Raw genomic sequence first — 72,089 nt, forward strand, 5'->3', positions numbered from 1 at the left:
CCACCAATAATAGGGATTTAGATCCCTATACATTTTTGTACTGCCAGGATGAATCGAGTACACGGTCTTGTGAGCTTCTTCCATCAGAAGATCTCTTACTCCTCCCGTCTTAGGTACCCAAATCCTATCTTGAAATACCTTCAACCCTTGGTTGTTTGTACCGAATACTAACGTTTTTCCCAAATGTTCTTCTTTTCGGTCATTTTTCTCTAAAGCTTCCTCTTGAGTTTTCTTTATACTTTCCACAATTGTCGAGACAAATTCAATTCTCAACGCTCTTGGCCTTTTCTTTTCAAGGTTTACCTTCCGACTGAGAGCATCAGCAACAAAATTTGATTTACCAGGGTAGTAAAGTATCTCACAGTCGTAGACCTTGAGTAACTCTAGCCAGCGTCGTTGCCTCATGTTCAATTCCTTCTGATTAAAGAGATATTGAAGACTCTTATGATCAGTGAAAAGTTTACACTTTGTGCCATAAAGATAATGTCTCCATATCTTTAGGGCGAATACTACCGCTGCCAACTCCAAATTGTGAGTGGGGTAGTTCTTTTCATGCTCCTTCAATTGCCTCAATGCATACACTATAACTTTATCCCTTTGGGTCAGAACTCAACCTAACCCAACTCCAGATGCATCGCTATAAACTGCGAAGTCATCAACTCCTTCAAGCAACGAAAGAATAGGTGCTTCACACAATCTCTTTTTCAACTTCTCAAAGGCTTTCTTATGCTTCTCATTCCAAGCATAAGTAGCTCCTTTGTGGGTCAAAGCTGTTAATGGAGTAGCAACCGAAGAAAAGCCTTGGATAAACCTTCGGTAATATCCAGCTAATCCTAGAAAGCTTCGAATTTTCGTAGGACTTTTTGGTTGTTCCCACTTCATTACAGCTTCAATCTTTGCTGGGTCAACCATTATCCCTTCTTGGTTAACCACATGACCCAAAAATTGGACTTCTTGAATCCAAAATTCACATTTGGAGAACTTTTCATACAACTTCTCCTTCTTTAATACCTCTAACACTTCTCTCAAGTGTTTGCCATGCTGCTCCTGGCTTTTCGAGTAAATCAGAATGTCATCTATGAACACTATCACGGATTTATCCAGGAATGGTTTACAAACCCTATTCATCAAATCCATGAAAGCTACTGGGGCATTGGTTAATCCGAATGACATGACCAAAAATTCATAGTGACCATATCTTGTTCTGAAAGCAGTCTTTTCGATATCCTACTCTCTCAACTTTAGTTGATGGTATCCCGACCTAAGATCGATCTTTGAGAAATAGCTCGAACCTTGCAACTGGTCGAACAGGTCATCGATCCTCGACAACGGGTACTTGTTCTTTATTGTTGCTTAGAGCAAAGAGAAGCTTGTGCGTCTAACTCTACTTCATCTTGGCATCATCTTGAAGGTAATAAGTCATTACCTTGACTTATCTTTAGCTAGATCTCTTCATGCACAATTTAGGGCCATTTTCTAGTTGGTTGAGGGTTATTTTGGGTATTAGGCATGATCTGAAGTTGTAACTTCAGATCTGGACTCCCCTAAGCCCCTATAGTCATAAAGTTTTAGTCTTTGGCAAGTTACGACCTTCCCCTTACTTAAAACTTCTCCCTTGGCTTGGTTTTGGCATTTTGGACCTTGCATGTACGTAAAGTTTGCAACTTTACGTGGAAACCATATCCTAGGAGGTTAGATCTGCAATTTGGAGCGTTGAGGTAGCTTAAAAACGTTTGGATGAGAAATTGACTGAAGGGACTCAACGAGTTGCAAGGCCAACTCGACGATTCGGATGAAGATTTCATGTATTGGTTCTGCATGGACTTGACGAGTTAGTGAGAAGACTCGATGAGTTAGTTAGGGTTTTTTCCCGACATTTGGACATCGCATGGACTCGACGAGTTGCCTGGAAAATCGGTGAGTCAATTAGGGTTTTCACGATTTCTCGAGTTCTGGAAGAACTCGACGAGTCAGTGGGCTACACTCGATGAGTTAGGTGAACATGGACTGTTGACCTTGACCGTTGACTTTGACTTTGACCAAGGGTTGACCAATATGACTTCTGGGGGTATTTTAGTAATTTGGGAATTTATGGAAATGGATCATTGGTGGATGTAGGTGTTTAAGTTGGATCTGTATTTGGAGGAGTTGACATTATCATCTCGAGCTACTTATGAGATGAGTTGTCCTCTCTATACTAACAACGTTGAAGGCACCAATACCGGTCCTTTTAGGATTTGTATCCGGGTTTATTTCATGATATGCTTTTTGATTTGCATCCTGGTAATTAGGATGCTGATATGCTCAGTGACCTAGCTGGTCGGTATCCTGGTATATAGGATAATCTTATGTTAGTGACTCGTTAGGTCTGTATCCTGGTTATAGGATGTTGCTATGATTAGTGATATTTTAGATTAGTTTGATTGTTATCTATGCTAGCGTATGATATTTATGTGCATATGATTGTTTATTTGGGGGTTGGGTTGAGGCGGACCTGCTTTGTGCTGAAGGCTAACATACCCTGGGTGGACCGGATAGACTGCTAACCGGATAGATTTGGGAGGGCATACTAGTTAGGTTAAAGGCCCGGCGAATGGTCCGGATAGGCTGAAGGCCCTGAGAGGTGGTCCAGACGTGCCGAAGGCTCGGAGAGCGGTCCAAATAGACTGATGGCCCTGTGAGGCGGTCCAGTCAGGCTGATGGCTCCTTATGCATGTTGTTTGTTTATATGTTATGATTATGATTGTATGGTATTGGTATTTTGGGGAAACTCACTATGCTTCGGGCTTATAGTTGTTGATTTTGTTTCAGGTATTTCTAATGATCGCGGGAAGGCGAAGGCGTGATCGTACACCTCCTTATGTTTTCATGATTTGATTCTTGGATACTCTGATACTAAACTATTCTGAAAACAAATCTTGTAATAATTATTGGTTTTGAATATTTTAAAAATGTTTAAATTTTTAATGATTTTTATGGGTGTTACACATTTTATCGAATTGATCATATGAAGATAGATTGCTACAATCTGAAGCTAAAGATATTGTTGGCAGCTTTGACCCCCTGTCAGTATTTTGACCATATCTCATGAACTGTAACTCCGATTGACGAGATTCAAAATGTTCTGAAAGCTAGACACAATTTTCAATTTTGGACAACTTTAATGTCTGTGAAAAAGGCTAAATCTACGATTACATAGGCCAAAGATGTGATCATAGGTATGATCACATGTTTTTCCTGCAATCACATGTTTGCCATGAAGCTTCCCAGGGTCAAAATAAGTCATCTGGATGTCATCTAAAGTAAAAAGTCCAAACCTACGATCGCATATACTTGTACCTACGATCACATGTTGTCCAAAAAAGCCTAGAATAACAATGTACATCATGAAATTGACCCAATACGCATTTTTAAGGAAACATGGGATCGCATAGGGTCTACGTGCGATTACATGTTACCATTTTCTTTCTTCGGAAGTGTACACCTTGAGTATAAATACAACCCTCATTATCAGATGTGAAGAGGAGACGATTCCAGACAATGAAAACCACTTCTGATCGCGATTTCTGATATCTTTCAGCAACTTTTGAAGATCTGAAGGTTGCGAATCATTTCACGAATTTAGTTTATCTAGATTTATTAGTAAATGTTTCTTTTATCAGTTTTAGTTCATATTTTTCAAATCTGGCTAAACCTTAGTTTTGAATTCTACATAGATTAGTACTTTTCTTGTGATTAGTTATCAGATCTGATTTTCATTTTTTGTTTCTATCTAGATTTTTCCGTTTTGTGCTTAATGAATGTTTGCTTTTAGTTCTTGTTAGTCTGATCACCTAGCTAGGGTTTTTATCATTCCAGTTAATCAGTTAATAGAATCCGTAATTGTTCTTGTCAAGTGGTAAAAGTAACAAGTATCAGATTGGTTATGTGTTTGGGATTCAACTTTGATATAAACTGTAAAAATCATACATTTACGCTTCCGAGCTTGTGAGAAGTATTGGGTATTGTGGGGAATTTTACATAGAACTAAATGCAACTTTTCTGATTTAATTAAGAGCTTGCTAAATTGAACAGTAAAAAAGTTATGTTTAATTGAAAGAACTTGTTTTGGTTAACTAATTTAGGTAAAATAGATTATACCAGAGTATGTTAGTTTTTTTTAATATCAGCTTAGATGAATCACATTCTAAATAATCAGATCTGAATTGATTGCATGATTAGGAAAGTCGCAGCGGAATTGAATGTGTCTGATGCAAAAAGGCATTGATCGTTTGGTAAAAGAGATTATACTAGAGTACGTTAAATTCAAAACACCCTTTTAATAATTTATGTTTCAGTAGAATGTGTCTGATGCAAAAAGGCATTGATCGTTAGGTCGTGTCCATGAGGATTCGAACCTGCTTCCATGTGCTATATTTTTAGTGCATCCAGCTGTGATAAATTGTTTTGTTTAAATCGGGTGTGACAACCGGTCTTAACAGTGGCTTAGGGATCAAAACTTAGTATTTTTTGAGTCGAAAGTTGGAGTTTCAACTGTTGTTATATTCACATGTTAATATTGCATAATATTCATCAAATTTTATCATGTCAAATTCACATGCAAATGGTTTTTATTAACCACTACATGTAGTCTATACTAGTATAATGTAAAATTTTCATATAAAATAACATGATTACACTGTATACAAATAATTCACAAAATAATTATTGTAGTTATTTGCTCAAAGATGAACTAATGATTTATTCACAGTTCGGTAAGAACATCAAGAAACTTTGTATGATTGAAAATTTAGTGACAACTTTAGAAAATTTTGCTCGAGGATTTTTATAAATTTATTCACATGATTTTTATATCCTTTTATTCACATGTGAATAAAACTAACAAATTATGATGTTGCCAACGCTAGTAGAAATGAAAACCATCATCACAAAATTTTATGCAATGATCTTTAGTCTAGAATATAACATCCCAAAATTCAAGACCAAAAATTTCATTTTTAATTAAGTAATTATAAAAACAATAGTCCAAAAACATCCATAGTGTCAACCCATATCAAAACCAATATATCAAGAGTCAAAACATGTCGTAATAAAACAACATCAGAGTATAACTCCCAAAGATCTAATGTTCGGAAATCATGGTGTGATGCGCTGCAATCATGTCGGCTCCTTTCCTTTCGAAGAAGAAGTAACTGAAACCAAAACAGAAAACTGTAACCATAAAGTTTAGTAAATTACCCCATCATACCACATAATCACATACTGCCAGGCATATCTGGGTATCCGACCTACCCTGTCAAGCATATGTGGGTGCTTGACCTACCCTGTCAGGCATATCTAGCTGCCCGACCTACCCTCCGGTATATTTCAACCGATTACGAGGTCTATTTCACCCACTACCACTACCACATAATAACATAGCATAAACATACTGTCAGGCAAATCTAGATGCCCAACCTACCCTCTGGTGTATTCCAACCGGTTACGGGGTTTATTTCACCCCTACCATTACCACATAATATCGTAGCAAATAAGCACATAAAACATAACAGATAGTGGCATTTCAGATAATTATCACAAAGATAATCATGTCTACTACAAACAACTACTAGTGGGCCGACATTGGTGCCTTCGACCCACTCATACAGGAAGGTAACTCATGTGAATGCTAAATCTCCCAGTAAGAAATCTCTAACGGTTCCTCCAACGACACCCCGAGCTATTCGTACAAAATAACACTTAGTCAAAACCCAATAATCCTTCTTAGGGTAAAATGATAATTTTACCCCTAATCTAATTTGGTCCATGCTAAAAGCCTAAAACCATAACATGAAAGGCATAATGCTAGGTAGACTTTCCAAGCCCATTAATGTCCCACCATTGGCCTAATTTTCTAAATTGGGCCCAACCCCACTAATGGGCCTTACCTTAGACCCAAAATGAGCATAGTCCAATGAAGCCCAAAATGATGATCCACTAAGGCCCATGGTAGTAAAGTCCAAGAAAATAGCCTAAGGAAGCCCACTGTCGGATCGAACACAGGGCATTCCCTTGTGGGCGTTCCTCATTGGTACAGATCGCGGGTTACACAACACGTTCACAACCAGAGTTCAAAAAAACCATTAAGCACTTAATGCTTAAGCCATACCACCCAAAACATGGATCCAAGCCATTTAGGACCTCTAGAACTATAAAGTCACGAACTTTGTGACTTTGCATGCCCCCAAAAGTTCCAATCTTAAGAAATAGCAATAGACATTCATTAAAATGACCTTAACTCTTGCATGGGTGGATTTCAACCCTAAAAATGGCAACTTTCTGGTTCTAGGTCCCAAGTAGCACTAAGAGTAGCAACTCTAAGTTCCAAAAACGACATGAACTCAGGGGACTCCACCATTGGGACCAAAAAGGTCCATAAATCCATACTTCAATAGATTTAAGCAAATAAACACCAAGTTCAAAGCTTTATACCTTATATGAAGGCCAAATGTTGACAAGGTTCTAGATCTATAAGCCTTTGCTCCTTTGATGATGCTTCAACAATGGCCACCTTTCTTCAAAACACCAAAATGCACTCCAAAAGGGTCTTCCAAGCTCAAAACACACAAACAAGGGATTAGGGTTCGTGGGATCTACTTAAGGGTGAGAGGGTGGCTGGACTTAGGGCATAATGTTCATTATATAAGGGTTAACCCTAAAATTTAGGGTTTGAGGATTGCATGCGTACGCTACGCGTTCCCTTTGGAACGCAGCGCGTACGCGCTTGTCATCCGCTGTTGGATTAGTGTCTAATCCTGTAACTATATTTGGTATGTACTTGACCCGGTTGTGCATGGTCCTTTTGGGTTGCCTTCACCAAAGCAACTTGATAGGATGATTTATGGAGAGAGAGACATTATTATGGTTTATTAATATATTATATGAATAATATATTAAAGGAGAAATCATATAGTTTAATTAGTATAAGTCAAGAATTAATTAAGAGTTAATTTTGTGGTTAAAAGAGATTAATTAAATAAAGGGGAATGACATTGTCAATTGTGTGATAGTTGTTTTTGGGCTGTGAACTCTCTTGGATATAAGAGGGACGAAATTAGGAGTGGGAGCCCACTCTAATTTCGTCCAAGGAGGCCTTATTCCAGAAGGTTCTCAAGTTGCTTAGGGCCTAAGTCATCAAATTAGGGTTTTGATCGAAACCCTAGAAGCTCAGCTATATAAAGGACCCCACGGCTTCAGTTTCGGCTACACCAAGAACCCTAGAGTTACTATAGCCGAAAATTAGTCTCTCTCCTTCTCTCTTCTAGATCATCCTCTTGCTTATGGTGTTTGTGAGCCATTAGAGGTGTTACACTTGTGACACTAAGCTTCTTGAAGATCAAGGATTCTTGCAGCTATTGAAAGGTATCATCTAAACTTGTTTTGTTATAGATTTTGATCTCTATGTATGCTAGAATAGGGTATTCAAGTCTTGGATGAATTGCATAAAAAATAGAGAAACCTATATCCAAGCTTTAGGGTTTGGTTTTGCATGAGCACATTGGTTTGTTCTTTTGTATAAAACTCATCAGTGGTATCAGAGTCTTGATTGGTTTATGTTGTATTTGATGCTTTGTGTTTCATTCATGCTTGAAAAGTCGAATTTTTTTGGTCTTCTGCCTAACAGACTTGTCGAGTCCCAAAGTGGGCTCGACGAGTAGGATGAACTCGACGAGTCCATAAGGGGACTCGGCGAGTCAGGCTATCAAACAGAGGAATTTTCGGGATTTTATGCCTATTTTGTTGTGGGATAATTACCAAATCGTTTTTAATTAATAAAATACGAATTTTATTGATATTGGGAGATTATCCTTGCCAAAATAAAAGATATTTTGAAATTAATTGAATAATTACTTCCTTATATGATAAATGTTAATTAATTGGATTATTTGATCATTATCGTGCATGAAATTGAATTAGGTCAGAAATTAGATAATCACCATAATTAATTGTTTAATTATTTATTTGAATTTTGATCTAGATAGTTTTGAAATGTTTCAAAACTTACCCTCAAGTTTTGGAATTTAATTTTTGGATTAAAAGTTTAATTTTGAAATTATTAAATTCCAAACCCTAGAATTTTACAAGTTTAAAAGTCACCTTATACTATTATAATATTATAAGAATAATTATTATATATGTATAACTTAAATGCTAGTCTTACCGTTAGTAGGCCTCATTCACGAAGTCGATCTATAACGGGGGTATAAGGTTATGGCCTATAAAATGGCCGTTTAATGAGTGTTCACTCTCACACACTGCTTCCTTGATTGGTGGAGGGTTGTTAGCCGAACGGGTTGGATAGGGCAAACCTTTCCTCAATAAAAGTATAATGAATTATAAAGTAACTAAATGTTTTATAAAAAAATCCCAATCTTAGTTACTTTAGGCAAAATGTGAATTTGATACTATTCCATGAAATTACACTTTGTATCCTTGTTAAGACGTTAGTGGAGCGTGTGTGGTTAACCGGCACACTAATTTGGCTCTAAGCAAAGGTGGAAAAGGGTGACTCAATGTTTTTCATAGATCGAAGGAGCGTGTGTGGTTAACCGGCATGTCGATTAGGTGACTGAAACATTGGGGGCACCATGTACGTTTGCATGGTTATTCACACCCTGTTTGTGATCCTCGGTATCCCAGTCATAAACTTGAGGGGCATATTGAGATTTAAACATGCCATTAAAAAGTTCAATGAATCTCAAAAGATCTAGGAGTTTTCAATACATTTAAAACTTAATTCTCTTTTGTTTTTCATGGTGGAAATTAGTGCATCGTCATTCAATTACCTTCAAATTATTTGTTGTTTAGATTACGACATCCCTCTTCTAAATTGCAAATAATGTTGTTGGATCCTAGTCCTAATTTCTCATTTGGGTGTTTAATTGGGGATTGTTATCTAATCAAACTTTGGCTCTTTTCCTTTTCAGATGTCCAACTTGAACAACAACGCTTTCGGCTCAAACGACTCCGGCTCATTCTCACTCATGAATTTGTGTGGGAGGGCGATCTTCGACGAAAACAATTTTAATGATTGGATCCGTAACATCAAAATGGTCACCCGCTATGAGGACAAGGAGTATGTCATCGATAAGGAGCTGAAAGAGGTTGACATGAACACTGCTACTCCTGAAGAGATCGTTGCCTTCGAGGCCCATGAGCGTGATGTCACGAAAGTCCATTACATCATGCTAGCGACCATGACTGTTGAACTCCAAAAGTCCTACGAGGTCTTCTATCCCTACGAAATGCATCAGGACTTGGTTGAAAGGTAACACAAAAGTGCGAGGCAGGAGAGGTCTGAGATCATCACTTTGATGATGACGACCAAGATGAGAGACGGAGAGTTTGTCACTGCATCTACAAAAGATGCAGAGGTATGTTGACCACCTCCTGAAGTTAAATGTTAACTTCGATGAAGAGCTGGCGATTAACTGTTGGATAAGGTGTCTAAGTCCATAAGTATTTCTAGTAAGTACTTGACCCAACCCGACATGGTCCATTTGGGTTGCATGGCACCATGCAATCGGATAAACTAAATGAGAGAAATAGCACATATGGTTTATTAATATATTATAAGTTCTAATATATTAATAATATTGTTTAATTAGTTTTGATCAAGAATTAATTTAGAATTAATTAAGTGATCAAAAGATAACTAATTAAATATATGGGTAGATTATGTAAATCTTCCATATCTTATATAGTGGGCTAAGAGGCTCCATGGATTATCAAGTTGGGTTCCACCCATAGGATGCTCCATGGAGTTAACCCATGGATCAAGAAATGAAGATTCATGTTACATTAGGGTTTACCTAGTGCAACACAATATATAAGCAATGCAACTCTCCCCAAAATCGGGTACACTAAGAGACAAGAGGGCTTGGCCGAATTTTGCATGTGTTAGAGTATTCTCTCAAGTTTATTCTTTGCATTTGGTGTTGTGTGAAGCATTTGAGGCATCACACTTGAAGTGCTAGGCTCACAGGTTTCAAGGAACACTTTCAACAACAAGGTATGTAGTTCTATCTTTTATACAAAGAAAATTGTACCCCATGTATGCTAGATAGGTTCATAACCTTGGAAAACAACTTTGCATGATTATTAGACAAACATAGATCCAAGATTATTAGGGTTGCATGTACACTTAGGAAGTGTTAGAATGCTCAAAACCCATCAGTGGTATCAGAGCCTTGGCTTGCTTGTTTGATTTTTGTGCAGCCTGCTTGAAAAATCGAGTTTTCTGCTTTCTGCCCGTATGAACTCGCCGAGTCCATGACCAAATGCAAGCTACTCGTCGAGTCAGTTCATGCACTCGACGAGTAGAGGCTGCAGTTTTCAGAATTTCGATTTTTGTTGCTGGAAATGGACTAGGAACATTACCCTAAACTGTTTTGGTGTTTTAAAACTTGTTTTAGTTGGTGTAATGTTCATGTTAATCCATTTACAATGACATATTATCAAAATTACAAGTTTTTAAGTGTAATTTTTGATTCATGAAAGTGTTCATATTCATGTTCTGGATCTTATGATGTTTAGATGATCATATGAATTATTTGTAACCTATGTGGTAGTTTGATTCATGATCATTATGTGTTTTAATGGAGTCCATAACTTGTCCTCAAGTTATGAAAAACCAAAAGTCACTTTGTTTTAAAACCATTAAAAGAACACATGTGTTATAAAAATGAAGAGTCTTCATTTTTAATACTCTAATTAACTCATAAGTTACAAGAAATGAAAAGTTTTGAAAGTTTACAAAACTTGCCCTCAAGTTTTGGAACAAGTAAAGTCTTGATTAAAACTTTAGTTCCAGCCCTTAGAATTTTAAAAGTTAAAATTCAACCCTTATACTTATAATATTATAAGTTAATAATAATATATATATGTATGTATAAGATCAAAGTCGTCTTACCGCTAGTACACCTCATTCACGAAGCCAGTCTATAAGGTGGGTATAAGGTTGTTGCCTATAAAATGGCAACTTAATGGGTGTCCACTCTCACCCACCGCTTGCTTGACTGGTGGAGGGTCGTTAGCCGAACGGGTAGGACAAGGACTTATAAATTCTCATTAAAAGTATAATGATAACTATAAAGTAACTAAATGTTTTATTAAATTCCCAATCTTACTTACTTTAGGAAAAATTTGAATAAGGTGCTAATCCATGAAATTACACTTTACACTTTGTCTAAGTCGTTAGTGGAGCGTGTGTGGTTAACCGCCACACTAACTTGAACTTAACAAGGTAGGTAAAGGGTGACTTAATGTTTATCATAGTATCGATGGAGCGTGTGTGGTTAACCGACACATCGATTGAGGGGTAATACATTAAGGGTACCAAGTAATTTGCATGGTTACTTCACACCTCGTTTTGTGATCCTTGGCATCCCAGTCACAAAACTTGGAGGGCACACTCGAGATTGAAACATGCCTTTGAAAAGTTCATTGAATCTCAAAAGAATCTAGGAGTTTCTAAGAACCAAATTAAATATTTCGTCTTTGATGGAAATTGGTGAATCGTCATTCACCTACCTTTCAAGTATGTTATTACTTAGATTACGGCATACCTCTTCTAAGTATAATATATTGTGATTGGGTCCTAGCCTTAATACTACATTTGGGTGTTTTATTAAGGACTATCTCTATTTCTAAACTAAACTTTTCTTATTCTCAGATGTCTGCAAACACTGCTGCTTCTGGCTCTAATCCTAATGGCTCCTTTTCTCTAATGAACTTGTGTGGAAAAGTCACTTTTGATGGATCCAATTTTAATGAATGGATCAAAAACATCCGAATGATTACCCGCTACGAGGACAAAGAATATGTCCTCGATAAGGAGCTTAAGGAGATTGATGAGACAATTGCTACTCCTCAAGAGATCGCTGACTTTAGGGCACATGAAAGGGATGCCACCAAGGTGGCATGCATCATGATGGCCACTATGACAGCCGACCTCCAAAAGTCCTATGTGGACTTATACCCTTTAGAAATGCACCAAGATTTGATGGAAAGATACCATCAAAGTGCAAGACAAGAGATGTATGAAATCATATCCTCCATGATAACAACCCGAATGAAGGATGGTGAACCCATCACGGGCCACATGCAGAAAATGCAAAGGTTTGTGGACCGTTTGCTGAAGCTCAATGTGAACATCCCCGAGGATCTTGCAATAGATATCATTTTGCACTCCTTACCTTCATGTTATGATCAATTCCGCATGACATACCACATGAACAAGGAAGAGGTCACTCTCAGCAAACTTCAAGGACTCTTAAAGACCGCGGAAAGTGGTCTTAAGGGTAAGGCGGTTGTTACTACTCCTACTCCTACCAACTCCACCCCTGTCTTGGCAATCAGGAAAGGACGAGGGAAGAAGAAAAAGAGTTCTTCGAAGGGTACCAAGGCTAGGACCCTTGAAGGATCTTCTTCAAGTGGAACCAAGAAAGGTTTCATCACTCCTTCTTCTAACCCAAAAGAGGCTGAATGTAACACCGTAAATTTCATGATAAAATTTTCATTTAAAATAATCATTTTAATCTTAGAACACTTGTTTAAAATCTCATTCATAATTGAATTACAAAACATAGCTTCATTTTCACTTGCATAGAAAACCAGGATCCTCCAGAATATGACTCTTTCTCTGATGTGTACAATCAAGCCGGTGCCGTCTCGTGATACTGAAAGAAACCTGAAAACAACATAACACAAAACAGTGTAAGCACGAAGCTTAGTGAGTTCCCCAAAATACCACACACATAACACATACAAGCCACTCGAGGCTATAACTCTATGGGTCCGTGCACCCAAACTCTGTGAACCCTCAGGTTCTAACTCTATGAACCTTCCGGTTCTAACTCTAGGAACCCTTCGGTTCCAACTCTGCAACCATGCACAGCATAAATCACATAGAAATAATGCAGTACAACACATAACATACATAGCATACAAATACTCTGTCACATAACTCTGGTTACCTACTCAAGGTAAAGTATAGTGAGAAGACTCACCTGGCAAGCAAAAAGCAGATATCTCCATACTCGGATCTCGAACTCGCCACCGCCTAACACGTAAGGCAAAACTCTCATGACTATAACTCTCGAGACTAGAATCAATCCTCTTAATGCACCCTCTTAAGGGTAAAAGACTATTTTACCCCTCTCTTGGCCCAAAGGCCACATCGCTGACCAAACCCTAAAAGTCAACGGTCAACCCTTGGTCAAAATCAAAGTCCTCAGTCAAAGTCAACCCCTGACTGACCCTACTCGCCGAGTCAACTCTATGACTCGCCGAGTTTCTATAATCAGAACTTCACTCAATCCGCGACCTAACTCGCCGAGTCACTCCGAGACTCGCCGAGTCCAACAACTCTGAGTCCACTCGCACACAACTCACCGAGTCATCCCTTGACTCACCGATTCTCGACTCAACCAGGGAATATCGGGACTCTTCGACAAGACTCGTCGAGTCCAAGAACAGACTCGCCGAGTCCAAGACTATCATCAACCTACTCGTCGAGTTGTTCATACAACTCGCCGAGTTCCAGGCCATCTTCATCCAACTCGTCGAGTACACCCATGTGACTCGCCGAGTACCACCGGTCTGAATCCATTCGGAAGCATTCCAGGCCATGCAATTGCTCCAAAACATAGATCTAGCCTCCTACCACTCATCCATCACGTAAAGTGGCAAACTTTACGTGAATCCAAAGAGATCTAGGCCATTTGCACATTGGGCTAGGGTTTGGGACATGAAAGCTTCACTAAACACTCCAACACAGGGACTTTCATGCTCTCTGATTCTTCTCCCTTCTAGATCTGAGGTAGCAACCTCAGATCTAACCTCTAGACTTCCCATTACATCCATAGACAAGTTCCCACAAACCCCAAAATGAAGAAACACATAATAACAGCCCAAGAACGAGATATTACCTCCAAGAGATGCCCCAACTGCAATGTAATTCGAATCCAAGCAAAGCCCCTTGCTCCAAGCCTTCAATCTCCCAAAATTCCTTCAACAATTACTTCTCCAAGCTCCATTCCACTCAACAATGGTGCTTCTCCGCGATTTAGGGTTTTCTGGGGCTCAAGGGGTGATAAGGAGGCTGGGAGGAAAACATAATGTTCTTTATATAGGGCTCAACCCCGAGAATTAGGGTTTTCTCCAATCAGCGCCTACTCGTCGAGTCCTCCTCACTGACTCGCCGAGTCCGCTACTTAGCACGCGACCCAGTCGCGACTCTACTCGCCGAGTCCATCCATGGACTCGCCGAGTCACTCTTTCACAACTTACTCTTTTAGCCCTTCAACTCTACTCTTGATATTTCGGGATGTTACAATTCTCCCCCACTTAAATTATGCTTCGTCCTCGAAGCCTATGGCAACTCAACTCCAAAATACTCCCACGGCGCGCCACCTGGCCCTAACTGGACCAGGTTCATCAAAGCATAACCATCGAACTCGAACTCACTTCCTCTTTCCTTGCGGTGTCCTGACCACCGTCTCAAACCAGGCACCGGCTGTACCCTCTGATAATCACACTCAACAATCGAGAATTACCCGAGATGTATCACTGCTCCAAATATCAACAACCGATCGACCCATAAGGGCTAGAAAGCCATGAACCATCGGATCCCCGATCCGAATCCCACTTTATCCATTCCGGAACGACTGAGAGACCCATTCTCACTCTCAGAGCAACCCTCACGAGTTCTCCTCTTGCAATCACATACACATGCTGAACTAGCTCCAACACCCTCAGGTTGGAAAACTCGATACACTGATGATATCCTCAAACATCCCCCCAGGATGAACCACTGATACATACCCAATACCCTGATCAGAATCACACTGAGAGTCCAGGATTCTCTCCCTGGATCCCTTCCGAGCCTCCTGGCTCTACACCTGCGGAATCCCTCCCGCGTCCTCAACAGACATCCCATCATGATGTCATTCCATACCACTGTAACAGACACCGCATTCAACCCTCATACTCTAAATCATCCATTCGCACTACTACCTTCACTTCCGTGAACCAACACTTCCCCCCCCCCCCCGGGTTACATACCTTTCTCTGCCCTTACCTAGGGAAATCCACTTGACAACCTTGCCACTACTCCATGTATCGCACATGCTCTGGATCTGCTCGCAAGGACTCTCGGGTCCATGCGTTACCTCTCCTCAGCAAATGAGGGTCTGACATCTCCTCCTATACAACAGCTAAAAGGGCGGCATACCAATGCACTAATGATGGCTGTTAATATAGGACAAGTCGACCAAGGATAATTACGTGCCGCAGCTTCCTCCGAAATCTAATACACATGCCCGAAGCATGACTTCGAGCGTCTGAATCGCTCACTCGCTCTGAAGTGTCCTCAGACAACCTCCTGATAAGCTCTAGCTCATTTCTCATATCCCTCTTCGAGACTGAGCACCAAGTCAGCTTTTGACTCCACAGCTGAGCCTCTAAAGGTCTCCCATAACATGATCCAAACATCTCACTAACCTTTTCCCCGTGACCACTATCACTGCCCAGTGACACGCAAGTCACGAAATCCTCTTTTCCTCATGCGAGAAAATACGGTCCAACCAAGGATCGTCTCAACTCTGATCTCTGGTTTCTGCTGCGCATATCCCTTGCGCATCTCACCGCATCTCCCGACAGAGACGGAGACCCCAGTCTCGCCCCCGATTCAACATCCAGGCTCCAAAAAGTCAATACTAGGGCTACTCAAACCCAAAACTCTTCCACATCATACATTGTTCGGAAAACATTCCATCATCACATTCTCTTGCCATCTAGTGAGTACTGCGGCCCCCCCCCGCAGTATCACAACACCCTCAGAATAGTGAGTACTACGGCTCCCCGCAGTATCACAACACCCTCTGGCTAGTGAGTACTACGGCTCCCCGCAGTATCACAACACCCTCTGACTAGTGAGTACTACGGCTCCCCGCAGTATCACAACACCCTCTGACTAGTGAGTACTACGGCTCCCCGCAGTATCACAACACCCTCTGACTCCACTAGCTCGTGCTCCGAAGACTATCATCAACGGCTACCCATACTCGACTCGAATATCCATCACAGACTCTGGAGGCAATCAACATAACAAATGCCCACCCTTGCGAAAATCCACTCTCTCAAATAATCTCCCTGGATGCCCATACTCGAAGGGCTCCCACTAGATCCATAGATACCTGATATACCACAAGTCGATTCAATTCAAGATTCACGAGTAACTCCGAAATAAAGATATCATACCCAGATATCTCGGAATACCCCAACAGGACATCACAAGATCCTGCCACAACCACTGATCTCCTGCCCCAAGCATCATATAGACACAATAATACATTTCCTCTGAACCCCATAATTAGATCTGCATTTTTTTTTTTCCAATTTGCAACCTCGGTGTATCCAATTTCTCAATTGGAATACAAGAAAACGCTAACGCTACTAAATACGCTGATAATTCTCCGAACCCATTTTCTACCGCTCAAAATCCAAACAAGGATACACATACTGACCCGGGAGTTGGCTGCCCAGTCATTCTCTATCTACTTGCAACAACACTGACCACCAAACACCTGCCGTGGAGACATTCATCATTCTCAACAAGTACTTCTCGCATTAACTCACTCTGACCTCTTTCCTCGATCACCGACATCTCTGGTCTCATGATTTCTTACAGCAGATCTCTATACTCCACTTATAACTGCTCTTGACAAATCTCTGCTTTCTTACATATTGTACCCGGTTCTCCCCCACTTAGGGTTCGAACCATCACCAATTAGCACGCAACCAACCCACAACTATTTTTCACCAGCGAAATCGCACCTGCCCCAGGAAAGTGCTACACAACGCCCGATAATTCCTTCTTAAGGAAATCAATCGACCTCATATACTGTGAACCTCTGATGAACTCCTCAAGAACTTCTCATCACGACTGCCTCTAGTCGTTCCAAATCTCATACCAATCTAGCACTAAGCATCTCAACTGCTCAATAACATCTCTGGCTCATAGACTGAACCGCAAAATCATCGTACCCCTCACCTCAACTCATCAACCAACGCTCCAACACCGGAATCGTCCCAAGGACAGGGACCCACTCCCAACATAGATGAAAACTCTCTGCACTGCAAAACTCGACTGAACTCCCCACTGATACCACTACAACACATCCTACTATTCTCGAATAGGTGTGGTGTGGTCCTCGACTACCTCAGTCCTAACTGACTGTCTGCTCATGATAAGTCACTGCCTCGCGGCACACATGCTGCCTGATACTCTGGGAGAAATCATCACCAATAACGACCTGCAGGGTTTACCCCCAAACCCAAAACTAAAACATCAGGCCTCTCATGTCTTGCACACAACATAAATAGCACCACTCACATAGAAGGTGACCTCTCCTCTATCGACTGATTGCTCAACTCAGACCGAAATCCTCCTCTCCCTCTAACTCCTTACCAAAATACTCTGATAGGCACTTGACTTCCCTCTCGAGGGACGCCTCTCCAAACTCAATCATGGCATAAAGGCCTAAAACCCATAGCGTCCAATCTCAACCTCATCAATCGTGACCGGATAACAAGATAATCACAAGCATCATTCACTACGAACCATGGTACTCATCCCATGACATCCCTTCTCAATATGCTCCGGTGTATGGTACCCGAACCATAGCATCACTCCTCCATCTGCTCCGATGTATGATACTCGAACCATAACATCACTCTTCAATCTGCTCCGATGTATGGTACTCGAACCATAACATCACTCTTCAATCTGCTCCGATGTATGGTACTCAACCATAACATCACTCATCAATACGCTCATTAGAATCTTCAGAATACTCCCTGTATCAAGTATGGGTCCTCTGCTTTCAGTAGTACGGGCCCATACTACCTGCCACATCTACCCATACTTTCCACACGGACTATCCCGGAGCTCCTAAGTAGCTGCTCGACCTTCTAGTTCACCAATTCCGTCGCGCGCTCGCTCCCTAGCGAAATTCTCTACCCTGCCAGTGCACTCATCTGGCTAAGGTTACTCCTTAGGCTCTTCCCAGATTCCCACACTTCTCTGCCATCAGCTGCTGAAGAGCTCCTAATGATGCCAGCCATCTACCTCCTGAATATCGTCATATTCGCTTGGTAGCTGACTCCCATCATTGAGAGTTCCACAAAGCACGAAGCAAGCAGCATTCGAGCATCGAAGAATATATATAACTCACTCTGGGTGATAACTCCGCTTGCTCTGCTCCTCCTTGGAAGTACCGCCGAACTCTGCAACTCTCCCCTTCGCGGGCTCTGACTATTCTTTCTCCAAGTACCACAGTACTCATCTAGGTATCTCCCCTAGATTACTCCTCTACTCAAATCCCTTAAAGGATTCCAATCAAATATTCTCACTCATCACATACTCAAAAGCATATCGCATAACACAGAAATTCCTAGGCTAAGGCATCACAAATCAGGCCACTCTAGTCCTAATATATGGAATACCTAGCCTGTCTCTAGCATGCAATAATATCTCATAAAGTGCATCATAAATATCTCATAACACAAAAGCAAGGGTATTTTGGGAAATCACCGTTCGGGCTCTGGCTGATTGTACACACTGCTCTTTCTCGTTTTCTCTTTGAACTCTTATTCTCTTTAGAAAATTATTTCTTTGAAAACCTTTCTCACTTCCTCAGTTTGAGTCCAGAATTACCCGAAGGCGCATCCGAATCCCTCAAACCAAGGCTCTGATACCAACTTGTAACACCGTAAATTTCATGATAAAATTTTCATTTAAAATAATCATTTTAATCTTAGAACACTTGTTTAAAATCTCATTCATAATTGAATTACAAAACATAGCTTCATTTTCACTTGCATAGAAAACCAGGATCCTCCAGAATATGACTCTTTCTCTGATGTGTACAATCAAGCCGGTGCCGTCTCGTGATACTGAAAGAAACCTGAAAACAACATAACACAAAACAGTGTAAGCACGAAGCTTAGTGAGTTCCCCAAAATACCACACACATAACACATACAAGCCACTCGAGGCTATAACTCTATGGGTCCGTGCACCCAAACTCTGTGAACCCTCAGGTTCTAACTCTATGAACCTTCCGGTTCTAACTCTAGGAACCCTTCGGTTCCAACTCTGCAACCATGCACAGCATAAATCACATAGAAATAATGCAGTACAACACATAACATACATAGCATACAAATACTCTGTCACATAACTCTGGTTACCTACTCAAGGTAAAGTATAGTGAGAAGACTCACCTGGCAAGCAAAAAGCAGATATCTCCATACTCGGATCTCGAACTCGCCACCGCCTAACACGTAAGGCAAAACTCTCATGACTATAACTCTCGAGACTAGAATCAATCCTCTTAATGCACCCTCTTAAGGGTAAAAGACTATTTTACCCCTCTCTTGGCCCAAAGGCCACATCGCTGACCAAACCCTAAAAGTCAACGGTCAACCCTTGGTCAAAATCAAAGTCCTCAGTCAAAGTCAACCCCTGACTGACCCTACTCGCCGAGTCAACTCTATGACTCGCCGAGTTTCTATAATCAAAACTTCACTCAATCCGCGACCTAACTCGCCGAGTCACTCCGAGACTCGCCGAGTCCAACAACTCTGAGTCCACTCGCACACAACTCACCGAGTCATCCCTTGACTCACCGATTCTCGACTCAACCAGGGAATATCGGGACTCTTCGACAAGACTCGTCGAGTCCAAGAACAGACTCGCCGAGTCCAAGACTATCATCAACCTACTCGTCGAGTTGTTCATACAACTCGCCGAGTTCCAGGCCATCTTCATCCAACTCGTCGAGTACACCCATGTGACTCGCCGAGTACCACCGGTCTGAATCCATTCGGAAGCATTCCAGGCCATGCAATTGCTCCAAAACATAGATCTAGCCTCCTACCACTCATCCATCACGTAAAGTGGCAAACTTTACGTGAATCCAAAGAGATCTAGGCCATTTGCACATTGGGCTAGGGTTTGGGACATGAAAGCTTCACTAAACACTCCAACACAGGGACTTTCATGCTCTCTGATTCTTCTCCCTTCTAGATCTGAGGTAGCAACCTCAGATCTAACCTCTAGACTTCCCATTACATCCATAGACAAGTTCCCACAAACCCCAAAATGAAGAAACACATAATAACAGCCCAAGAACGAGATATTACCTCCAAGAGATGCCCCAACTGCAATGTAATTCGAATCCAAGCAAAGCCCCTTGCTCCAAGCCTTCAATCTCCCAAAATTCCTTCAACAATTACTTCTCCAAGCTCCATTCCACTCAACAATGGTGCTTCTCCGCGATTTAGGGTTTTCTGGGGCTCAAGGGGTGATAAGGAGGCTGGGAGGAAAACATAATGTTCTTTATATAGGGCTCAACCCCGAGAATTAGGGTTTTCTCCAATCAGCGCCTACTCGTCGAGTCCTCCTCACTGACTCGCCGAGTCGGCTACTTAGCACGCGACCCAGTCGCGACTCTACTCGCCGAGTCCATCCATGGACTCGCCGAGTCACTCTTTCACAACTTACTCTTTTAGCCCTTCAACTCTACTCTTGATATTTCGGGATGTTACAATTCTCCCCCACTTAAATTATGCTTCGTCCTCGAAGCCTATGGCAACTCAACTCCAAAATACTCCCACGGCGCGCCACCTGGCCCTAACTGGACCAGGTTCATCAAAGCATAACCATCGAACTCGAACTCACTTCCTCTTTCCTTGCGGTGTCCTGACCACCGTCTCAAACCAGGCACCGGCTGTACCCTCTGATAATCACACTCAACAATCGAGAATTACCCGAGATGTATCACTGCTCCAAATATCAACAACCGATCGACCCATAAGGGCTAGAAAGCCATGAACCATCGGATCCCCGATCTGAATCCCACTTTATCCATTCCGGAACGACTAAGAGACCCATTCTCACTCTCAGAGCAACCCTCACGAGTTCTCCTCTTGCAATCACATACACATGCTGAACTAGCTCCAACACCCTCAGGTTGGAAAACTCGATACACTGATGATATCCTCAAACATCCCCCCAGGATGAACCACTGATACATACCCAATACCCTGATCAGAATCACACTGAGAGTCCAGGATTCTCTCCCTGGATCCCTTCCGAGCCTCCTGGCTCTACACCTGCGGAATCCCTCCCGCGTCCTCAACAGACATCCCATCATGATGTCATTCCATACCACTGTAACAGACACCGCATTCAACCCTCATACTCTAAATCATCCATTCGCACTACTACCTTCACTTCCGTGAACCAACACTTCCCCCCCCCCCCCGGGTTACATACCTTTCTCTGCCCTTACCTAGGGAAATCCACTTGACAACCTTGCCACTACTCCATGTATCGCACATGCTCTGGATCTGCTCGCAAGGACTCTCGGGTCCATGCGTTACCTCTCCTCAGCAAATGAGGGTCTGACATCTCCTCCTATACAACAGCTAAAAGGGCGGCATACCAATGCACTAATGATGGCTGTTAATATAGGACAAGTCGACCAAGGATAATTACGTGCCGCAGCTTCCTCCGAAATCTAATACACATGCCCGAAGCATGACTTCGAGCGTCTGAATTGCTCACTCGCTCTGAAGTGTCCTCAGACAACCTCCTGATAAGCTCTAGCTCATTTCTCATATCCCTCTTCGAGACTGAGCACCAAGTCAGCTTTTGACTCCACAGCTGAGCCTCTAAAGGTCTCCCATAACATGATCCAAACATCTCACTAACCTTTTCCCCGTGACCACTATCACTGCCCAGTGACACGCAAGTCACGAAATCCTCTTTTCCTCATGCGAGAAAATACGGTCCAACCAAGGATCGTCTCAACTCTGATCTCTGGTTTCTGCTGCGCATATCCCTTGCGCATCTCACCGCATCTCCCGACAGAGACGGAGACCCCAGTCTCGCCCCCGATTCAACATCCAGGCTCCAAAAAGTCAATACTAGGGCTACTCAAACCCAAAACTCTTCCACATCATACATTGTTCGGAAAACATTCCATCATCACATTCTCTTGCCATCTAGTGAGTACTGCGCCCCCCCCCCCCCCCCCGCAGTATCACAACACCCTCAGAATAGTGAGTACTACGGCTCCCCGCAGTATCACAACACCCTCTGGCTAGTGAGTACTACGGCTCCCCGCAGTATCACAACACCCTCTGACTAGTGAGTACTACGGCTCCCCGCAGTATCACAACACCCTCTGACTAGTGAGTACTACGGCTCCCCGCAGTATCACAACACCCTCTGACTCCACTAGCTCGTGCTCCGAAGACTATCATCAACGGCTACCCATACTCGACTCGAATATCCATCACAGACTCTGGAGGCAATCAACATAACAAATGCCCACCCTTGCGAAAATCCACTCTCTCAAATAATCTCCCTGGATGCCCATACTCGAAGGGCTCCCACTAGATCCGTAGATACCTGATATACCACAAGTCGATTCAATTCAAGATTCACGAGTAACTCCGAAATAAAGATATCATACCCAGATATCTCGGAATACCCCAACAGGACATCACAAGATCCTGCCACAACCACTGATCTCCTGCCCCAAGCATCATATAGACACAATAATACATTTCCTCTAAACCCCATAATTAGATCTGCATTTTTTTTTTCCAATTTGCAACCTCGGTGTATCCAATTTCTCAATTGGAATACAAGAAAACGCTAACGCTACTAAATACGCTGATAATTCTCCGAACCCATTTTCTACCGCTCAAAATCCAAACAAGGATACACATACTGACCCGGGAGTTGGCTGCCCAGTCATTCTCTATCTACTTGCAACAACACTGACCACCAAACACCTGCCGTGGAGACATTCATCATTCTCAACAAGTACTTCTCGCATTAACTCACTCTGACCTCTTTCCTCGATCACCGACATCTCTGGTCTCATGATTTCTTACAGCAGATCTCTATACTCCACTTATAACTGCTCTTGACAAATCTCTGCTTTCTTACATACTGTACCCGGTTCTCCCCCACTTAGGGTTCGAACCATCACCAATTAGCACGCAACCAACCCACAACTATTTTTCACCAGCGAAATCGCACCTGCCCCAGGAAAGTGCTACACAACGCCCGATAATTCCTTCTTAAGGAAATCAATCGACCTCATATACTGTGAACCTCTGATGAACTCCTCAAGAACTTCTCATCACGACTGCCTCTAGTCGTTCCAAATCTCATACCAATCTAGCACTAAGCATCTCAACTACTCAATAACATCTCTGGCTCATAGACTGAACCGCAAAATCATCGTACCCCTCACCTCAACTCATCAACCAACGCTCCAACACCGGAATCGTCCCAAGGACAGGGACCCACTCCCAACATAGATGAAAACTCTCTGCACTGCAAAACTCGACTGAACTCCCCACTGATACCACTACAACACATCCTACTATTCTCGAATAGGTGTGGTGTGGTCCTCGACTACCTCAGTCCTAACTGACTGTCTGCTCATGATAAGTCACTGCCTCGCGGCACACATGCTGCCTGATACTCTGGGAGAAATCATCACCAATAACGACCTGCAGGGTTTACCCCCAAACCCAAAACTAAAACATCAGGCCTCTCATGTCTTGCACACAACATAAATAGCACCACTCACATAGAAGGTGACCTCTCCTCTATCGACTGATTGCTCAACTCAGACCGAAATCCTCCTCTCCCTCTAACTCCTTACCAAAATACTCTGATAGGCACTTGACTTCCCTCTCGAGGGACGCCTCTCCAAACTCAATCATGGCATAAAGGCCTAAAACCCATAGCGTCCAATCTCAACCTCATCAATCGTGACCGGATAACAAGATAATCACAAGCATCATTCACTACGAACCATGGTACTCATCCCATGACATCCCTTCTCAATATGCTCCGGTGTATGGTACCCGAACCATAGCATCACTCCTCCATCTGCTCCGATGTATGATACTCGAACCATAACATCACTCTTCAATCTGCTCCGATGTATGGTACTCGAACCATAACATCACTCTTCAATCTGCTCCGATGTATGGTACTCAACCATAACATCACTCATCAATACGCTCATTAGAATCTTCAGAATACTCCCTGTATCAAGTATGGGTCCTCTGCTTTCAGTAGTACGGGCCCATACTACCTGCCACATCTACCCATACTTTCCACACGGACTATCCCGGAGCTCCTAAGTAGCTGCTCGACCTTCTAGTTCACCAATTCCGTCGCGCGCTCGCTCCCTAGCGAAATTCTCTACCCTGCCAGTGCACTCATCTGGCTAAGGTTACTCCTTAGGCTCTTCCCAGATTCCCACACTTCTCTGCCATCAGCTGCTGAAGAGCTCCTAATGATGCCAGCCATCTACCTCCTGAATATCGTCATATTCGCTTGGTAGCTGACTCCCATCATTGAGAGTTCCACAAAGCACGAAGCAAGCAGCATTCGAGCATCGAAGAATATATATAACTCACTCTGGGTGATAACTCCGCTTGCTCTGCTCCTCCTTGGAAGTACCGCCGAACTCTGCAACTCTCCCCTTCGCGGGCTCTGACTATTCTTTCTCCAAGTACCACAGTACTCATCTAGGTATCTCCCCTAGATTACTCCTCTACTCAAATCCCTTAAAGGATTCCAATCAAATATTCTCACTCATCACATACTCAAAAGCATATCGCATAACACAGAAATTCCTAGGCTAAGGCATCACAAATCAGGCCACTCTAGTCCTAATATATGGAATACCTAGCCTGTCTCTAGCATGCAATAATATCTCATAAAGTGCATCATAAATATCTCATAACACAAAAGCAAGGGTATTTTGGGAAATCACCGTTCGGGCTCTGGCTGATTGTACACACTGCTCTTTCTCGTTTTCTCTTTGAACTCTTATTCTCTTTAGAAAATTATTTCTTTGAAAACCTTTCTCACTTCCTCAGTTTGAGTCCAGAATTACCCGAAGGCGCATCCGAATCCCTCAAACCAAGGCTCTGATACCAACTTGTAACACCGTAAATTTCATGATAAAATTTTCATTTAAAATAATCATTTTAATCTTAGAACACTTGTTTAAAATCTCATTCATAATTGAATTACAAAACATAGCTTCATTTTCACTTGCATAGAAAACCAGGATCCTCCAGAATATGACTCTTTCTCTGATGTGTACAATCAAGCCGGTGCCGTCTCGTGATACTGAAAGAAACCTGAAAACAACATAACACAAAACAGTGTAAGCACGAAGCTTAGTGAGTTCCCCAAAATACCACACACATAACACATACAAGCCACTCGAGGCTATAACTCTATGGGTCCGTGCACCCAAACTCTGTGAACCCTCAGGTTCTAACTCTATGAACCTTCCGGTTCTAACTCTAGGAACCCTTCGGTTCCAACTCTGCAACCATGCACAGCATAAATCACATAGAAATAATGCAGTACAACACATAACATACATAGCATACAAATACTCTGTCACATAACTCTGGTTACCTACTCAAGGTAAAGTATAGTGAGAAGACTCACCTGGCAAGCAAAAAGCAGATATCTCCATACTCGGATCTCGAACTCGCCACCGCCTAACACGTAAGGCAAAACTCTCATGACTATAACTCTCGAGACTAGAATCAATCCTCTTAATGCACCCTCTTAAGGGTAAAAGACTATTTTACCCCTCTCTTGGCCCAAAGGCCACATCGCTGACCAAACCCTAAAAGTCAACGGTCAACCCTTGGTCAAAATCAAAGTCCTCAGTCAAAGTCAACCCCTGACTGACCCTACTCGCCGAGTCAACTCTATGACTCGCCGAGTTTCTATAATCAAAACTTCACTCAATCCGCGACCTAACTCGCCGAGTCACTCCGAGACTCGCCGAGTCCAACAACTCTGAGTCCACTCGCACACAACTCACCGAGTCATCCCTTGACTCACCGATTCTCGACTCAACCAGGGAATATCGGGACTCTTCGACAAGACTCGTCGAGTCCAAGAACAGACTCGCCGAGTCCAAGACTATCATCAACCTACTCGTCGAGTTGTTCATACAACTCGCCGAGTTCCAGGCCATCTTCATCCAACTCGTCGAGTACACCCATGTGACTCGCCGAGTACCACCGGTCTGAATCCATTCGGAAGCATTCCAGGCCATGCAATTGCTCCAAAACATAGATCTAGCCTCCTACCACTCATCCATCACGTAAAGTGGCAAACTTTACGTGAATCCAAAGAGATCTAGGCCATTTGCACATTGGGCTAGGGTTTGGGACATGAAAGCTTCACTAAACACTCCAACACAGGGACTTTCATGCTCTCTGATTCTTCTCCCTTCTAGATCTGAGGTAGCAACCTCAGATCTAACCTCTAGACTTCCCATTACATCCATAGACAAGTTCCCACAAACCCCAAAATGAAGAAACACATAATAACAGCCCAAGAACGAGATATTACCTCCAAGAGATGCCCCAACTGCAATGTAATTCGAATCCAAGCAAAGCCCCTTGCTCCAAGCCTTCAATCTCCCAAAATTCCTTCAACAATTACTTCTCCAAGCTCCATTCCACTCAACAATGGTGCTTCTCCGCGATTTAGGGTTTTCTGGGGCTCAAGGGGTGATAAGGAGGCTGGGAGGAAAACATAATGTTCTTTATATAGGGCTCAACCCCGAGAATTAGGGTTTTCTCCAATCAGCGCCTACTCGTCGAGTCCTCCTCACTGACTCGCCGAGTCGGCTACTTAGCACGCGACCCAGTCGCGACTCTACTCGCCGAGTCCATCCATGGACTCGCCGAGTCACTCTTTCACAACTTACTCTTTTAGCCCTTCAACTCTACTCTTGATATTTCGGGATGTTACACTGAATGCTTTTATTGCCATGAAGAGGCACATTGGAAGCGGAACTGTCCAAAGTACCAGCAAGATGTGAACTATGGGAAAGTTAAAACCAACCATGCAGGTATTTACACTATCTTATCTAATAACTCACCCCATTCTAACTCATGGGTCCTTGATACCGGTTGTGGTATTCATATCTATTCTGATTTGCAGGGACTAAGAAGAAGTGAGAATGTGGAGCAAGGAAGAATAAACTTGATCATGGGAAATAGGAAAGCTTCACCTGTCACCAAGATTGGAGTTTATAATTTATCGCTAAGTAGTGGGTTCAGTTTAGATTTGAATAAATGTTGTTATTCGCCAGAAATGGCAAGAAATATTATTTCCTTTCATGCATTGTGTAAACAAGGTTTTACCTTTTCATATGATAATGAAGTTGGTTCGATTAACGCTTTCTTTAATAATGTTCTTTATTTTAAAGCATTACCTTGTGATGGTGTGTATGAAACTGTATATGTGGTTGATAACTTAGGAAATAATGTATTGTGTATTGATTATGTTAAAAATAATAACTTGGATAAAGCATCGTTATGGCATTGTCGTCTTGGACATATAAGCAAGAAACGCATAGGCCAACTCCAAAAGGATGGAGTCTTGGAGTCATTTGACCTAAAGTCAGATGATAGTTGCGAATAATGCTTACTTGGAAAAATGACAAAGTCACCCTTCACAGGTTCTTGTGAGAGGGGTGAAGGTTTGCTGGACCTTGTACACACGGATGTGTGTGGACCATTCAAACATGCCACAAGGGATGCTAATCGTTATTATTTGACTTTTACTGATGATTACAGTAGATATGGATATGTCTACTTAATCAAGCATAAGTTAGAGACTTTCAAAAGGTTTAAGGAATTTAAACAGGAAGTCGAGAATCAATTGGGCAGGAACATTAAGATGCTTCGATCCGATCGAGGTGGTGAGTATCTTAATTCAGAGTTCCTCGACTATCTTAGGGAATGTGGGATTGTCTCACAATTGACACCTCCCAGGACACCACAGTTGAATGGTGTAGCTAAGAGGCGTAATCGAACCTTGTTGGATATGGTTCGTTCCATGATGAGTCGAGCTTTGCTACCAATCTCATTCTGGGGGTATGCCTTAGAGACTGCCGCCCATATCCTTAATCTAGTCCCTACAAAGAAAGTTGCCAAAACTCCTCACGAGATGTGGACTTGTAAAGTACCCAAACTAGACCACATCAAGATTTGGGGTTGTGAGGATTTCGTGATACGTGAGACTCATGATAAGCTTGAACCCCTAAGCGAGAGGTGTATTTTCATCGGCTACCCACAAAGATGATTTGGTTACCTCTTCTACAGACCCAGTGATAATGTGGTCTTTGTAGCAAGAAGAGGAGTCTTTCGTGAGCGAGAATTCATAAGCCAATGAGACAGTGGGAGGTAAATTGACCTTGAAGAACTTCCAGAGTCAAGTGGTGAAGGAACTTCAAACCCTAGCCCTCAACTTGAGGAGGAAACTCCTGTTGAGCCAATTGACGAGTTTGTACCTCTGAGGCGTTCCACGAGAGTTAGGAATGCACCTGAGCATTACTATGGAGTTAACCCATGGATCAAGAAATGAAGATTCATGTTACATTAGGGTTTACCTAGTGCAACACACTATATAAGCAATGCAACTCTCCCCAAAATCGGGTACACTAAGAAACAAGAGGGCTTGGCCGAATTTTGCATGTGTTAGAGTATTCTCTCAAGTTTATTCTTTGCATTTGGTGTTGTGTGAAGCATTTGAGGCATCACACTTGAAGTGCTAGGCTCACAAGGTTTCAAGGAACACTTTCAACAACAAGGTATGTAGTTCTATCTTTTATACAAAGAAAATTGTACCCCATGTATGCTAGATAGGTTCATAACCTTGGAAAACAACTTTGCATGATTATTAGACAAACATAGATCCAAGGTTATTAGGGTTGCATGTACACTTAGGAAGTGTTAGAATGCTCAAAACCCATCATTAATATCATTATTCATTCATTGCCACCCATCTTCAACCAGTTTCGCATCACCTACCACATGAACAAAGAGGAGGTCACGTTGAGCAAGCTTCAAGGTCTGCTGAGGACTGCTAAGAGAAACCTCAAGGACAAGTCCGTTGCACAAACTCCTACTCCTACTGCTTCCCCGTCTTGGCTATTGGGCAAAGAAAGGGTAAGAAGAGGAAGACTCCCTAAAAGAGCCACCATAAGGGAAAGTCCCGTGATGGCATCTCTTCTAGTGGAACCAACGTTGGTCTCGCTGCACCCACCTCGAGCCCCAAGGATGCAGAGTGCTATCACTGCCATGACATAGGGCATTAGAAACGAAGCTGCCCGAAATATCTGCAAGACATCAAGGATGTAAAGATCAAGCCGTCCTTCTCGGGTATTTATATTATTCAATCTAATGATTCATCACATGTTATTTCTTGGGTACTTGATATAGGATGTGGTTTTCACATTTGTTCTCACTTGTAGGGCCTAAGAAGAAATAGGGATGTGTAGCATGGGAAGATAAACTTTATCATGAGGAACAGAAGATCGTCGCCTGTCACCAATATTGGAGTTTACTCTTTAGTGCTTAGTAATGGATTAGGACTAGATTTGAATAATTGTTGCTATTCTCCATAAATGGCAAGAAACATCATTTCTTTTCATGGTTTGTATAGACAAGGATTTAGATATTCATTTGATAATGAAAAAAGTTCTATTAATGCTTATCTTAATGGTGTTTTCTATTTTGAAGCATTGCCTTGTAATGGTATATATGAAACTATGATGGTTGTAGACAACTTAGGAAATGATGTGTTGCATATCGAATCTTCAAATAGTTTGGACAAAGCATGCTTGTGGCATTGTCGTCTTGGACATGTCAACAAGAAGCGGATAGCCCAAATCCAAAAGGATGGAGTGTTTGAGTCATTCGACCTTAGGTACGATGACGTGTGCGAGTCTTGTTTGCTTGGAAAGATGACCAAGTCACCCTTCACTGGTACTTGTGAGAGGGGTGAGGGTTTATTGGATCTCATACACACCAATGTGTGTTGGCCCTTTAGATCCACCACAAGGGATGAGAGCCACTTCTATGTGACTTTCACCGATGATTATAGCAGATATGGACATATCTACTTAATCAAGCACAATTCAGAAACCTTTGAAAAGTTCAAAAAGTTCAAGCAAGAAGTGGAGAATCAATTGGGCAGGAAAATCAAGATGCTTCGATCCGATCGAGGTGGAGAGTACCTTAGTCTTGAATTCCAAGACTACCTCAAGGAATGTGGAATCGTTTCACAATTGATGTTGCCTAGGACACCGCAGTTGAATGGTGTGGCTGAGAGGCGTAATCGAACCTTGCTAGACATGGTTTGTTCCATGATAATTCGTGCTTTGCTACCTATCTCTTTTTGGGGGTATGCCTTAGAGACCGTCGCCCATATCCTTAACTTAGTCCCTACAAAGAAGGTTGCCAAAACACCTCACGAGATGTGGAAAGGGAAAGCTCCCTCGTTGGAACATATCAAGGTTTGGAGTTGCGAGGCTTTCGTAAGACGAGAGACTCATGACAAGCTTGAACCTTGAAGTAAGCGGTGTATTTTCATTGGCTATCCGCAGAAGTCCTTTGGATATCTCTTCTATAGACCGAGTGACAATGTTTTCTTCGTTGCGAGGAGAGGGGTTTTCTGAGAGCGAGAACTCATAAGCCATGGGGACAGTAGGAGGCAAATCGATCTTGTAGAGCTTCAAGAGTCGAGCAATGAAGGAACCTCTGACGCTGGCGCTCAACCCAAGGATGAAACTCTGGTTGAACCGATTGAAGAATCCTTACCTCTTAGACGTTCCAGTAGAGTTAGTGTTCCTCATGTGTTGTATGGTTTTCATATAACAAGTGAGGGTGATATGTTTATTAGTGATAGTACACTAATAAATTTGGATGAACCTAATAGATATAAGGAAGCCATGCCAGGCCCGAAGTCTACGAAATGGAAAGGGGCTATGGACAGTGAGATTCAGTCAATGTATGTAGACCAAGTTTGGAATTTGGTTGACAATATGTCAGGTCGTAAGATGGTCGGGTGCAAATGGGTCTTCAAGAATAAGACCGACATGGATGGGAAGATACACACCTATAAGGCGCGATTGGTTGCAAAGGGCTTTACTCAAACTCCCGGAGTTGACTATGATGAGACCTTCTCACTAGTTGCTAAGATAAAGTCTATTAGGGTGATGCTAGCCATTGCTGCATTTCATGACTATGAGATATGGCAGGTGGATGTTAAAACCGCTTTCCTTAACGGAAAGTTGGCTAAGGATGTTTACTTGAGTCAGCTAGAGGGTTTTGTCAATGCAAAGCACCCCAATAGAGTGTGTAAGCTTGAGAAGTCCATTTATGGACTAAAACAAGCATCTCGCAGATGGAATCTTTGTTTCGATGAGAAAGTCAAAGAGTTTGGTTTTCTGCGAAGCGAGGATGAATCGTGTGTATATGTCAAAGCCAGTGGGAGTATAGTTAGCTTCCTCGTATTGTATGTCGATGACATACTACTCATAAGAAATGACATCCCGACCCTGCAGGAAGTCAAGCCCTGGCTTGGGAAGTGTTTCTCTATGAAGGACCTCGGAGAGGCTGCCTATATTCTGGGAATAAGGATAGTGAGAAACAGGAGTAAAAGGCTAATAGGACTTATTTAGAATACTTACTTGGATAAGGTACTAAAACGTTTTAGTATGGAGAATTCCAAGAAAAGGGAGTTACCAATCCAAAGTAATGCCAAGTTGAGTAAGACTCAGAGCTCGAGTACCGAAGTCGAGATAGCAGAGATGAGCCGAGTACCTTACGCTTCCGCAGTTGGCTCGATCATGTATGTGATGACTTGTACTCGCCCTGATGTGGCCTTCGCTTTGAGCATGGTCAACAGACATCAAGGGAACCCTGGCAAAGCACATTGGACCGCAGTTAAGAATATTCTTGAGTACCTTCGGAGGACCAAGGAATGGTTTCTAGTCCTCGGTGAGAGTGATGACTTAAGGGTGCGAGGGTATAGTGACACCAGTTTTCAGACCGATAGGGACAACTACCTTTCACAGTCGGGATGGGTCTTTACCCTAAATGGAGGAGTAGTGACTCGGAAAAGTTCCAAGCAGGAGACCGCAGTTGATTCAACGTGCGAATCAGAGTACATAGCGGCGAGCGAAGCGTCAAAAGAGGCGATATGGTTGAAGAACTTCATTGGAGACCTTGGAGTTGTGCCATCCATAAAGGAGCCCATGGAAGTTTTCTGTGATAATGAAAGAGCGGTTGCCTTGACCAAGGAACCGAGGGATCATGGCAGATCTTGACACATCGATAAGAAATATCATTTTATTCGACATCGAGTGGAAGAGGGACTCCTCATAGTAAAGAGGGTATCTTCGGAGGATAACCTAGCAAATCCCCTTACGAAGGGACTAAGTAGGGTTAAGCACTTGCAACACGCTAGGAGCATCGGGCTGAAGGATGATATTAGTTTAGATTAGATAGTTTCGAAACATGTAATAGATAAATTTAATTGACATTTAATGATTAAATAAATGAGTATTATTTATAAGTAAAGTTACTATCTTATGTTGATTGTTTACCTATTGTTTCACTTTGCATGTTTTGACTTCCTGAATAATAAGATTATTCGACCGTTCCACAGTCACTCATACTTTGAGAGTATGTATGAAAGAAGATTGTCATGAATTGGTTTATAGATTGTCTAAAGTGTATTAGACATAGCAAAGGTTTGCTGCAACGTTCATGATTGCTTATGAATAAGATTTGAGCATTGGATTAAACCCGCGCTTGCTGCTATCACTTCATGGAATTTATCTCGAGTGATCGCAAGATGATAATATCATATGGTCTTAAAACCTAGATATATGGTTTATTGTTTACAAGTTAGTTGTGCATTGATAATGCGTAAACGCATCAGTAACTTGATGCTATAAAACGCATTGTTGTGTATGATTTGATGAGTGAATGGTAAATGCATATAAGTCGAAGTTTATTTATTCCTTTTATCCTAAGAGTGCAAAAGCGATATATGGGCCCCTCGATGATTTGGTTTGACTTATGTGTCGGGCCCGGTCAAGACTGAATTGATGTGTTCAATTAAGTTCTATGTCAGACGAATCAGAGATCGAGAAACAAACAGCTGGACAATAAGTATGACTATGTTCCATGTAATTGTCCGCGCGATATCTAGAACGGAGGACTATACGATCCCTTATCTAAAGAACATGATACTGATAAGATCAGAGTTCGACAACGTCTTTGAGAGCTACGACTGCTAATCGGATAGTACTTGCATTTATAGTTATTAGACTTATCCAAGTTAGAGACTGTTGGATTAGTGTCTAAGCCTGTAACTATATTTGGTATGTACTTGACCCGATTATGCATGGTCCTTTTGGGTTGCCTTCACCAAATCAACTTGACATGATGATTTTGTTGGATTAGTGTCTAAGGCTGTAACTATATTTGGTAAATACTTGACCCGATTGTGCATGGTCCTTTTGGGTTGCCATCACCGTAGCAACTTGACAGGGTGATTTATATAGAGAGAAGAGATATTATTATTAATGTATTATAAGAATAATATGTTGAAGGAATAATGATATTATTTGATTAATATAAGTCATAAATTAATTAGGAATTAATTTGGTGACTTAAAGAGATTAATTAAATAAAGGGGCATAAACTGTCAAATGTGTGATAGTTGTATTTTGAGCTAGGAATCCTTATGGATATGGGGTGGACGATTTTAGGGATATGGATCACCTAGAAATCGTCCAAGGCCTTATCAAGAAGGGATGTTGGATTGCTTTGAGGCTAAGTTATCCAATTAGGGTTTCAGGGTGAAACCCTAGGAGCTCACATTATAAATAGACCCTTGGGGTTGTGGAAATTGGCCAACCTTGTTATTGGAGTAACCCTAGAGCCGATTTCCCTTTTCCTTACCTCTCTTAAATCACCTTCTTGCTAGTTGGTGTTTGTAAGCCATTAGAGGAGTGACAATTGTGAAGCTCCAAGAAGAAGAAGGTTTCAAGTAAGTAACTCAAGGTATTATTCTAGATCTTTTTTTCATGTCTTATTGTTAGTTTACATTAGATCTAGCCATGAAAGTCTTGGATATATTGCATGTTCAATTAGAGAAACCTAGATCCAAGCTTTAGGGTTTGTATGTGCACATAGGAAAGTTCTTATGTCTAAAACCCATCAGATTTATGGAGAGAGAGAAAGAGGTTATTATGGTTTATTAATATATTATATGAATAATATATCAAATGAGAAATCATATAGCTTAATTAGTATTAGTCAAGAATTAATTAAGAATTAATTTTGTGGTTAAAAGAGATTAATTAAATAAAGGGGACTAAAATTGTCAATTGTGTGATAGTTGGTTTTGGGCTGTGAACTCTCTTGGATATAAGAGGGACAAAATTAGGAGTGGAAGCCCACTCTAATTTCGTCCAAGGAGGCCTTATTCCAGAAGGTTCTCAAGTTGCTTAGGGCCTAAGTCATCAAATTAGGGTTTTAATCGAAGCCCTATCAGCTCAGCTATATAAAGGACCCCACAGCTTCAGTTTCAGCTACACTAAGAACCCTAGAGTTACTATAGCCGAAAATTAGTCTCTCTCCTTCTCTCTTCTAGATCATCCTCTTGCTTGTGGTGTTTGTGAGCCATTAGAGGTGTTACACTTGTGACATTAAGCTTCTTGAAGATCAAGGATTCTTGCAACTATTGAAAGGTATCATCTAAACTTGTTTTGTTATAGATTTCAATTTCTATGTATGCTAGAATAGGGTATTCAAGTCTTGGATGAATTGCGTGAACAATAGAGAAACCTAGATCCAAGCTTTAGGGTTTTGCACGAGCACATAAGGTTGTTCTTTTGTATAAAACTCATCATCAGCATCCATCACCTGTGAGTACGCAACGCGTACTTAGAGTGGTATGCCCCGCGTACGCACTCTTAAGCCCAAACGTAAGGCCCAATGGTCCATACCCAAGCCAAATCAATTTATTAACCCTATATATATATATATATATATATATATATATATATATATATATATATATATATAATACCTTATAAATCTCGAACGTTACATAGAATTTGACGAAATTTTCAAATTCATAGGTTTGCCATGATGTAATGTGTTTTTCATCCATTCAGGAATCCTAGGGCCCTAAAAACAAGGGTTTCTTTTTTCTAATTTTTTGAAAAATAATTATTATTTATTCACATGTGAATACATCATAGTAAAAAATTATTTTTACCTAAATGTATATTATTAATCAAGAAAGTTGAATATGATAAGATTTTCTTAACCAATTATCTAAAATAAAACATAAAAGAAAATTGTCGGAAGATCCAAAAAATAAGAAATCCCATTTTTAGGCCATACACAATCACAAACAACCTAAAACCATCTTACATCATGGCGATGCCAATATTTATGAATTCTTTGTTTTTTACTACTAAAACTAGGTGTGAGACCCATGTATTACATGGGTTTATTTAAAAAAAATTAAATATAAAATTTTAACAATTTGAAAACTTTAAATTTATAAGAAAAATAAGAATTTTTTTGAATTATTAAAATTAATGAGACTTTAATGCATTAGATACATTACCTATATAAACCATTTTCTAATAAATACCTTACATATATATTACCTTATATATTAAATGTGGATTTTAATTTAATAAAATCAAAAATACAATAAAATGACAAGTGGAAAATAGAAAATTTTAAAATTTCTAGAAAATGTCATGTGTCCAAATGAATGAGAAGAGGACATGTGGCAAAGTCATTTTCATTTATTAGGGTAGATAAGAACACAAAATATTAAACATTTTAAAGGTAATACAAAACAGAATTTGTTCTGAGCCTAACAAAAATAACAAAACATAACATGTTTTTATTTACTATGAAGCAATCAGTAACACCTAATGATACGGTGAGTTTTTTTTTTTTTCTTTTTTTTATGAAATTAAGAGGTCGAGTCCTTAGTGAAATAAACAAATAATTTTAGAAGTAAATTAAAGTAAATCAGCATCTCTTAATGTCAAATATAATTAATTAATAGCTTTGAATGCAATGAGTTATTTTGTGGCTTCAAAAAAAATGATGGTTAAATGTAAAATTACCATGATTGTTTAGATTCCTAAATAAATTCATATATAAATAAGGTTTTTTGTGAGTTTATAGATGTATTTTCCTTTTATTTACGAGTTTCTCTATTTACAAACATAATTTACTAATTTTATGATTTCAAATAAATCATCATTAATACTTCGAGATTCTCAACCATCTGATTAAGCAAAATTAATAAATAGTTTTGGTTTCTCCCCTTTAAAAGGAAATTTTCATATCATTGACATTTAAAACACAATAAAAACCATTATGACGTGATCATGTTTAGATTATTTCCTACCTCGAAATTACCATATTACCCCAAACATACCCCTTCTAAATTGCTCTTTCCAACCAATTGTAGGGGCATTTCGTGTCAATTCCGTAAGAAGAAGACATCATTGGTATCAACCTTAAAATTCTTCCCAAAAAATATGTTTATTACCATTATTGTGCGTAACATATGATTACATTACTATATGGGACCCACACAAGAATCAACGACTAAGATTAATTCATAATTTGGAACTTTTTAAGCCTATATTTAGTCTATTGTGCATAGCTTCATTTTTCACATGAGAGCTAGAACGAGAAATTGACAAGAAACACTCTAATTGGAATCGAGTAATCCTTATTTTTATTTTTTATTTTTTTCATTCTAAAAGTTATGGATTTAAGGTTTAGATTTTTTTTATTTCTTTAAATAAAAATCTGAAGACAAAAACTCTTGAGAGAAAGTAGGGGGTTTTTGATGAGTGAAATAGTAAAGTAATTTGATTCCTTGTATTATTTATATTGAAAGCCATTCTATTTGTTCTGGCAAAGTTCCCATGATTGTCCATTTGCGTTGAGAGCTCTATTCCAAGTCACTATCTTGTTTTCTCTTTCTAAGATCCGCTTTCTCTCTCTAAAATCTTTGAGTTCGTTCGTTCGTTTCGCTCCTCTTCCTTTCTGGGTTTGTTTGTTTGTCTTCAACAAAGTTCAAAAAAATCCAAAATTCTCTAAATCTTTGTGTCTTTCTTGATTCTTGATTCTTGATTCTTGTTCCCTGTTTCCACTGTTTCATCACCCTGGACTGATTTTTAAAAGTTTTTTCACCAAAAGGAAAAAAGATGACAGTTGAGGAAATTCGAGGGGGTGTTTTGGGTAATGAAATTGACAGGTTTCCCATTGGGATGAGAGTTCTTGCTGTTGACGATGATCCAACTTGCTTGAAATTATTAGACGGGCTTCTAAGAAAATGTCAATATCAAGGTTAGTTTTTTTTTTTTCTTGTTTTTGTTTTTTCAATTTTTTGTGCTTCAAATTGACTTGGGTTTTTTCATAAACAATCGTTCTTCCTTGAGTTATAAGCGAATTCTGTGTTAATTTGTAGTTCTAGTCAACAATTTTCAAGTATGGATAATGACCCAATTATGGACTACAGATTACGAATTTGACCTTTTTCTTTTAGGGTTTCAATCCATTGACCTTACGAATGTTTTATGTGTTCATAATCAATGGTTTCGATTTTTACTTTTCACAGTTACAACAACAAATCAAGCGATAACAGCATTGAAGATGCTAAGGGAAAATAGAAACCGATTCGATTTGATCATTAGTGATGTTTACATGCCAGACATGGATGGTTTCAAGCTTCTCGAACTCGTTGGCCTCGAAATGGACTTACCCGTTATCAGTAAGCTCAAACCCTCTAATTTTACCATAATTTTAAGAATAATAAAATAAATGACCATTTTATAATGTAATATTTAAAAAATTTACAATCTTTTTGTTCAATGGCATAAAATGACCACCAATTTCGAAACTGAATCCAAAAAATTACAAAATCACCTTTTAGTTAAAAAAAAATGTGAAATTTTCTTTCACTGTTCAATTGAGAAATTCCAAAATTTTGCACTGACAAAAAGTGTGCAATTTTGCAATTATATGAACAATTTCACAATACTAATTGCAATATAGGATTTATTTTTCAGAATGAAATTTTTATTTCAATTTTTTTTTGGTGGTGGGGTCCATTCAGAAATCAAGTTTGCGATTTGAGACTAAACAATTTGTCAAATATCATAAAATGGTAATTTATTTTTTGTGATTTAAGGTTGTTTTCGAAAATTAATGAAGTTTTTTCGAAATGGTTTCAGTGTTATCAGGAAACAGTGACCCAAAGCTTGTAATGAAGGGGATCACTCATGGTGCTTGTGATTATTTAGTGAAGCCAGTTCGCCTTGAGGAGCTAAGAAACATATGGCAGCATGTGATTAGGCGAAAAGTTGAGTCAAAATCGCAGTCAAAGTCAAAGTCAAACAATGATCATGATAAATCGGATCAAGGGACTGAAAATGGAGATCAGAATGTGAAGTCGAATAGAAAAAGAGGAATTGAAGATGAAGATGTTGAAGAAAATGGACATGAAAGTGATGATCCATCGGCTCCAAAGAAGCCTCGTGTTGTTTGGTCAATTGATCTTCATAGAAAGTTTGTTGCTGCTGTTAATCAATTGGGGATTGAGAGTGAGTCCTTTTTGGTAATTTTACATATTGGGTGTGTATAACAATTTGACTAAAAGTTGGTTTTTTGGTGTAAATTATGTATGCAGAAGCTGTGCCTAAAAGGATTCTTGATTTGATGAATGTGGATGGAATTACTAGGGAAAATGTAGCAAGTCATCTCCAGGTATGCGAATAAATGACCGTTTTACCCTTGTGTTTACTAAGGGAGTTTATATGTAACTTTGAAAAACAATGTTCATTCTTGGTGAGTAAATAGGGAAAATATATAGGTTTTCCTTTGGCAGTTATATGTTCAATAGTATGTTTCTTTTTTGGACTGAATGACCCATGTTAGTGTGAGTAAATGACCATTTTATCCTTCTGTTTACAAGGGCATTTATAAGTAACTATGAAAGAAAAAGTTCATTCTTTGGTGACTGAATGTGAAAAATAGGGTTTCTTTAGGAATTATATGTTCAAAAGTCTGTTTCTTTTTTTGTACCGAAAGAACCATATAAATGTGAGTAAATAAATGACTGTTTTACCCTTTTGTTTACAAGGGCATTTACAATTAAGTTTGATAGAAAACATTCATTCTTAGTAACTAAATGGGAAAAAGATAGACTTTCAAAACAATTATTTTTTCAAACTGGTTCTTTTTAAGTCCGAATGAACCATCTTAATGTGAGTAAATGACCATTTTACCCTTTCGTTTACAAGGGCATTTACAATCAACTTTGAAAGAAAAAATTTATTCTTTGTGCCTAAACAGGAAAAAGATAGGTTTTCTTTCGTCAATTATATGATGAAAATGAAAAATTAAAAAAAAAAATATGCTAATTTGATCTTCTTGTTTACAGAAATATAGGCTTTACCTAAAGAGGATCAGTCATCAAGCTAATATGGTGGTTGCATTTGGGGGAAGCAAAGATGCATCTTCTTACATAAGGATGAATTCTCTTGATGGACTTGGAGATTTTAGGACATTATCATCTACAGGAAGATTGCCAGGTGGCACGTATGCGCCATCTGGCATGCTTGGTAGGCTCAACAGTGCAACGGGTGTGACACTTCATAGCCTTACGGGCCCACCTATGGTCCAACCAAACCATACCCAAAACAAGTTGCAGCCAGTTGTATCGGCTATGCCCCCAAATCACCAAAATTTGAATTTTTTTCAGGGGATTCCAACATCTTTTAATCTTGAGCATCAACAATATAGTAATAAACCGAATACCCAACTTGCGGATTTTGGTTCGGTTGAAGAATCTCGAATCTTTACAGGTACCCAATTGATTAATTTTTATTCTGTTGATGAATCTTGAATCTTTAGAAATATACCCCATTGATGGGTTTTGATTCCATTGATGAATCTTGAATCTTTAGAAATATACCCCCATTGATGGGTTTTGATTCCCTTGATGAATCTTGAATCTTTAGAAATATACCCCCATTGATGGGTTTTGATTCCATTGATGAATCTTGAATCTTTAGAAATATACCCCCATTGATGGGTTTTGATTCCCTTGATGAATCTTGAATCTTTAGTAACAACCCGTTGACATATTCTGATTCCGTTGATGAATCTTGAATCTTTACAAGTATGTCATTGACAGATTCCGATTCCATTGATGAATCTTGAATCTTTGGGAGTACCCCATTGACTTATTCTGATTCCATTGATGAATCTTGAATCTTTATAAGTACCCTATTGACGGATTCTGATTCCATTGATGAATCTTGAATCTTTACAAGTACCCTATTGATAGATTCCGATTCCATTGATGAATCTTGAATCTTTAAGAATATCCTATCGATGAATTCCGATTCCATTGATGAATCTTGAATCTTTGGGAGTACCCCATTGACGTATTCCGATTCCATTGATGAATCTTGAATCTTTAAGAGTGTCCCTTTCCATTTATGAATCTTGAATCTTTACAAGTACCCTATTGATAGATTCAGATTCCATTGATGAATCTTGAATCTTTAAGAGTATCCTATTGATGGATTCTGATTCCATTGATGAATCTTGAATCTTTGGGAGTACCCCATTGATGGATTCTGATTCCATTCATGAATCTTGAATCTTCAAGAGTACCCCATTGATGGATTCTGATTCCATGGTTGAATAATGAATCTTTAAAAGTACCCACCATTGATGGATTATGAATTCATTGATAAGTCATGAATCTTTGAATCCTTACAGGTACCAAACTGGCTGATTTCAATTCCATTGATGAATCTAGGATCTTTACAGGTACACCCATTCAACAAGATTTCAATACCATGATATATCTTTGAATATTTATGGATTTCCAACAAAAACGATTTGAATTTTTTTGAATGTTTACAGGTTCTAGCACCTTCACGGATCCTAGTGCAGTTCTTGGAAGTCAATCTGTTTTAAAGCTATCTTCTACAGGCCCAGAATCTCTTAATCTTCTTTCAAATAGTTCAACCTTTCTTGATAATCAGTCAACAAACTTCTCTTCAAATCAACTGCCAATCGAAAACTACAGTTATCCTGTTACTGTTAATGGCGGATTTGCTTCCAACATCACCACTACCGCCTCTGTGCCTCTTGAACCTAGCGGTGGTGGTGGTGGTTTGGTTGGTGACATCATTCGGAATGCTAATCAATCTTTATCAAATCAAAACCAAAATCACATCCAAAAAAGTGGGCTATATAGTGGTAGTAAACAAGATTATATCCAATACTCTCACAATGCTTTTAGCACACTAGCCTCTTCAGCTCTAGCCACTGGTGGTGGTGGTGGTGGTGGTGGTTTGGGTGGTTTGGTGAGCCATAGTAGATCAAATGGTGGTGGTGGTGGTGGTTCAACCCTTACACAAACCGAGAAGCTAAGTATGGGCTCCAATGAAGATTTTCCATTTGATCAGACAAAATTGCAAGGTGGTTTTGTTGCAAACAATGGTTATGGTTCATTGGATGATCTTATGACTGGAATGATGAAAAGGGTACAATCTTTTCTTCTATTTTTTGTTGAAACTATTTCCTCTTTGATGAGTCGACTTAGTTGCCATGGAAAACATTCAAAATGAGTCAAACTCTGTCCAAGGAACCCTAACTAACATTTTTTTGTGCAATTTTTATGATTCATAGGAGCAAGAGTCGACAATCATAATGGATGGAGAATTCGGATATGATGATTATGGTTTTGGGCCGAATGATGATTCTAGTTAGGTGTTTGTCTCATAGAGAAAGATTAAAAGAGTCTGCAACTTCAACAACTTAGGTTTTTATTGTTTTCCTCGTATGTAATTTAGAGTTGCTCTGGGTTTTTTTTATCATCATGGATATGATGGCGAATATTATATTAATTTTGCTTTAGTTTTTTTCCGCAATGCATGTTTTTCTTGCAGTTTAATGGTCATAATGCAAAGGCATGTCGTTTTCTTGATACTTATGTTGCTTGTAGCACCATGCTTAAAAATAGTACTACCCCATGATGGTATATTTGTAAATAATGTCAAAGGGTTGTGGTAGTTTTAATTTCAATATGAATTGGGCTTCTTCTTTGTCAGAATTCAATAGGTGTTGGGCTCCTTATAAGCCCAATGACTACATGATAACCACCTAACATGTTGCTCATCTTAGACCGGATCAACGTAAGAGTTTTAATTCCAATATGAATTTGGAATTTTTGTTAATACTATGCGAGTTTTAGTTCACCTAATGACAATGAGAGGAGGTGTTGTGAGCAATAGTATGTAAGTTTTAGTTCAACTATCCATTGGACTATTTGTCAATAGACTATTATGTACCTGGTTTACTTTACATTTAATGATTGTTAGAAAGAATAACTCTTTTACAGATAATAGAACACATGGAAATGAGTCAATATGTATCTAATTTACTTTATGTTCGGTGATTGCTAAAAAAAATCAATTTTTTTTACAAATAATAGAAGAACCGGAAATGACTCAATATGTATCTGATTTACTTTATGTTCAGTAATTGCTAAAAAGAATAATTTTTTTATAGATAATAGAAGAATCAGAAATGAGTCAATATGTATCTGATTTATTTTATGTTCACTGATTGCCAAAAAGAATAATTTTTTTTACAGATAATAGAAGAACTGGAAAAGAGTAATATGTACCTGATTTACTTTATGTTAAATGATTGTTAAAAAGAATAACTTTTTTTACGAATAACAGAAGAACTGGAAATGAGTTAATATATACCTGATTTACTTTATGTTCAATGATTGTTAAAAAGAATAACTTTTTTTACGGATAATAGAACTGGAAATGAGTCAACATGTACCTAATTTATTTTATGTTCGGTGATTGCTAAAAAGAATAACTTTTTTGTACAGATAATAGAAAAACCAAAAATGAGTCGATATGTACCTGATTTACTTTATGTTCACTGATTGCTAAAAAGAATTAACATTTTTTACAGATAATAGAAGAATCGGAAATGAGTCAATATGTACATGATTTACTTTATGTTCACTGATTGCTAAAAAGAATAAATTTTTTTATGGATAATAAAAGAACCCGAAATGTGTTAATATGTACCTTATTTACTTTATGTTTGATGATTGCTAAAAGAATAACTTTTTTTACAGATAACAGAAGAACTGGAGATGAGTCAAACCATATTAGAATAAACTCAAATTTGATACACTACTTGAAAAGAGTCTTCTTGATGCAAGATAAAGCATAGCTAAAATAATATTAATAAAACCTACGCCTATAATCAGTAATACAACACAAACTAAAATGCATAAATAGGAAACAAGAATAAAAGATTTTAGTAACACAATTATTCTCCTTCCCAACCAAGTTCTCTAGCTCGTCTTTCCCATAAAGAAGTGATCTTTTTTTCTTGTCTCATGAGAGCCTCAGCTTGTTCTCTTGCTTGTTCGCATGTTTCAGTTGCAGTGTTGCATTTTTCAGCCTCTTTTTGATATTGGGAAGCAACCCTTCTTGCTTCACCAAATGTAATGTTCATATGGCGAATGTGTTCTTCACCTACTGCTTTCTGTAGTTTAAGCTCTTCTGATAGCAAATCCACAAATTGTTTCCCCATTTCTTCTTTGAGATCTGGATCATCCTTCCCACAATCTGGTTTTTGGAAAGAATCATTAGATTATACTACAAAAAGGTAATCAAAGATGAAGAATGAGTTGATGAGAGCTCACCTGTAACAGAAAGATTGACCAAGCCTGCAAAAAGAAATGTAGATATACCATTTTTAGTATAATTTGATCTTAAATAATCAAGAATTATGAGTATTTTGAAGTACCAAAGGTCCAAAACCTAGATCTTTCTCAATTAGAAATCAAATTATGGATTAGCTAATTTCGCACAACATCAAAAACTTATTAGAAACCCCAGATCAAATACGCCCAATTAATGAGGAAAATGAAAGTGAGGCATGGATAGAAGAAATAGCGAGCAGAAATAGGGCTTAATCATCAAATTCTATTGAAATTTAAAATTCTGGATAAACCCAAATCATATAGGGTGAAAAAACTAATAATCAGATCGAAAACAAGAAAAAAGGGTTTGATTACCAGGAGCAAGCTTGAGAAGGGAGAGAGGAGGAGGGCAATCACAGACGCATGGAGTACAATGGATCGAAGAACCAGGTTTCAAATTAAAACCCCTTTTGAGCTTCCAATAAAGAGCTGGCCCAGATACACACAATGCTGAAATCACAGCCAAAATTACCAAACAACACCGGAAACAGGACCCAGATCTCCTTGTCATCTCTCGTCCCCTCGCGATTCGGTTATCTCTCAGTGTGTGGAAGCTGTATGTGATCTCATGGAGTAAAGCTCTTTTATTGAAGAGTTTATTGGGAATCTATCGTGTGAGTATTTATGATGAAGATAGGGATTTTGCACTTCCCGACCAGCTCTCTTTAAGGATTTATTATTCATCAATTTTCGTACGCGATAACGGCATTTTGCCCTTTTCAAGTTTCAACCCTAATGCTAAAATTATATAAGAAATAAAAATTTTATCACATTGAATTTTTGGACTAATCACAAAAATCCAGGAAAAGGTTGTGTATAGGATTGTATATATTTCAAATAGTAATCACAAAATAGTCACATATTTAAAGAATATGGATTTCATAAAGTGAAAAAACTACTTCAATTCGTAGAAGAATTTTTCAGAAAATATTGAGTTTATAACTTTTTGCGAGACACTTAATTTCCGTCATACATCTTTTATATGATACCTAGTGATTCTTGACTTTTTAAGATAACTTTAAATTTCTTGAGGTATAGGTGTGTGCATTAGTGAGCATATTTTACATCTAAAAGTGAGATTTAAATACTTGGGGTCTATGATCCATAAGAAATAGAATGTGGACTTACACACCGTATAAAGATACTATGGCTAAAGTGGAGGGCGTTGATGAAAGTTTTGTGTGACATAAAAGGGGAATTTTATAAAGTGGCGATTAGGCCAACTTTGTTGTATGTGTCTAGATTTGTTGTATGAGTGTGAATGTTGGCCAATTAAAAGGAACATGAGAGGAAGATGGAGGTTGCATAAATATGTATGGTGAGGCGACCATGTGGAAGAACATTGTTGTATCGGATTCCTAACACGGTAATTAGAAATTCGTTGGGAGTGGCATCGGTCATAGAGAAATTAAGGAAATATATATTACGATGGTTTGGACATGTTCATAGAAGACAAACGTCGGAGGTTATAAGGAGAGTTTTGACGATCACAATCGAAGGTGTGAGGAGGAGAGTTTGCCCGATGATAAAGTGGGAAGACAATGGGATACTGGACTTGAAGAGGTTAGCTCTTACTGAGGACATGACCTTAGATAGGAAAAAATGAAGGCTTAAACAAACTCCAATGGAACACTAAAACAAAACTTTAAAAGCATAAAAAGGGATTATTTCATTCCAACCAACCTCTAAAGATCACCATTTTAGGGTGTGGGATAGCTTCATACACCAAATATGAAGGCTAAAACACATAGCCACTAAAAATCACCATTTTAGTATGTAGTTGGATTGGAAACATCATTTTTGTGTGTAAACATCACCATTTTAATGTTTTGCCATTGAAGTTGGTCTTGAAATTAGGGTGATTGAGTCGTAGTGAACTATTTTAGGGAATAATTTCCTTTTATTTGTTGTTGCTTGCTTATCAATTTTCATCCACTTACTCATGCTTCCTACTACTTTCAACAAGTGTTAGTATTGTATGTCATTTGCTTGCTTTAGTGTTTACTTCCAATACTTGTTTATCGATTCATGTTGTACCAATTGACCCTTCCCCTATCTAATTACAGACTTATCTCGTTTATCAATATATTTGTAGGTACACATCTTTGCTTTTTTTGTTCATTGCGGACTTATGTTTAAAATTCAAGGATCTTATATGTAGGGATCTTTTCAGCTGGGACAAACTACAATATTTCTTGATTTCTTTATTTTACATTATATTCTATCCTCTTTTTGTATTTTTATACTTCTTATATCCCCATTACCCCATTGGTATGGGTATAGGGTAGTGTTGTGGTTTAACAAATGTGGAAAGTTTGTACATAGAATCACTTCATGGACTGAGTTCTCATAATTTCTTTCAATAGTGATGTTCTAACATCTCTTAGTACCGTTCAACAATTCGTTCTTTCAATCAAAATGTGAGTTTCGTTACATGATTGTACCTTCAAGTTTGTGTAAACCATCGTACTTTCGACAACACCTCTAGTCCAACTTTCACCATTGTACCTTCGACAACACCTCTAGTCCAAATTTCACTATCGGTGCCAAGTTCTGTGATAGATCTATCTAATTTTTGTATAGTTTTATGTACTACATTTCTTGTGAGATTCTATTACCGATGCCAAGTTTTGTGACAGAACAAACTTTCACTCTCAGTGCCAAGTTTTGTGATAAATTCATCTAATTTTTTGTATGGTTTTCCATTGTCCATTTCATGTGAGATCTAATTATTGTGGTAATGTTGAATGTGAGAACGGAGAAATCAAGCAAGATAAATCTATTTCAATTTTTATTATTCAAGTTAGGCGTAAGATGCAGTACCAAAATTTGTTTGTTTGATTTACTGAATAGCAAGGGTTGAAAAGGAAAGCTGAAGCTCACCCTACATTTTAAATATAATAAGAAATTTAATTCCTAACTTATTAGGAATGATGATATTTTAGAATTTTAATATTTTTCTTGTCTGTAAAGATGAAGATTTTAGGGTTTATTTTGGAACGATGCAAATTCTGAATGAAAGATATTTAAGTCTAATAATATAGGCTTCGTTGCCAAATGAATTCCATCACACAATTCCTCAATGAGAATGATGAAGGTTTGTGGATTTAAATTGATGTTAACTATTAGTTATTTACCATATCGTTGGTTTCAAATCTATATAGTATGTCTGTATTATTATGAAGTAACTATTATTTACTATCCATTATACTTAACACGAAATACTGACATGTGCATGATATACAATTTACTTGATTAAATAAAGTTACATCCAAAATCATGCATAATGAATAATACAAAGTAACAACGACTAATATGAATTGGAAAATGACTTTAGTGTTTGGTCAAGTCTAATATCAATGAAGATAGTGGCAAGATTAGACTACCGAGATGGTTGGTAAGTTGGTTATACCTTGGAGCTTTTGAACACATATCATTCTCACAATAGTGCTAGCAAGTGAATGATTGAGTGGTAGGGTCACATCGTATTCAACAACACCTAAAAGCACCCTAAAAAAGATCGAAAATCATCATTGGATCATTAGGGATGATGGATGATTTACTTGTGGCATCAAAGTTCTTAGAAATTATAACACGAAGTAGAGTTACAACTTTTCTTAGTTGTAGCTCCGATCATTCCCTTTATATGTATCGGGAAGGTCGAAGATATGGTGTATATGTATTTACTACTTTATACTACTTTATGTCGACGATATCATTCTTACAATTTTGTTTCAATAATATTGTTCTTACTATATCCTTTCACACATTAAGGGAACCTTTTTTTTTAGGAACAATGTGTTGAAGTTTCCAAGAAAGATATAGGAATGTTAGTTATTTTCTCAACAATAATGTCATCCGCAACGACTACTGACTGATTCAGTCACACAGTGAGAACATGCTACCGAAATCCAACATGTCGACATGTAAACCAACAACGATGCCTATTAACACTAAAGGTAAATTAAGTGTAAGCATAGGCCCTTTGTTTTTGGATCAAACCCTCTCTATCGTCTCTTAGTTTAAGCCCCATAATGCCTTACATTCGTAAGGCCAGACATTTCTTATGTCCCCCATCAAATTTATCCTCACATGTGTACTCCTCATAATGATTACATGACACCTCTCAAAGGGACCATTCAATACATTCGAGGCACTCAAGATTTAATACAAATCTGCATTCTCTTGACTTTCTACATACATGGATGCTAATCGGACATGTTGCATCGGTACTCGTCTGGATATTGTGTTTTTCATGGAACCAATCTCATTTTAATGTTTCATGGTTTTTAAAAATGCACCCACTATATAATGTTCTAGCACCAAAGTCAAATACCAAAGAGTAGCAAACATCATTTCCAAAACCTGGCGGATTCGAAATTTATAACTTGAGTTTCATATACCAGTTCAGATGGAGACACTTGTTTAATGTGATAATGTGATTGGCATTACATGTTTCAGTAGTCGTGTTCAAAATTAACATACGAAAAGCATATTGAACTTGGAATTCACTTTGTTTGGGAAAAAAAGCTAATGACAAGTATGGTTAGTATGTAGAAAGTCAAGAGAATGCAAGGCATTATGTAGACATAAAAACTGAAAATTGATTTATCCCAAGTGAGTATCAAGTGATTTGATAGTTAATGAGGTATATGCAAAAAATAACGACTTTGTGTTGCATGTCCATATATGATTTGTGATATGTATTTTTAAAATTATACATGATTTGATGAAAAAATACAAAAACGAATACAACATATTCATTACTACATGAACTAAATATACATAACCAACATTAAAATTCAGTAAACCACGATATCGACCGTCTCTTATTTCCCGAATATTGATTTCAACCACCATACGCCCTTGGTGTCAGCCGGAGCGCCTTCAGTCTCCGGCGGTGGGTCTGTGTGTGTCGTCTTCTTCAGATTGCTCACATCATACCCTTCTCCCTTCGCCTTCTCAATCAGCTGCTCGTATATCTCATCATCCAGATGGTTTTCTCTGCACAATATCTACACAAACCCCAATTATACCAATCAATTTCAATACAATTGCACAAACTAATTAACACAAACTATGCGAGATTGAAACATACCCAGAGAGACTTCTTCGAAGGCTGACCAATCAAGGCATACTGATAATCATCATCTAGAAACAACACCCAGTAATCACCCGTAACAGGTATGATGGGCAAAAATGGCGGAAGGTAGAATTTCACCTTCAATTTCGCTTCATCGCTATTGGGATCAGCTTTATAAGCAGTGCCTTCAATGAATCCTCTCTTTCCATCACTCCAAGTCTCGTTTAGAACATGAACAGTGCCATCTTCTTTCAGTGTGTATGTAGCCCTAGTATCGGTTCCGTTTTTAGGCTGATTTCTTGATGGAAATGAAGCAATTTCGTACCATCGGCCCATGTATCTTTGTAGATCAACGCCCTTTACAACTTCCATCTCTTTCTTGGCCATGGAGTTTCTGTGTGTGAACTGTGAATAGGAAGGTGATGAATAATGGAAGGAAAGATTCTGGGGAGTATATAATTGATGGGGGATAGATAAAAGATGATGTGGAGAATTGATAACCTCACAGTTGTTGAGATTGCAAAAATATTTTGAATTAATAAAAGTTTTTTATTTTATTTTTTTAATATTCTCCATTCTCCCTCTAGATTCTCTGGTCGACAACGGTTGTCAAAAATAGTCAAAACTTGAAGATTTATTTTCCAATTGTTGGGTTTTCATATATATAGATTGGGTCATTGGAAGATTAAACTTCTTTTATGAAATTATCATTGAAAATTTAATACTATAGTGGAAATTATATAATTTGAGGATATGAATATATTCTTAGGTGAGAAGTAAAGATGTTAAAATATTTGATACTGGGTAAAAATACATCTTTACTTCATTTCTTGTGTTTTTGAATAAAAAGATAAATCTTAATTAATGTTAATGAAGAGTATGTTTGAGATTTTATTTTGATGTTAAAAAGTATTTTTGATAAAAATGACTTATTGATTTATGAATGTGAGAAAAAAAAATTATAAATGTTTGGATTAATTTTTTTAGTGGAAAAAATCAATAAGTCAAGAAATTAAAAGATATTTGGTTTAAAATTGTTATTTATTTATTTTTTTATCTTAATATGTTATAAGTCTTTTCAAATAGTCACAATTTGATACTTTATTAGATATCTAAACATTTTTTTTTAATTTATTGACTTCTCAAAAAGTCATTCAAATTAGCAAGGAGTTTTTAGATAAACAAAAAGGAGTTTTTAGATGAACATTTAAATAAAAAAACATGGAACCGTTTAATTAAGAATAAAATTTTGTTGGCAAATTTGCTCTACTTTTAGAGTATTTATAACAAAAAAAATGCAAATAAGTTGTTTTTGTCTTCCCACGCCTTAGGACAAATAGGAGGTGTGGGAAGAAAAGCAAAAAAGATTTTTCAACTATGTATTTTAGATGTCACAATTCCTTAAGAGGATATAAGAAAAAGTTCAAACCTGAAACCCTTGAACAAAAAAAATATTATATTAATGTATATCTTTTAATCCTATCTCTATTATTCCCTCATCTCACTAATGGCTGCCTCCCTCCTCCCCTATTCTCTCCTCCCATTACAAACTCAGAGAAACCATGTGTCATTACTAACATCAAAGCCTTTTTTACTCTATCCCTTCATCTTTATCAACTATACTACAATATTTGACAAGTTATTTAGTGAAACCAAATGCATGAGTTTTGGTGTGTCATCTTGATGGAACTTCCGTTCATAAATATGTTGATGATCCTGAATGGCACAAACGGGACTCTCTAATCAAGTTATGGATCTATGGTTCTATTTCCAAAACTCCTTCATATAGTATATTTCGAGATAACAATGATGCACAACAATCAAAATCGCAATGGTTTTTGTTCCATGAAAAAAAAATCTTTCAAGTAATTAAATCATAAAAATAAATCTTCTGATGATTAAATCAAAGAAATAAATTATAGTGGCGTTTATTGAATTTGGCATTTAAAGTTTTCATGATTAAATAAATAAAATACTTAGACATACTTTTATGTGACATAAACATATGATTATCTATCAATATTTATCGTAAAAACAATAAGGTATTATTTGTGGTGACAATTCTTGACACCACTCGCGATATGACGAACCCGATATAAAAGTAAACAGGTTTCATTGAGATTTTTAACCTGCGAACCTATCAACCCTTCAAATAAACATGTTGTTTTTGGGTTAGTATTTGGGTTCACGTGTCAACCAGTATAGTTTTTTTTTAAGAGTATTATCGTTTTAAAGCAGCTCATCCGGAGGTGGTTCACTGTATAATATATTAGATTTAAGTTATGCAACTATGTTTATTAGCCTATGTGTGCTCTAAATCAAACCAATCATCACTATTACGCGAATAATATTTTGGCTCATGTGTCAACCCGCCAACCTGCTAACCCGTGAACCTGACCCTCGAACCCAAATTTGACCCACAAACCCGCGAACTCATATAATTAAACAGGTTTGACGGTTCGTGCCTGGTTGATGTTTCCAACTCGTCAACCCTGTGACCCCCAACAAGTTATACAAATACTTATATGATTCGTGTACGGGTTGATACATTCTGAGTAGTCAACCCACGACACATAATTATATGAATTTCAGAGATAAGAAAATCGATTTGATTTACTTTGTAGTGTTCCATCGATTTCAGATGGATAGGTCCCATTTCCATACAAGCAAGCAATCCACCCACATGTCACCAACAAAATCACCGTCGAACAACCATAATTTCGAGGTCCAAATTACTAACAGAAAAATCTCATTTTTCAGTCCAAATACATCACATTTACAATCAAACAGTCAAAAAAACCAACACCATCTTCATTACCATATGAACTAAATCATACCACATAGATAGGTAATATGTACAACTACACACAACCACGCTATGTTCTTCAACATTTCAACCAAATCAAACCACCAAATCCCTTTGGTGGCGGCGGTGCATCTTCAGATTCCGACGGTGGTTCTGTCTGTGTTGTATTCCTCAATTTGCTCATCACATCATACACCCTTCTTTCATCGCTTTCTGCAACAGCTTGTCATATATCTAATCGTCAAGATTGGTTTTCCTGCATAGTATCTACACATACCCGGACCACAATTCTAAGATTACAAATCTCAAATTCCCAAATCCAAATTACTGAAAATGGTATTAAATAAATTCAAGAATCTCCGCTAAATGAAATTAGAAACAAAAAAACAACAGGAAATGAAAACGTACCCAGAGAAAGCGGCTAAGGTGGTTCGCCGAAAGATTTGAGTTTAAGGATATTTAGTATTAAGAAAGTGGTAGCTTCCCATTTGATACTGCTGGTTTCTTCAGTAGTATCTGTGTCTGTGACAGGGAATCAGGATAAAGACTTATATCCTGATCTTAAGTTAATTTAAGGAGTGGAATGGAAGGGAGTGAAAGTAAATCAAATGAAAAATGTAATCTTGAGTTTTTTTTTTTTAAGAAATGGAATGAGATTGAAATGTAAGGGGAGGGAAACAAAATGTGTCTTTTTTATTCGCCTTATTTGGGCGGATTAGGAGGTAAAGACAAAAAAAGACTCAAATTCATTTCCCACACACTTAATTATTTGTATTCATTTTCCATTTCCTTACATTCCATTCTCCTTCCATTTCCTCCTTTCATTAAAACACTCGAGAACAAGGCCTTAGGTGTGTATATATGTGTTTGTTTGTTCATCATTGTCATATTCTCCCTACTTTCACTTTCTTTAAGATTTTGATTTCACCATTTGATTTGAGTTGAGAAAGGATGAAAGCAAATCAACTCACCTTCTCCTTTCTTTCATATTGTTTCACATTTCAATTTTAACATTTGATTTCAGCAACAGCTGTGGCGGTGGTCGATGCCAATGTTGGTGTTGGTTATGAAGGTAAGATTTAATTTTAGTTTTAGGGTTTTTGATAGGATTAGGTTTTGGATTGAGGTTAGAATCACCCTTAAGAAAATATGTAGATTCACTCCAAATCAATTGTTGACGTGCATACAATATGCACTTTTAAAGAATATTAATTATTTTACTAATATGAGTATGAATTATAAAATTGAAGTGATTAAAAGGTTATTGGGATTTGCATCCATACCGTCTTTACCATTTGTTTATCTAAGGTCATTCATTATACTTACCACTAACCACTATAATGGCGGGTGTCAACTCATCACCACATTCAACCACTAAACTTATGGGATACCCACCACTATATTCCTCTTATTTTTTTAAATTAAAAAATATATATGTTTTATTGTAGAGAGAGTTTAAGAAAGTTAGAGAGAGATAGAGTAAAAGAGAGAGAAACAATTGTATTGGGTGTGCTCTTTCGAGGTGTGGACAACAGTCCACCACAACCCTAAGCATCAGGATGGTGTTCGTGGTTAGTGGTCGTTGTCACATCAACCACGAAACCCTTCGTTATGAGCATACCGGTTGGTCTAACAAACAAGATTTCAAGATTGATCCTCGTCCTTTTCAAATAGTGGCAATCTAAGGATAACGTTGGTAACGTTACACGGCTAGTCCTTTTGGTTTCCAAATCAAGCACATTTTGTCCTCAAGGAATTTCTCTGTTCAATCCTTGAGATTGTTAATTGTGGATGTCAAGGAAAATAGTGTTTCTTGTATGTTTAATTGGATGAGTTGTATATCCACTAAAGTAAATTGTTTTGCTTGGATTCTTTCTAGATAGGATTCGTGTTTCTTTAAATCTTATTATTTGGGGGTGCATATGATATTTGTTCCATCCTTAAGATTGTTAATTACGGATGTCAAGGCAAATGGTGTTTCTTGTATGTTCAATTGGATGAGTTGTATACTGATTAAAGTCAATTGTTTTGCTTGGATTCTTCCTATATAGGATTCGTGTTTCTTTAAATCTTATTGTTTGGGGGCGCATATGATATCTAACATTTGTCCCTTATGTAGTGGCGTTGCTGAAAGTGTTTATTATCTCTTTTTTATTGTTTTTTTATGGTTGGTATGGATAAATTGAATATGAGCAAAAAGGATAGGATATTATGTTGGTCTTTGATAAACACTTTATTTTGTCGATTTGGAAGACATGTAATGATTTGGTGTTCAAGCATGCTTGTGGGTTTCCGATGAAGACGACGGATGATATACAAATCATCTATTTCAAATGGTTAAAATTATAGATTGAATTGTAATTCTTTAGATTGGTGTTGCTCTCCTACATATCTGAATTTTTTTATGTAATCTTCTAGCATCTTACTAGTTTTGCCTTTATAAAATTCCACTGTACAAAATAAAATAAAAATCTAAAAAATCTAATTTTTTGATCGAGCAAAAAATAACAAATATAAATATAATAATCTAGATAGAATTGCAAAAATGGTCCCTGTGGTATGCATTTTTTGGGGGTTTTAGTCCAAACCATGAGTTTTTTGGATCGATAGTCCTTTTGGCCTAGTTTGACTGTGGTTTTGGTCCCTCGAAAAACTGAAAAGACTAAAATGTCCTTCTTGTTTTATATTTTTTCTATTTTATCTAATGTTTTATTATTAATAAACATTGTCCTCTCTCTCTCTCTCTCTGATTGTCTTCTTCCTTAAGAACAAATCTGAAAATATGGAGTCTGTGTTGTTTGAGAAAAAATAAAGAAAATAAGGAGGAACAAAAACTGAAAGTGTGGAGGGCTTGAGATGAACAGATCCGAGAAGGGTTTTTAGATCCATAGACAGACGTGGCTTCAGATGTAGAGACAGAAAAGGAAAAGCTTATGATGGTTTTCAGATTCGGTGATGGAGAGGGAAAGGTTTCTGATAACGACGGAGATGGAGAGTGTGGGCAAGAAAAGGGTGGCGACGGATGTTGTTTCCAATGGATCTAAAAACAAAAACACCAACGTATCTGATCTGACAAGTTCATCACTTATCACCTTTGTTTTCCTTCATTTGGTTGTTTCTTGGCTTCTCGTCATGGATTTGAAGTTCAGTTATTTTTATGTGTTTTTCTTCTGTTCTTAAGTGTTCAAGTCCAAGTCCCATTCTCAAGATATACAAGTGTGTATTGGTTATTATGTCATTAAATTGCAAGATTTATGGGTTAAATGGTATATTGTTGACTAACAAAAACATGTGTTTATCAGATCTGATTTTGTGTGTGTTAATGATTTTGTGTGTGTATGTGTTCATTAGGTATGATTTTTTGTATATGTATGTTCATCACATATGATTTCATGTGTGTTTTTGTTCATAAAATAGGAATGAACTCAAGAACAAACCCTGATTGTGGATGACTTTTGTTTCTGAGATGATTTTTTGTGTAGTTAAAGTGATAGAAAAAGTTTAAGTGGAGATGGAGGTGGCAGACGATGGCGGCGGCAGTGTGGTGTTGGAAGATGTTCATAAGTTTTTTTGAATCTATGAACATGTCCTTGGTGTTTATCAAACACAAACCTAAAGATAGAATAGGGGTGGGGTTCAATGTTTATTAATAATAAAACATTAAATTAAATAGAAAATATATATTAAAAATATATAAAAAGTGCATTTTAATCTTTTCAATTTTACGAGGACCAGAATCACAGTCAAATCAGACCAAAAAACTATCAATCCAAAAAAGTCGTTGGTTGGACAAAAACCCCTCAAAAAAAATAGACATTTTTGCAATTTTGTCGATAATCTATTTCATTCATGTGCAACTACAAGCCAAAAACAATGTTCCACTTTAACATCCTACCAGCCAAAAACAATCTCGATGGATCGATCTATACGAAGCAAGATACAGCCTTAATCGTACCTGTTCAACGGATTAGGGTCAATAAGCGTAGCCCTATCGAAAATACCCGATACTCGAATTACCCGTCCGATTTTTTCGGGTATCGGGTAATACGGGTCGGGTAAATCAGGTATCGGGTAAATTTTTCCGAGTAATCGGGCTACCCGAAATTTTTCGGGTCGGGTAAAGGGTATACTTTTTGGGTTTCGGGTATACCCGAATTACCCAAATTATTAAAATTTTTCTTTTAGAGCTTGTACTATATAACAGGTATTTGATCACGCTTAAACTAACTATCATTATTGTAAAACATAAATATATTTATTATGACAATACGACACTAACAATATTAAAAGTAATTTTTATATATCATCACGTTCTTTAAAATTTAACTGTTTTTTTTATTATAGTTTTTATTACAATTAACAAACTCATTATCTTGACGAAACTTTAGAACATGGCAAAACTTATGACTACATTTATCTTAAACATTTTAAACTTTTAAATTAAGATCTTTAGGTATTTGTTTTTTTAACATCTTATTAGATTAGATTAAGTCGTTAAAAAATTACTTGATATCTCATGTATTATTGAGTAGAAAATCTCAATGTTTAAAGTTTAAGTAACTTCGTTTATGTCTCGTTTGTTTATATAAACAAGACTAATAAAGCACGACTTATTTATTTCATTAAATTTATTTTTAGGTGAAATTCAAAAAAAAAAATCATATATTTCGGATAATACCTGAATTACCCAAACCCGAATTACCCGAATTTAGTTTGGGTAAGGTAACGGGTAATTTTTCTAACATGAAAAACCCGAATTACCCGACCCGAATTACGCGAAACCCGAAAAAATTACCCGTTCAACACCCCTAAATAAGCGTGCACACAACTTCATAAAACCAGGAAAACCAGTTCACTCGTCTATTCAAGATAAAAGTTAATTGATTTGGTTTCTTGTGTCATCTTTTTCACATAGACAAGTCCCAATCCCGTTTCCATACAAGCAACCCACCCACATGCCACCAGACCCACCGCAAAAACCCATAAACGTAATTTCAACCTCCAAAATGCAAATACCCATTAACATAATTTCAACCTCCAAAATGCGATCAAACATTCAAACACCAATAACATTTTCATTAATCATTCCCATATGAACTAGAAAGAAGTTGTACCACACACAAGTAAAGCAATATGTACAACTACATAACCACTACATTCTTCCACACTTCAACTGAATTCAACATCAATATACGTTCATTTATTAAGAGTGTTCTTGTTTTCAAGGTCTATTTGCCAAATAATGATTTAAACCACCAAATCCCTTTGGTGTCCGCCGGTGCATCTTCAGATTCCGGCGGTGGTTCTGTCTGTGTTGTCTTCTTCAGTTTGCTCACATCATACCCTTCTTCCGTCGCCTTCTGAACAAGTTGGTTGTATATCTCATCGTCAAGATGAGTTTGCCTGCATAGTATCTACACATACCCAAACCACAGTTTTCAGATTACAAATCTCAAATTCCCAAATCCAAATGGCTGAAAATGGTATTGAATTTCAACAGAATCTCCACTAAATGAAATTAGAACAAAAAAACAACAGGAATTGGAAATGGAAATGGAAACGTACCCAGAGATAACTCCTGGAAGGCTGACCTATCAGAGCATACTGATAATCATCATCAAGATACAACACCCAGTAATCACCTGTAACAGGTATGATGGGCAAAAATGGTGGAACGTAGAATTTCACCTTCAATTTCGCTTCATCGCTTTTAGGATCAGCTTTATAAGCAGTTCCTTCAATGAATCCTCTCTTGCCACCACTCCAAGTCTCGTTTAGAACATTAACAGTGCCATCGTCTTTCAATGTGTATGTAGCCCTTGTGTTGATCCCATCTTTGGGCTGAAACCTCGATGGGAATGAAGCTATTTCATACCATCTGCCCATGTACCTTTGTAGATCTAAACCTTTTACAACTTCCATCGCTTTCTTAGACATGATTTTGGGGTTTTTCTCTATCGGTGAGTGCTAACGAAGAAGATGAGTAAAATGGAGAACAGATTCTGCAGATTTTATAACTGAGGGGGTGTTGATAAGTGTGACATGGAGAAATCGTAACCGTCCATCTGTAAAAGTGAATATTTTGATATCGATCATTCTAGAGTGTTTATCATCCATGAGATTTTTGTTGAAAATAATCTTATCCCTTTCCCTCCAAGTTTTGGCTTTTGTACTTGTTTCTAGACATTAAATTTTGAGAGATTTGAAAACTATGTGCCAAATTTTCCTCTACAAAAATATGGCCTAAAAGGTTACTATTCCGAAATTGTATCTTTATACTTATCATTTTTTTCAAAAACACAAATTTTATTTATTCATATGTTCATTTTATGCCTCCCCGTTTACTTTCCTTCTTTTTATTCCGCTAAACATCATTGCAAATAGACTTTTAAAAGGAGGTCAGGTTATTAATGGTAGTGAATCTCGTAAATACCATAAAAATAACATCACATTTCTTTTGAAATGAAACTATGGTAATGATGGTTTTCAGAACAAAGTTTCTCATACCCATTAATCCTTTGTTGTGAACTAGGTGTGAGACATGTATATCATACGGATTTTTTAAAAATAAAAATTTAATATAAATATATAAACATTAAATATTTTATAAAATAATGTTTTTCCATAACAAAATGTAATCTTTTAAATCATTTATGAAAGAAATCAAATCGTTTGAATCATTTATGAAAATTCATTATCGAATTAATTTAATGATAACCTTTTATATATATATATATATATATATATATATATATATATATATATATATATATATATATATATATATATATATATATATATATATAACCCGTTAGAACTTTTTGGAAATTTATTTTAAGAAAAAATTGAAATCCCCAAAAATTAACAAGTGGAAAATAACAATTTTAAAAATTCTAAAAAATAATATATATTAAGTGTCATAAGTATTTTTATTTATTAGGTAGGATATGAATATATAATGTTATGACTCATGTCCATGAATCAATTTAAGCAAATTTTCATGGTCATAAAAACGGAGTAATATCAAGGTTTGAACACGATTCCACAATCCAAATGGAACAATTTTTTGTATGTTGTTTCAAGTTCCTCTAGTATTTTATTCAAGTTTCGATTGCATTTCATTATTATGATATAAATATTTTTTTTCAAATAACCAAGAAAATTAATTAATCATGGTTGTAAGTGGGGATAAATAATCCAAATAGTAACCATCTTTTAATTGTTCCACTTAGACACCTTAATCTATTTGAAAATTGATTAAGCACTCAGATTACTTATCATTCCATTGTTATGTAATATTGATACAAATACAATATAATCAATAATAACCGCATTTCACTCCAAAATATCTATATTAATACTAATATCACTATGATACATCTATGTTATTCCATAGTCAATATCATCAAGAAGTTCAGTCGTCAGTATAAATCTAAACATTTAATGTCCCCATTTCGTATAAAACATTATAATTATAACAATGTATAATATTTCATGTCTCCATTTTGTTTAAGGTAGGGAAGGAATCAAAATTTTGGGTATCTTTTTTATATTTTGAAACAACCATTTTGAATTTCCATTATAAGAAAGTATAATCTTTCATATCTCCTAACCTATGGCTCCTTGAGAACATAAATACTCCTTATTGTATGTTAAAAGTTATAATTTTCCTCCACATGTTTGATTTGTTGCATAAACACTCACTAAAACAAAGTTTTGGTACATTTTATGGTCCCTAGATTGTGTAATTACCCAAATGAAGGTTTTTCATCATGTGTAAGATACGTATCCCGTTCCATGATCATATTACTGCATCATGTGTTGTACAATCTAGCTTTAGTATTTGTACATATTGTTATACATATTGGTATGGTTGACTAGATGAAAAAAATGTTTGATCAATGACTAATATGGTCATTAATATGGCATTGATTTGAAAATCAGAGGATCTTATGGATGAGAAGGATAGGAATGGGTCATACTATTCACCATAAAGTAGATGGTGGAACTAGTGTAGACGTGTCTTTGGTTGCTAACAATTCTGTAACATCCGAATTTCCGGGTTAGATTTATACTATCTTATAAAAGAAATCTTATTATTTTTATAAATAAATTTAATATAATAATAATATATTTTAAGACATTCAAGTCTTTATGCTTAAAGTACAACCAATTATTAACAAAATAATATTATATTTTAAATATAAGATATCATCTTATCTGTTTCTTTTATTATCTATTTTTTCTCCTTGACTTAGACTTTTTCTCTTTGCTTGCCTGACTTTTTCCATTTGAGTTCACGGTTAATCCACAACTTTCTTGTTAAAACTTAGAACACCCACCACACAACAATATTTCTTTCTCACTTGTGACCGTACGTTGTCTCTAACAACGATGAAGACCCCCCACCAGCCACCACTATCTCGAGCAAAGATGAAGAATAACAACCCCACCACCATCTTCGGTAACGATGAAGTATGATCACCCACCACGACTATATAACATGCCCACCCTTTCCAATAACCCATCGCACCTCTGAAAACCTGGAACTGCCACCGCTCACTGGCGGTGTCACAAACCAAACAGAATCACATGAAAAATCCACCACCACCAGCTAATGCCTCCACAACCATCCACCACCATATGCTAATAGTCACAACGTTCATCACCACACCTAGAAGGCAAAACCTACCACCTTCTTCCCACTAGTATAATCCATTCTATCATGCCTTTTTCTCTATTTTATATATCTCTATCTATGTTTCCAACCTAGTCTTAGGATCAACGATGGACACCGGGGGTTTAATCAGAGTATGGGTTTGACTCTTATCTTTTCTATTGTAATTTTATATTGATTTTAACCTGATTCCAAACATTGACAAAGGGGGAATCTCATGTTGGCTCGATAGTGATTGTGTATCATGTACAACCCCTAATTTTCAATTATCGATACAACCCTTAATTTTGATTCTGGTAGTTTTTTTTCATTTTCAATTCTCGATACAACCCCTAATTTTAATTTTGTACAAAAATTTTGGTTATGTTGTTTCTAATTGGTTTTTTATAGGTGCGTTTTCTAAAAGTTTCCACCTATAAAGGATTTTATTATTATTATTATTATTATTGTTATTGTTATTATTATTTTTTTTTTTTGGGGGGGGGGGGGGGTGGGGGGAGGGGTATTTTGGATTTTAGAATCATATAACCTTTGAAGATCTATAAATATACCCTAAACCGATTGATTTGCTCCCTTAAATTCATTCAGGTTCTTTCTCTCTCTACCTCATACTCAATTTCAATTGTTCGTCTAATTTTGATTATGTACACTACCTTTATTACGTATAATCCCAATGTAACATCCCAAGTTCAGAAGTGCAAGTTTAGTGTTCAAAGTGTAAATAAGGATGGTCGACTCGGCGAGTTGAGTCGCGATTCTGGTCACGTGTTAAGTGGCCAACTCGGCGAGTCGACGACTGGACTCGGCGAGTTAGTGTTGAAGAGATAAAAACCCTAATCTTTGGGATTGCACCCTATTTAAAGGACTTAATGTTCTCCCTTCAGTCCCCTTAGCCCCCTTTGAAGTCCAGAAAACCCTAGATCCGTTGGTGAGAGCATTGGAGAGCAAATTGGAGCTTTGAGAAGTGATTGGTGAAGAGATTTTGAAGATTTAGAAGATTGGAGAAAAGGGCTTTGCAGAGATTGAGATTATTCTTTAGTTGGAGCTTTCTTTTGAGGTAATAATTTTTTGCTTGAGCTTTTGTGCATCTAGATCTATCATTTGTGGAAGTTTTGGGAGCATATCTAGTGTTATGTTGGGTTTGTAGGATGGATCTGAGGTTACTACCTCAGATCTGGGATTGAGATGATTCAGAAGTGCATAAAACCCCTGTCCTTGAGTTGTTAGTGAAGCCTTCTTGTCCCAAACCCTAGCCCAAGAGTGTTTTATGCTCAGATCTCTTTGGATTCACGTAAAGTTTGCCATTTTATGTGATGGATGGGTTGTAGGAGAGTAGATCTATGGTTGGGAGTCCCTGCATGGCTTAGAAAGCCACTGTATGGATTAAGAACTAGAGGTACTCGGCGAGTTGGATGAAGATAGGTAGGAACTCGACGAGTTGGAAGAACAACTCGGCGAGTCTGTTGAAGATTGCCTTGCACTCGGCGAGTCTGTTCTTGGACTCGGTGAGTCTGTTCTTGGACTCGGCGAGTCTCGAGGTGACTCAGCGAGTAGAGTCGAGGCATAGGAGTTTTCAGAGCATAGGAACTCGACGAGTCAGCGGGTTGACTCGGTGAGTAGAGTCAGTCAGGAAGGTTGACTTTGACTGAGGACTTTGACTTTGACCAAGGGTTGACCAGCTTGACTTTCAGGGGTATTTTGGTAATTATTGGTTTGGTTATTTGGTAATGATCAGTGGTGGAGTTCGTACTGGTGGTCGGAGCAGCGTGGTCTTAATCCTTCAAGTCGGCAATTGCAGGTGAGTTATCCTCACTATACTGACAGGGTCTACGGCACCAAGGTCAGCCCTCTATCGGATGGAAATCCGGGTATTGTTGTTATGTTATTGCTTTGCTATGTTTGCATCCTGGTAGTTAGGATGGTATATATGGACCGGAAGGTCATCATGTTATATGCAATTATATGATATGTATCGGAAGGTCTTATGTGCTATAAGGGTATGAGATATATGTTGATAGATGTTATGAGAGTTGTATGTGTTAAGTTACGTTATGAGCAGTATGTTATGGATCGGAAGGTCATCATGTTATATGCGGTTATATGATATGTATGTGCTATGTATGTCGTGTATGATAAGGATCGGAAGGTTAATATGATATGGACCGGAAGGTCAACAGAGATATGGGATGGAAATCCCCTGAGACATTCGGATCGGAAGATCCCATAGAGTTATGGCCTGGAAAGGCGTATGTGTTGCATGTGGTATTTTGGGGGTAATTCACTAAGCTTTCGAGCTTACAGTTTCAGTGTAATGTTTCAGGTAACTCAGGAGATTGTGGCAAGGCAAAGGCGTGATCGTACCGCTCCTCAAATTTTATGTTGATGTTCTGGGATACTCTGATAATAAATGAAATGAAAACCTTTTTGTAATGATTCTATGAATATGGATTGATTTTGAAAAGTTTAAATTTATTGTAAATTTTCACGGTGTTACACCCAATTTCTAACATATAATGTGTTAAATCACCTTAATTTATTCTTCTCGTTATGCAAATATGAAATAGATACAAAGGAGAGAAAGAAACATGAGGAATAAGGTTGTTTGCTTTATTCATTTATGATACATTGCTCCGACTTCTACACAATTTCAACCTCTTGTTTTGCAGTTTCATATGATTTAATTTAGTTTACTTTTTCCTTTTCATCAACTTCCTACATCGTTTTGTGTTTCTAGTTTAGATCGTTTTTTGCATATTGTACAAATCTTAAGTTCAAATGTAACACTCGATTTCGAATTGCCTCATTATTCGGGGATGTAGCCCGATCTTCGGTTATCGTAAGGCTCAGGGCCTTGGGGAAGAAAGGATTTTTTTGGATGTGGGTGTTACAGTTTAAGTGATCTGAGTGTTCGATGGTCTTTCGGAGCCCAAGGGTATAATCGTAATTTGTTAGTTTTGGCCTTTATGGATTTTGCATTCTTGTTCAAGAAGTTTTAAGGCAAGGGTGAGCTGATAGAAGTGTAGGGCTTCTCGTCACCTTTCCGTAGATATAAAGTTCGTTGGAAACAGGTGTATGACGAAGGAGTAAAGGTCGAATGTAGTTTTAGAGTTTTGGAAGGCCATATGGTACGCGGAGCATACTAGATGTGTATGCGGGGCGTACTGAGTAAGTTGGTCGCGGGTGGTCGAGGAGTATGTTGAGTGTACTAAGGGGTATGCGGGGCGTACTCCATTCAACCATGAAACCCTAATTTTTGGTCCTTGGCCCTATTTAAACCTCATTTCCTTCATGAGCAATGTCTTTTATCAGCCTCTAAGCCTCCTAAACCCTAATAGTCGACCCTTAGCCATTATATTGGAGCTTTTAAGCCATTGTGAGGATTTTTGGAGTATTCTTGTGCACTTTGAAGAGTTTGGATCTTGTTAAAGAATCATTACCTGGAAGGGAGCTTGTAGATCCAGAAGTTTCTCATCTTTTGCAATCTATTAAAGGTAAAAAGCTTTGATATTGTCATCTCTTTTGGTTGGATCTTCTTTTCGGTTGTTTATGGTCATTTTAGCCTCTTTTGGTGGCCCTTGTGAGCTAAGGTTGTTTAAGAGGCTTGATCTTGTAGATCTGGGCGTTTTAGGTGTCCCAAAAGCATAAAAATGTGATCTTTATGGTTTATTTGGACACATGCATGTGTTAAGACCATTCATTAAGCTATTTTAAGCTCTAGAGGCCCATTAATCCATGCATGCAAGTAAAGTTGCCAACTTTACATAATAAGTCATCCATAGGAATCAAATATGAGAGTTTGGAGCAAGGACTTAAGTGGTTAAGTGCTTAATGGAGAAGAATGGGATTCAGGGGAGTATGTTGGGGGTAGCCATCTGGTACGTTGCGCGTATTGGCCCCAAAGGATGTATGATGTGCGTACCAGCTGAGTACGCGCGGCGTACTCGACCTGTTGGACTTTTCTTGTTTTGTTGACTTGTTGTCCATTGATCGTTGACCAGAAGTTTGACCGACGTTAACCACTAGTTATTTTGAGCCTTTTAGATATTGGGCCTTCTCGGGTCAGGCCCATGATGGTCTTGGGACCAATTTGGATATTTGGTCCTTATTGGGTCTTGTGGTGTCATTTCGGGTTTAGGCTATCTTTTGGGCTTGGTTGCTTGGGGCATTATTGGGCCATCTGAGATCAAGTGTTTTGGAATAGGGAAAAGTTAATGGGTTTTAGTGTGAGTCTCATGTAAGGGTTGGGCCTAATTTGGAAAATTGGGTCATAAGTGGGTTTTGGATGATTATTTGGTTTGTGGGCCTTATTGTTTGGGAGTTTGTGCCTTAGTCTTGGACCAAACTAAGTAAGGGGTAAAATGGTCTTTTTACCCCATATATGGATTGTTGGATTTGAATTGGAACCTAGATGTTAATTGAATGTTATTCATGTTTGCTAGCACGAGGATTTTAGCTGATCTGCAGTCAGAGATTTATTCATGGGTTCAACTGTCGAGGTAAGCCTCCTCACTGCACTATGGGTCGAAGGCACCAATGTCGGCCCATTTGGTTTATGTATTGTAGGAAAACTGAGGGTTGACCCTTGACATTTGTATGAAAGACTAGGAGGTCGCTCCTGGTAGATCTATATGCGAGACCAGAGTTTGGACTCTAGTAGTTAAATAGATAAGTAGATGTAGAATATGCTAGTTGTCTTTGTGATGCTTGTATAGAAGACCAGGAGGTGGCTCCTGACACTTGTCTGTAAGACCCAGAGTTTTGGTCCCGGCTTGGCAAGAAAAGACAATGATACGGCTTGTGACATAATAGAAAATGTGTATAGGTAAAATAAATGAGATATATGTATGTATTTATATGTAAAATTAATATATAATTCTTTTTATATATTTGAAGAAGTAACCGTTTTCAAACGGTCAATTCCTTTGAAATCCTCCTCCAACATTCAAATTGTAGTTGTTGTCCTTCGGCAGAAAAAAAATACCGGACAATTTCATTATTTCGATACCAACTAGAGACCCAGTCTAAAATAACCAAAAGCAAAAGTTCATATATTTTTTAATCACACTATACCCAAATTATTTCTTTTATTAAATTTTAGTGGCATGAACATATCATGCCCCAAAATAATATTAGATGAAAAACAGTTGGAAAACAACAAATTAATACAAATCAACAGTTTAAAGTATTTGAAACTTCAAGCGAATACAATGAGGCTCAGATCTGTAATTTAAAGTCAAACACAGGGGTAGGACACCGCCATGGCTGCAACACCGATTGCACGGGAAGAGAAAGAAGACCAAAAAACACTTCCTCCTCTTAACATACCATCCGGGTTGCCCCGCCAAGATACGGGCCGAATTTCACCCTGTGTTCGATCCATGATGCTCGGATAACAATCCATACAGAAATCAAATATCATCGCCATCATCAAATATCATTGTAATTGCAGATAAACACACACACACAAACACATATACACAGATATATAGATACAGAGAGACAGAGTAGTATATATATTTCCTTTTTCATTTGTTTCAAGGGCTGTTGATTTTTGACGAAAATGGGGACAAATTCACCGGCTCAACATGATCGGATCATATCCGATTATGAGTTGGCAAGAGAGGGGCAACCACCCTTTGAAAACCTCCCGTCTCTCTCGCCGGAGCCTCCTTTGTTTTTCCGAGCATCATCTTCAGATCCCCAATTCTGGTGTGTCTGCGTTCGACAGCTGGTATTTATAGTCATAGCGATTCCCATTTATGTCCTTCGGATATTTAGAAAGAAAAGTGTGGCTTGCGTAGGGCTGGAGGGTATATTTGTCAATACATATCTTATTTACGAGTTTCACAGTTTGGCCACGAATTTCTGTAAAACACAATGTTTTAAAAACCGGTTATAACCCGGCCGGTCGAACCGGTTAGACCGGGAATCGGGGAGAGAGCGGTTCAATTATTATCGGTTTTACGTCGATTTCTGAACCGGATTGAACCGGCCGGTTTTAGAAAAATCCGATTGAATCGATCAAAATAACCGAATAAAAACATCTGGAAAAAAACCATTTGCTTAATAAACTTTGGTGATTTTTTTAAAATCTATTTTGTTTGCTCTAAATAAAAACATATGGTATATGTTATAACATTTTTTGATGTGTTCTCTATTCATTTAAAACTATACTTTATTTCGGTATTATACTTTATTTTCTTTTCGACGTATATGAATTGATGTAAAACACTAAAACTTCTGGTTATGTGTTATTTTAATGTATTTGGATTGATTTACAACTTAATTTTATGTATATTTTTAATGTTTGAACTTGTAAACGTCAAATCATCATTTTTATATGTATATATGTATAGGAAAATAAAAAAAAAAATTATAGAAACCGGTTTACCTGACGGTTGAACCGGTTGAACGGAGAACCGGTCACCATACCGGTTCAACTAAAAAACTGGTTTTTAAAACATTGGTAAAACAATGCATTAGTGGTGTTTAGTTTTCAAGAGATTAAGGAGCCGTTTGATAGTTGTTGACTGAGAAAGTACTGAGTGGAAAATACCTGTCTGAGTAATAAATTTTGACTGAAAAAGAAGTCATATTGTTTGATTGTACATCTGACTGATGCGACCATTTTACTCTTGTACTCTTTATAATAATAATAATAATAATAATAATAATAATAATAAAACTTCCAGCATAATAAAAAATATCTAATCAATCTATTCATTTAAAGAAAGATTATGAACTTACTAACAAATCTTTTTGTCTACTAATGCTTTAAGGCCTTGTTTGTTATGCAAAGACAGGACATGATAGAACCACGTGTACTGCCTGGGACTGGGGCCGGAACAAAATTGCAATTTTTGATCTCTCGATCTCTCGTCTATGAAAAAGACGTAAATGTCCTCCTAATCCTCATAGCTGAAATGCCCTTTAAACCATGTTGATAAGAATCAAGAAATTACACCCTTACAAACGGAATCACCAAAAGATGGAATGGCTGATTCCAAAGCTTTGATGCCATCCTTGGAAGTGAAAAATGAAGCATTATCAGTTGACCGCCAATTAACCAAGAAATGTGAAAGTTTACAATGTAGAATTAGAAGATTGTTTTCTGTATCAGAAGTAGAACTTATGGAAGTGAAAACTGAAGCATAAACCTAATCCAACTTATTATGACAATCGAATATTTAAGCTTGTTGGTTTTGAGTGTTTAGCTTACAATTAAGGAACAAATACCATCATTCAAAATTTTTAACTGTAACTGATATGTAAACTAAAAAAAATAGCTAAAATAAACAAAATTTTATCATATGATTCATTATGTGACCAAATCAAAACACATACATATTCTATTTGGTGGATTGGTTTCATTGAGCAATAACTCAAAGGAGTATAAAAAAACAAACAGACAAATAAAACCCAGATTCAACATCATGACCACATCAAACTAATATAACCAAACTCTATACTAAACATGGGAGCAAAAGGCCTTTCTGGATAAAACTTGGGTAAGGGCAAAATTGTCCAAAGCAAGAGAATTACCAGCATCCTTGTGAAAGAAACATCAATTATAGCCACTTTAAACTACCAACAACACATCCTTGCCATTTACAAATAATGATATATCTCAAGGGCTTAATAATAACAAAGGGAGCATCTAGTCTTGAGTATAGCACACCTTTCTATTGTAGTAAAAAAAATCCAAGTGTATCCATTGAGTGTTTTAAATGTACATAGCACCACTCCTGCAGCAAAATTAGAGAGATTAGGATAGAAGCAGCATAGAGAGAGGAAATTACCCCAAGAGAAAATCAATGTCTTTTTTTCTTTCTTCCTTACTCAACCAGCATATACAAAAGAAAAATGAGAACATAGGAGCATATGGATTCTGATCTGATTTCAGATGGTTGATTGATTGCGAGAAGATGAATGGAAGTGATTTTAGATGATTAATTTCTTATTACTGTTGGAGATATAAACGCAAAAGAGAAGGGGAAACATACCTGCAAAAGGGGCAGTCCATCGATTCTGTGATTGATTTTAAGAAAGCAAAGGGGGTGTTGAATGATCGATTATGTGAGCCTATTACGAATGAGATGCAAAAGGGGTGTTGGATCGATTCTTACAGGGATACACACGCAAGGGCACAAGTGAAATTAGATGTCTTCCTTTCTGAGTAAGCCGATTCCTTCTCTCTTACCGGGCCAGACCTCAATTTCTCAGTCAGAAGGGTTATCAAACAGCTATAGCTGACCGAATCAGCCAAAAATGTCTGATTTGACTCAATCAGACGACGAGTATCAAACAGGGTCTAACTTATAGTTTTATGTTTTTTTATAAATGATTAACATAATGGCTATAACTCCTAATTAATGAATTAAAGGAACGTAATTGATTTTTCCTTTAAAAATTTAATAAAATATTTATTATTTTAGAAACTTATTCTAAAATCCCTGAAAACAAAAAGAATTTCAATCAAAACCCCAAGACTGATATAATTTTTGATTTTAGCTCTTTTATGGTCATTTGATGAATGTTTATGCACCATGTCACGTTCACATTTTTTTTTTCTATAAAAAACACCAATTTAATTAAAAGATAATGAAAGTAAATAACTTGAGAAAAGACCTATAACCTCTTCTAACAAACAAGTTAGTCTTACTATTAAACTAATATATTAGATTAGTATAAAGGTTTACTATTAAACTTTTTTTTTAAACGACAAATATATTAAAAACATCTCACATCAAGACGATGCAAGGAGAAAAGTACAAAAAATAAAGAAAAAGAAAAATCAAAACAAACAAGAAAATTACAAACAAAGAAAATGACCAAGATTCCAAACTCTCTAATCCATGTTTCGAAAAGAACCTCTATGCTTGCACCAAATGAAAGTTGTTGATTTTATCTTCTTCATTATATTCACCGGTATAAAGGGAATGTTTTTGAAAACCCTTTTATTTTTTTCCTTCCATACACACCACAATCATCTACACAAGCTCTCATATAGCATACTTTTTTTCTTTTTGCACTTAGACCACCGAGATATGAAAGGTAACATATCCTTCACCGATTTGAATCCATCATATGAGATTTCACACCAAGATAAAATCAAATTCATGACGACTTTTGCCACTGGGCATAATAGAAGGATGTGATCACATGTCTCCTCGTCCGAGTTGCATGAAACACACACCGTCGATAGAACTGGGACACCTCTTGATTTTAACGAAACTGGTGATTGGATTCTTCCGAACTTCGCTCTCCAGATAAAACATAAGATCTTAGTTGGTACCACTTTACACAAATCGAACGGTCCATCACAGACCACATGACTTGCACTTTCAATCCGTTCTCGTAACAATCTCACAGAGAACTGATTGTCGATCACGAAGTCGGAGACCCAACTACTTTCCGTTGATTTCCAATGCACAATTCCATTGGGATCGATGTTAAGATTCTTTAACCAAGGCATGATTTTGGTTATATTCTTCCAAACACCCGTTCTAGATCTGTTGGAAAAAATAGACAACTATCTTTCATCCAATCCATGAATACATCTTATAACTTTTGCCCAAAGTGTAGATTTTTCATTTTTCAATCGCCACCTCCACTTAGCTAATAGGGAAATGTTCAGACTCTTGATAGATCCAAGCCCTGTGCCACCCATCTTTTTGGGGCAATTAGTGTTTCCCAAGCAACCCAATTGATACTTTTCTTCTCCAATTTATTACACCGTATAAATCTTCTTCTGATTTTCTCTACGGTCTCGATGACACCGTTTGGGACGGCAAAGATGGACATAAAGAAGGTAGGAATATTACCAAGTACCACCTTTGCTAATGTTAATCTACCTCCGGAGCTAAATGTTTTCGCTTTCCACAATGAGAGTTTGGCATTAAACTTTTCAATAATCGGCCACCATGCGTTCTTCAAGTCATGTTTTCACCCACAGGAATGCCTAAGTAAGTGAATGGGAGGGATGATGATTCACAACTCAAAGGAGGAGCCCAGTTAGATACTTCACTAGGAGATGCTCCAACACCAAATACTTTAGATTGACTAAAGTTAACTTTCAACCTTGACGCAGCATAAAAACATCTCAAAATCCTCGCTAAGTTAGCGATGTTACGTCTCGTCCATTCTCCAATGAATAAAGCATCATTTGCATAGAATAGATGAGACAAACAAATGTTAGAGTTTGGGAATTTTATTCCGTCAAAAACTCCTTTTTCAACCGTTGTCTTCATCGCCATATTCAACACTTCCATTGCAATGATGAATAAAAAGGGAGAGAGCGGGTCGCCTTGTCTCACTCCTTTCTCCATAGAGAATTTATTTGTTGGGCTTCCATTAATAATCATCGGCGCTCTACCCAATTCCAAACAATTACTAATTTAATATCTCTATTTACTTCCAAAGCCCATTTGCTCCATAATTGAGTCCAGATAAACCCAATTTACAGAGTCAAAAGCTTTGTTAAAGTCCTCTTTAAAAAGGAGCATCTTCCTTCCTTTTGATTTTTCCCAAGAGCAAAACTCATTAATCACCAAAGGGCCCTCAAGAACATTTTTTCCCACAACATACGCGGATTGAACCTCGTCAATTACACTGCCAATGACATTCTTTAATCGAAGGGCTAGTAGTTTTGCAATGATCTTGTATGTAGACCCAATCAGGCTTATCGGTCTATAATCCCCAAAGTGAATTGGATCTTTAGTCTTTGCAGCTAGGGATATAAACGAAGAATTAGAGCCTCTAGTGATTTACCACCCGTTTCAAAGTATTTAACCAACCCCATTATATCTTCTTTGAGCAATTCCCGATATTTTTTGAGAAATTTAAAAGTGAAACCGTCAGGCCCCGGAGACTTGTCGCTGCCACACGACCACACAACATTTTTTATTTCACCAATGGAAAAATTCATCTTCTTAGAACTGAGTATCTATTTCGGATAGCTTACGGAAGTCAGAGCTCCGAAACAAAGGTCTGTATTGCCAACATTCTTTATATTTCTTTTCAAAGAATTTAGCAGCCTCCTGCTTAATCTCAGATGGATCGGTAATCCAGACTCCGTTTGTCATAATCCCATGGATGTAATTTTTTCGGTTTCTGTTGTTCACATAACCATGAAAAAAAACATGTGTTTTCCTCTCCCTCCACCTCCCATTTTATTTTTTGCTTTTTGCTTCAGGTCCAAAACAATGATTTTGGCTTGTTCCTTAACATTAATCACATAAAAAGTGGATTTAACTTTTTTTTTTTGTCTTTTTTTCTTTACAATCTATTATTATTATTATTAATGTCTTTTGTAGAAAAATCCTAATATTTTAGGTCAGTTTACAAAATAATCTCAAATTAATTTGTTATTGGGCTGTAACCAGAAGAAAATAGTCATAATGCAACTTTTTACCGATTTTTTTATAAAAAAAATATTAATTTGAGACTATTTTGTAAACTAGTTCCAAATATTATAACTTTTTTAAAGAAAAAAAACATTATTAGTTTTACTACTAGTTTTACCGATTGTTTTTTTTACTTAAGTTTTGTTTACCTTTCATGCATCTACTTTTTTAAATTCCCATGTAGTTTGTGTTTATTTTTGTGGTTAAAACTTATAAAGTTTAGATATTTAAAAAACTAAAACCAATTTAATAAA

At 37.7% G+C, this 72,089-nt stretch overlaps 4 protein-coding genes and 1 long non-coding RNA gene across 5 annotated transcripts; 1 reads left to right on the plus strand and 4 right to left on the minus strand.

Moving 5' to 3' along the window:
* The first annotated feature begins 36,848 nt into the window (after positions 1-36,848).
* Positions 36,849-42,150, plus strand: LOC111908343 (two-component response regulator ORR22). Its single transcript, XM_023904165.3, has 8 exons — positions 36,849-37,392; positions 37,664-37,816; positions 38,280-38,648; positions 38,735-38,811; positions 39,488-39,911; positions 40,837-40,887; positions 40,984-41,609; positions 41,755-42,150. Exons 1-8 carry the CDS (start codon positions 37,251-37,253, stop codon positions 41,833-41,835), a joined length of 1,923 nt encoding a protein of 640 aa, XP_023759933.1. The 5' UTR covers positions 36,849-37,250; the 3' UTR covers positions 41,836-42,150.
* A 1,097-nt stretch (positions 42,151-43,247) lies between these two features.
* LOC111908342 (uncharacterized) lies at positions 43,248-44,571 on the minus strand. Its single transcript, XM_023904164.3, has 3 exons — positions 44,180-44,571; positions 43,805-43,828; positions 43,248-43,727 (listed from the first exon to the last, which is right to left on the minus strand). The coding sequence occupies exons 1-3, from the start codon at positions 44,373-44,375 to the stop codon at positions 43,426-43,428; spliced, it is 522 nt and encodes a 173-aa protein (XP_023759932.1). The 5' UTR covers positions 44,376-44,571; the 3' UTR covers positions 43,248-43,425.
* A 3,946-nt stretch (positions 44,572-48,517) lies between these two features.
* Positions 48,518-49,405, minus strand: LOC111908341 (temperature-induced lipocalin-1). The gene is made up of 2 exons (XM_023904163.3): positions 48,963-49,405; positions 48,518-48,879 (listed from the first exon to the last, which is right to left on the minus strand). Exons 1-2 carry the CDS (start codon positions 49,332-49,334, stop codon positions 48,694-48,696), a joined length of 558 nt encoding a protein of 185 aa, XP_023759931.1. The 5' UTR covers positions 49,335-49,405; the 3' UTR covers positions 48,518-48,693.
* A 2,260-nt stretch (positions 49,406-51,665) lies between these two features.
* LOC122195645 (uncharacterized) lies at positions 51,666-52,391 on the minus strand. The gene is made up of 2 exons (XR_006186111.2): positions 52,162-52,391; positions 51,666-52,020 (listed from the first exon to the last, which is right to left on the minus strand). It is a non-coding gene; the product is annotated as an uncharacterized LOC122195645 (long non-coding RNA).
* A 4,417-nt stretch (positions 52,392-56,808) lies between these two features.
* On the minus strand, positions 56,809-57,741 carry LOC111908340 (temperature-induced lipocalin-1). The gene is made up of 2 exons (XM_023904162.3): positions 57,319-57,741; positions 56,809-57,167 (listed from the first exon to the last, which is right to left on the minus strand). Exons 1-2 carry the CDS (start codon positions 57,688-57,690, stop codon positions 56,982-56,984), a joined length of 558 nt encoding a protein of 185 aa, XP_023759930.1. The 5' UTR covers positions 57,691-57,741; the 3' UTR covers positions 56,809-56,981.
* Between the last annotated feature and the right edge of the window lie 14,348 nt (positions 57,742-72,089).

This window comes from Lactuca sativa, chromosome 8 (genome assembly GCF_002870075.4).
Source record: "Lactuca sativa cultivar Salinas chromosome 8, Lsat_Salinas_v11, whole genome shotgun sequence".
NCBI classification, from domain to species: Eukaryota; Viridiplantae; Streptophyta; class Magnoliopsida; order Asterales; family Asteraceae; genus Lactuca; species Lactuca sativa.

Bases quoted from the DNA above. Each gene is read 5' to 3' on its own strand.
- LOC111908343 (XM_023904165.3), top strand. From the start codon at position 37,251: ATGACAGTTGAGGAAATTCGAGGGGGTGTTTTGGGTAATGAAATTGAC. The intron at 37,817-38,279 runs GTAAGCTCAAAC...AAATGGTTTCAG, and splicing joins AATGGACTTACCCGTTATCA to TGTTATCAGGAAACAGTGAC. The intron at 39,912-40,836 runs GTACCCAATTGA...GAATCCTTACAG, and splicing joins AGAATCTCGAATCTTTACAG to GTACCAAACTGGCTGATTTC.
- LOC111908342 (XM_023904164.3), bottom strand. From the start codon at position 44,375: ATGACAAGGAGATCTGGGTCCTGTTTCCGGTGTTGTTTGGTAATTTTG. The intron at 43,829-44,179 runs GTAATCAAACCC...TTCTTTTTGCAG, and splicing joins CCTTCTCAAGCTTGCTCCTG to GCTTGGTCAATCTTTCTGTT. The intron at 43,728-43,804 runs GTGAGCTCTCAT...TCCAAAAACCAG, and splicing joins GGTCAATCTTTCTGTTACAG to ATTGTGGGAAGGATGATCCA.
- LOC111908341 (XM_023904163.3), bottom strand. From the start codon at position 49,334: ATGGCCAAGAAAGAGATGGAAGTTGTAAAGGGCGTTGATCTACAAAGA. The intron at 48,880-48,962 runs GTATGTTTCAAT...GGGTTTGTGTAG, and splicing joins CTTCGAAGAAGTCTCTCTGG to ATATTGTGCAGAGAAAACCA.
- LOC111908340 (XM_023904162.3), bottom strand. From the start codon at position 57,690: ATGTCTAAGAAAGCGATGGAAGTTGTAAAAGGTTTAGATCTACAAAGG. The intron at 57,168-57,318 runs GTACGTTTCCAT...GGGTATGTGTAG, and splicing joins CTTCCAGGAGTTATCTCTGG to ATACTATGCAGGCAAACTCA.